The following is a 60,948-nucleotide window of genomic DNA, read 5'->3' as shown; positions in this document are numbered from 1 at the left end:
TCTTCAAACACCTCAGGCTCACTGTACCCCTTGTTACATTCCTTGAGGGGTGTGGTTTCCAAAATAGTATGCCATGTGTTTTTTTTTTTGTTTTGTTTTTTTTGCTGTTCTAGCACCATAGGGGCTTCTTAAATGTGACATGCCACCAAAAACCATTTCAGAAAAACTCACTCTCCAAAATCCCATTGTCGCTCCTTCCCTTCTGAGCCCTCTACTGTGCCCGCCGAACACATGACAAACACATGAGGTATTTCCTTAAATCGAGAGAAATTGGGTTACACATTTTAGGAAGATTTACCGCTTGTAAAAATTCAACATGAACATGCCAGTGTAAAAAATGAAAATTTTAATTTTTCCCATTCAATTTGCTGCTATTCCTGTGAAACACCTAAAGGGTTAACAAACCTTTTGAATGTCACTTTGAATACTTTGAGGGGTGCAGTAATTTATAATGGGGTCATTTATGGGGTATTTCTAATATGAAAGCCCTTCAAATCCACTTCAAAACTGAACTGGTCCCTGAAAAATTTCGATTTTGAAAATTTTGTGAAAAATTGGAAAATTGCTGCTGAACTTTGAAGCCCTTTACTTCCAAAAGTAAAAACATGTCAATTTTATGATGCCAACATAAAGTAGACATATTGTATATGTGAATCAATATATAATTTATTTGGAATATTCATTTTCCTTACAAGCAGAGAGCTTCAAAGTAAAAAAAATGCAAAATGTTCAATTTTTTCATCAAATTTTGGAATGATGCAAGTATCGACAACATTTTACCACTAACATAAACATAAAATTTTACCACTAACATAAAGTAGAATATGTCACAAAAAAACAATCTCGGAATCAGAATGAAAGTTAAAAGCATCCCAGAGTTATTAATGCTTAAAGTGACAGTGGTCAGATGTGCAAAAAATGGCCGGGTCCTACACTGAAAATTGGCTGGGTCCTTAAGGGGTTAAGTACACAGCAAAGTTCCCCCACATTAGGTTGGCAGCATAGTTCCCCCCCCCCCCCCCCCCCACACACGCACACACACACATTATTCACAATAGAAATGTATGGGCTACATAATGTTCTTAGGAAAAAACTTGGGCACTCACTGTTAGATGAATTCTTTTTCTTTTTGGTTTTATTCCATACGTTCTGCAGTTTTTTCACAGCTTATAGATGGTAAAAGGCAAACATCCATCCTAGCAGAAGTCTTACACACTAGTTGGGAGCCATCAGATTGGCAGCATAGCCCCCCACATTAGGTTGGCAGCATAGTTCCCCCATATTAAGTAGGCAGTATAGTTCCCCCCCACATTTGGTAGGCAGTATGTTCCCCCACATTAGGTTGGCAGTATAGTTCCCTCCACATTAGATTGGTAGTATGTTCCCCCACATTAGGTTGGCAGTATAATTCCCTCCACATTAGGTTGGCAGAATAGTTCCCTCCACATTAGGTTGGCAGTATAGTTCCCTCCACATTAGGTTGGCAGTATAGTTCCCTCCACATTAGGTTGGCAGTATAGTTCCCCCCCACATTTGGTAGGCAGTATGTTCCCCCCCATTAGGTTGTAGTTCCCCCTACATTAGGTTGGCAGTATAGTTCCCTCCACATTAGGTTGGCAGTATAGTTCCCCCCACATTAGGTTGGCAGTATAGTTCCCCCCACATTTGGTAGGCAGTATGTTCCCCCCCACATTAGGTTGGCAGTATAGTTCCCCACATTAGGTTGGCAGTATAGTTCCCCCACATTAGGCTGGCAGTATAGTTCCCCAAATTAGATTGGCAGGATAGTTCCCTCCACATTAGGTTGGCAGTATAGTTCCCCAAATTAGGTTGGCAGTATAGTTCCCTCCACATTAGGTTGGCAGTATAGTTACCCCACATTAAGCTGGCAGTATAGTTCCCCCACATTAGGTGGGCAGTGGCCCCCACAGATATACAGCCTCCAGCCATATACAGTGTATGGATGGAGGCTGTATGCCTGTGTACTACCCCACTTCAGTGCTCCTTCCAGAGCACCGAAGCTGACGTGCCGCTGGTAATTTACCATGCTGGTCAGCACGCATCCTCCTGCTCAATGCTCCGCTCCTATGGGCAAACAGGATGTCCCTGCCAGCGCTACCTCCAGACGGCCCCTGCGTTTTGAAAGTTAAAGGGGTATTCCAGGAAAAAAAACTTTTTTTTTTCTTTTCAACTGGCTCCAGAAAGTTAAACAGATTTGTAAATTACTTCTATTAAAACATCTTAATCCTTTCAGTACTTATGAGCTGCTGAGTTGTTCTTTTCTCTCTAAGTGCTCTCTGATGACACCTGTCTCGGGAACCGCCCAGTTTAGAAGAAAATCCCCATAGCAAACCTCTTCTACTCTGTGCAGTTCCCGAGACAAGCAGATATGTCAGCAGAGAGCACTGTTGCCAGGCAGAAAACAACAACTCAACTTCAGCAGCTGATAATTATTGAAAGGATTAAGATTTTTTAATAGAAGTGATTTACAAATCTGTTTAACTTTCTGGAGCCAGTTGATATAAGAAAAAAAGTTTTTTCCTGGAATAGCCCTTTAACGGGGCCACAGAGAGTGAACCGGGGCATCCTTGTGTCCCAAAAAGATCTTTCGTGACACAGGGATGTCCTTAATACTGATGGGGGAAATGAAGTGCAGTTATCATGGGTCACAATTCCATGTTCAGTGGGCCACATGTTAGACACCCTGGCGCAAGGGGGGAATCATATGTGCTGCAGATTCAAACCAATGTGGGCTGAGTGGTGATTGTTTGCTGGGGGAAAATCACTATGGGTGCAACACACCACGTTTTTGCAATACAGTTTCCGTATCAGGTTTTTGATGAAAAACCAATTCCTCAAAACGGGACTAAACTGTATCAAAACGTGTATACAAATTTTAACTCGTATACGGTTTGACAAATGATGTCCGGTTGCATCTATTTTTTAACTATACGTCTTTAACTTTTCACTCCATTATGAATAAAGTTTAACTTGTTTGATTGAAATTCCAAGAAAAAAAACTGTACAAAGTCAAAAACCGGATGGTGAAAACCGGATGGAACCGTACACACATACGGTACTGTACGGTTCCCAATAACTCCCATGTTAAAAAAAAAAAAACATACGGTTTAAAACCATGGTAGGCTACGGTTTTGGGTACGGGAAAAAAAAAAAAAAGACAAGGCCATAAAATATGCAAAAAGGATGCAACCAGATGCATCTTTTGGCATATGGTTTTCAATGGAGAGTCAATGCATACGTTTTTTTTATTTTTTTTTATAAAAGCAATCGACAGAACCGTATGCACTTACAGTGGTGCAAAACAGTACAGTGGTCCCTCAACATACGATGGTAATCCGTTCCAAATGAACAATCGTTTGTTGAAACCATCGTATGTTGAGGGATCCGTGCAATGTAAAGTATAGGACAGTGGTCTACAACATGCGGACCTCCAGATTAGAGCTGGGCGGTATGACCAAGGTAGGTAGGTAACATGATTTGGTGGGGGGGAGCAGAACAGCACCGGCGTGTCACGTATGATTAGTTCCCCGATGTGGGGACAGCGCTGCGCTGTGCTGATAATTCATTCATTCCCAAGGGGGAGGGGCCAAACCGGTATTGCGGTATGGGGAAAAATTCATATCGTGCAGCACAAAAATGTCGGTATTCGGTATGAACCGGTATACCGCCCAGCCCTACTCCAGATGTTGCAAAACTACAACACCCAGCATGCCCGGACAGCCAACGGCTGTCCGGGCATGCTAGGAGTTGTAGTTTTGCAATATATGGAGGTCCGCAGGTTAAAGACCAATTGTATTGGAGGTTATACTCAAGTGTCCCTGCCGCTCCGGACCATCACCGCTGCCCTGGATGTCGCCCTCCATCGTTGTTGCCACGTCCCCGGGGTGTCCCCGACGCTCCGGCAAGGCCTCTGCTTCCCCGACATCCTCGCTCTCCGTCGCCGCCATCACGTCGTTATGCACGCCGCTCCTATTGGATGATGGGACGTTGTGCGCAGCTAGGTGATGACGTCGATGGAGAGCACCGACGATGCAAGGGGATCCCAAAGAGGACGCGCCAGAGCCCCGAGGACAGGTAAGTGATCGTCACCGGACCACACGGGGCACCGTAAACGGCTATCCGGTGGCAGCTGAAGCAGTCTGCGCTGCCGGAATAGCCGTTTATGCGATGGCCCCGACATACAAAAGCATTGTATGTTGAAATTATCGTATGTCGGGGGCCATCGTAGGTCGGGGGTCACTGTATACGGTTTAAAAACGCATGTGGTTTACTTTTTCCCATACAGTTCCAAAACTGATTGAAAACAATATGGCAAAAACGTGGTGTGAACCCAGCCTGACTTGGACCGGCACCTCACCTGCAGATTAATCTTTATCTGAGGGTCCTACAGAGGGGCTATGAGGTGACCACTGGAAAAGACTCCACCACCTGTGGTAAGGAGCTGGATGGGGGGCAGTGTGGGTATTTTGAACACTGGACAGCACTGCAGGAGGAGAACACGTGACACATAACAGCGGTACAAGGTCTGTTAAGTGAATTATCATGGTGTCACTATAATGTGACCACTACATACCAGTCACCCTTCGAACCGATCCGCACTGGACGTTGTACTGTCTACACTCTCGGGCAATGTCTGGTATTGGGTGAAATGACGAAGAGGGGCGGTACCTGGCGTCTCATTGGTTCACGAACACGTTTGTCCCCGCCCCTTATTGCGTTCTATCCTACAGGCGCCTCGCTAGGGGGCGTGGCGTTTGCTGACACATCTGACGCCTGTATACAGGGAAGTGATTGTGCAGAGCGGAGATCACTGAGCAGAGACATGGCACCCAAGGAGCTGCTCACCGGGGCACAGGTCATTGCAGAAGCCTTGGTGGCACAAGTAAGATCCATTATTTTATACTATAGGTACTGAGCAACACAAAATCCCTCAGTGATAGCTCAGGCTGAGCTGCTGCAGAATTTCTTGTGAAGTAGAATGGATAATACTGCTTTAGACTCTGGGAAGTAATGTATAACTCATTTATATATGACCATTGCATATTGCATTAAGTGCATGCTGAGGTTTGTAGTGCCACATCTGATTCACTAATATTGTAAGGTTCTTTATCTACATCAGTGTTTCCAAACTAGGGTGCCTCCAGCTGTTGCAAAACTACAACTCCCAGCATGCCCGGACAGCCGTTGGAATTGTGGTTTTGCAACAGCTGGAGGCACCCTGGTTGGGGAACACTGATCTACATGGATGCAGCACATGTGCTTTGTTATTTATGTCCCAGCACCCGGGGCAAGGCATTCCTATCCCGGAGAGCGTGCCCCCCCCCCCCCCCCCCCCCCAGATGTTGCGCCCGGTGCGGCCGGCCCCCCCTGCACCCCCCACGCTACGCCTCTGAGTCCACTTATTATATTAAAGGGGTTATCCAGGAAAAAACTTTATATATCAACTGGCTCCAGAAAATAAACAGATTTGTAAATTACTTCTATAAAAAAAAAATATCTTAATCCTTTCAGTACTTAGGAGCTGCTGAAGTTGAGTTGTTCTTTTCTGTCTAAGTGCTCTCGGATGACACCTGTCTCTGAAACTGTCCAGAGTAGAAGCAAATCCCCATAGCAAACCTCTTCTACTCTGTGCAGAAAGGAACAACTCACAGCTTCAGCAGCTGATAATTATTGGAAGGATTCATCTTTTTTAATAGAAGTAATTTACAAATATGTTTAACTTTCTGGAGCCAGTTGATATAAAAAATAAAGTTTTTTTTTTTACTGGAATACCCCTTTAACCTCTTGGGGATGCAGGGTGTATGCATACACCCTGCACCCCTGATCCTTAAGGACTCAGGGCGTACCTATACGCCCTGGTCCCGTTTATCTGGTTTAAACCGTTCTCACCAGCAGAGAACAGGTTAAACCCGGTGGGTCCCGGTTGCTACAGGCAGCCAGGACCCATGGCTAATGCCGGGCACGGCCGATCCTTTGGATAGGGGATAAGATGTCTAGATGCGAAGTGCCCCTTTAAGTGGTTAAGAGTAGTAAAACACAAAGAGAAAAAGAAACATAGCCACACATCCACAATTTGTATTTTGATCTACTTGCTTCTCAGCATTAATTCCAAAACTAACAGGTTGTTAGTATACCTATTGATCAAAAAGTACAAGCCCACTCGCCACGTCAAGGCCACCTAGTCAGAGTGGGTCCCTAACCTAACACTGGCGTAGTGCCGGGCGGCAACCACCCCCCACGTGACACCATGCCCACAAGGGGAATGATCCAGTGGCCAGGCAGCCCCACTGCTGCCTGACCAAGCCCCTGGCTCCAAAGCAAAGCATCACGTAGACAATGATCGCCACAGAGTACCACACCAGTGTGAACATCTACCATGTGCTCCCTGCCAGATGGCTGGGAGAATGTTAGGAGAAAACCCATATGCAGTCTCTTGATGATTAAAAATGCCTGGGCCGAATGGGTGGAGCAGAGTGCTGGCTATGAAAGACGGGAGACTACAAATGTAAAACACAGAGAAAAAGAAACACAACCGCACATCCACAATTTGTATTTTTGGCCCTCTGGCAGGGAGCACATGGTAGGTTTCACACTGGTGAGGTGCTCTCTAGCAGCCATTGTTTTTGTGATACTTTGTCTGTGGGGTGGTGTGGCCCGGAGCCAGGGGCTTGGTCGGGCAGCAGTGGGGCTGCCTGGCTACTAGGCCATACCCGTGGGCTTAGTGTCTCGGAGGTGGTGGTCGCCTACTGGCGCTACGCCAGTGTCAGGTTAGGGACCCACTTTGACTAGTTGGCCTTGACGTGGCGAGTGGGCTTGTACTTTTTGATCAAAATGTATACTAACAACCTGTTAGTTTTTAAATTATGCTGAGAAGCAAGTAGATCAAACTACAAATGGTGGATGTACGGCTGTGTTTTTCTATTTGTGTTGTACAGGTAAAGAGTAGTACAGAACATGTAGTACCTTCCTTTACTGTAGGGGGCGCTACCAGACAGCCAGTAAGTGCATATACTTGAGTAATACAGGTATTTTACCAGTGAAATGTCCATTCTGATTGTCAGATCTTCCAGCTATTGAAACGTTTGGCAGATCTAGACTGTTCGTATCATTGTATGTTGAGTCTGGTTTCAGGTTACATTGGTCCAGAAAAGACCATTGTATGTTTAAAATATTGTAACCTGATGACATTGTAAGTTAAAGGGGTACTCCACCCCAAGACATCTTATCACCTATCCAAAGGATAGGGGATAAGATGTCTGATCGCAGGGGTCCCACCGCTGGGGACCCCCGCAATATAGCATGCAGCACCCTCCTGTATCTGCTTCCGGCAGCGCTGGAGGTTCTGGCTCCCGACCACCGGAACGGAAGATCGTGACATCATGTCTCCGCCCCCGTGTGAAGTCATGCCCCGCCCCCTCAATGCAAGTCTATTGGAGGGGGCTTAACAGCTGTTTAGGGATGGAGTACCCCTTTAAGGGATCACTGTAGTGGTATTTACACCGACCTCAATCAATGTCTAGTCATATGCACTGTCCATACACACACAGATTATTAAAAACCATAGGAATAATTGTTATTGACATTGTTATAATTGTTATTGAAAAAAGTACAATTCATGTTTGCTTTTCTGTGACCACCTTATGATCTGTTTGTTTTTCAGAATGTAAAGTACATGTTTGGTATTGTCGGCATTCCTGTCATTGAAGTTGCAATTGCTGCTCAGGTTGCTGGGATCAAGTATGTGGGGATGAGAAATGAGCAAGCCGTAAGTGCTGTTCTGGAACACAAGCATGATAACTTAAGCATGTCATTTGCCCTTTAAGGGAACCTGTCACCAGGTTTATACTGCCCAAACCGCTGGCAGCATAAAACTGGGGCAGGCATCACCAGTCTGGGACATCTATGAATTAGAAAAAGGTTGGGGGCTCACGTTTATATAATATATATAATTAGAAAAGCTGGTTTAAACAAGTAAGTTCAAATTTATTAATAGAGTGGTCCCTCAACATACGATGGTAATTTGTTCCAAACGACTCATCGTTTGTCGAATCCATCGTATGTTTAGGGATTTGTGCAATGTAAAAAGTGCATTTAATACTCACCTGTCCCCGCCGCTCCGGACCGCGTCCTCACCGCTCCCGATGCTGTCCCAGGGGCTCCCGATGCTGTCCGGCTGCTCCGGTGTCTTCTTCGGGATCCTCCGGCTTCTTCCGCATCTTCTCCGGTGTCCGGGCCTCGCTTTCTGGTGACGTTATTACGTTGGTGCGCCGGGACAGCGTGCACAGAGCCGTAATAACGACGCCGGAAAGCGAGGCCCGGACCCCAGAGAAGACGCAGAAGACGCCGTAGGATCGCGAAGTGGACCCGGAGCAGTGGGGATTGGTAAGTGAACCTGTCCGGGATGCTTAAACTGCTATCCGACAGCAGCTTAAGCATTTTGCGCTGTCGGATAGCAGTTAATGCGATGGCCCCGACATATAAAAGCATCGTATGTCGATGCTGACATCAACATGCGATGGCCTCTGAGAGGCCACCGTATGTCGATTTGATCATATGTCGGGGCCATCGCATGTCGGGGGGTTACTGTATTAAAATATTTCATAACGTATAAGTCCAAGCAGGGCCCTTGCTGTGGACTGTAAGCATAAATATAACAATTAAAAAACAGGTATAAGTAGAGAGGAATAATAGTACAATAAAATCATTTATAGTTAATACTGCCACCCGTAAGTTGGTTGGAAAAGCCGTTAATTGTATCCAAGGTATCAGTAGTTTTAGGCAGATAGTGGATATTTCAATAGTTAGTAGCAAGTTTGTAACAAATGAGCATCGATATTGTAGCAAGTTTGAGACTTTTCCAGCCCACCGGAGCACCTGAAAGCTGAACTAATTTATGCAGGAACATAGTTGAAGTCATCAACTGCCGAGCCGAGAAGTTCGTAGCGAATCGAATTTACTGTAAGTTCGCTCATCTCTAGTCAGAAGTGATGTCTTGCCCTAGCGATATGCCATCATTTCTTATCATAGAATACATCTTACATAATAAAGTCACCAATGTACATATAAGTCTGGGGTCTCTGTTATACTTTTGCCTTAGGGTGGGTTCACACCACGATTTTCTATACAGTTTTTGGATACGGTTTTAAAAAAAACAAAAAAAACAAAAAAAACGTATGCAACTGTACAGAAAACCATGCCCATAGACTTTCCATTCAAAACCGTATGCACCATATTGCATACGGTTGTCTCCGTTTTTCACACCACACGGTTTTTTTTACTTTTTTTTTTTTTTTTTTTTTCTGGACAGAAAACCGTGGCCTACCACAGTTTTTGGTCCAGGTGAAAAACCGTATTGACTCGTATACGTTTTTTTTTCAACATGGGAGTCAATGGGAACCGTACAGAATTGTGTGTGCGTACGGTTCCATCCGGTTTTTACCATACGGTTTTTGACTTTGCACAGTTTTTTTTCTTGGAATTTCAATCAAACAAGTGAAACTTTATTCATAATGGAGTGAAAAGTTCAAAACGTATGCGTTTTTTTCTTAAAAAACGGATCCAACCGGACATCACTTTTCAAACCATATATGGTTTTCAACCATATACAGATAAAACTTTGTACACACGTTTTGATACAGTTTAGTCAGGTTTTGAGGAATCCGTTTTTTTTATCAAAAACCTGAAAAAAAAACTGTATTGCAAAAACGTGGTGGGAACCCGCCCTTAACTAGATGTGTAAAATCTCATTGGGGGAGATTTATCAAGGGATTTATCAAAACCTGTGCAAAGGAAAAGTTGCCCAGTTGCCCATAGCAACCAATCAGATCGCTTCTTTCATTTTGCAGAGGCCTTGTTAAAAATGAAAGAAGCGATCTGATTGGTTGCTATGGGCAACTGGGCAATTTTTCCTCTGGGCAGGTTTTGATAAATCTCCCCCATTGAGATGTGAATTCATTCTTCCCTGCTCTGTAAATGGACATTTTTCTATATTGTATTTCAGGCTTGCTATGCCGCCTCAGCTGTGGGGTACCTCACAGGCAGGTAAGCACAAAATCAGGAGTGCCATTTTTTTGTATAAATAAATTAAAATAAAGAAAACAAATAATTAAATAAATATATTGTATTAATGCAGATTCATTTTACAGACCTGCTGTGTGCCTTGTAGTGTCTGGGCCAGGACTTATTCATGCTCTTAGCGGCATGGCAAATTCTAACATGAACTGCTGGTAAGGAATACTTTGTGTATACGTGTGTATGTATATACGTATACATTGTATGTCTTATGATGTTAAAGGTTATGGACAGCCTTGCACTGTTTTTTTATTATTATTCTATTTACTAGAGAATAATGTAGAAGTTCTTGTGAATGCTAGCAGCAGTGATTTCATAGGTGATGTCATCCTGTAGTTCATAGGAAGTCAGCTGACCCAGGACTGACCACATCCTTTGACACATTAACCCCTTAAAGGGGTAGTCCAGTGGTGAAAAACGTATCCCCTATCCTAAGGATAGGGGATAAGTTTGAGATCGCGGGGGGTCCGACCGCTGGGGCCCCCTGCGATCCCTCTGTACGGGGGCCGGCTCTCCGGCCAGATAGCGTTTGCCGACCACCGCACGAAGCGGCGGCCGACACGCCCCCTCAATACATCGCTATGGCAGAGCCAGAGATTGCCGAAGGCAGCGCTCCGGCTCTGCCATAGAATTGTATTGAGGGGGCGTGTCGGCCGCCGCTTTGTGCGGAGGACGACACCCCCCGTTCCCGCGGGCTGTCGGGGTTCCGTACAGGAGATCTCGGGGGGGGACCCCCCCGCGATCTGCAACTTATCCCCTATTCTTAGGATAGGGGATAAGTTGTTCACCACTGGACTACTCCTTTAAGGACGGAAGGTTTTCCGTTTTTGCACTTTTGTTTTTTTCTCATCACCTTCTAAAAATCCTAATGCTTTCAGATTTGCACATACAGACCCATATGAGGGCCTTTTTTTTTTTTTTTTTTTTGCACCACCAGTTGTACTCAATCAATAATTTTACTACAAAATTTAAGGCGAATCCAGAAAAAAAATATTTGTGGGCCAAAAATTGGAAACAAAAAAATCCATTTTGTAAATTTTGGGGGCTTCCGTTTCTACGCAGTGCACTTTTCGGTAGAAATTACACCATATCTTTATTTTGTAGGTCCATACAGTTACAAAGATACCTAATTTATATAGGTTTTATTTTATTTTATTTTACTGCTTGAAAAAAATTATAACTACATGCACCAAAATTAGTATGCGTAAAATTGTCTTCTTCTGGCCCCTATACCTTTTTTATTCTCCCATGTACGGGGCGGTATAAGTGCTCAATTTTTGCACCGTGATCTGAAGTTTTTATCGGTATCATTTTTTGTTTTGATGGGACTTTGATCGCTTTTTATAAATTTTTTTGGGGTATACAAAGTGTCCAAAAATCCGCAAATTTTGATTTGCAACTTTTTTCCGTGTACGCCATTGACCGTGCGGTTTAATTAACATAATATTTTTATAGTTCGGACATTTACGCACGCGGTGATACCACATATGTATATTTTTATTATGTTTACATATTTTTTATATGGAATTTGGGAAAAGGGGGGTGATTCAAACTTTTAACATGGAAGGGGTTAATGGGTGTTTTTTTTTTTTACTTTTTATTTAACTTTTTTTTTACACTCTTAGGGTACGTTCACACTACGGAATTCCGCCGTGTGAACTTAACAGTGTGAATGGGTCTCCGCGAGACCTGTTCACACTGCGGATTTTCAGCGGCGGACAATTCCGCCGCTGAAATTGTTCCACGCAGTGAAAGAACATGTTCATACTTTCTGCGGATTCCGCGAGCACCGCATAGCCGTCAATGATGACAGTGCCCCGCGGCCCTAGCGGCGAAGTATTTTCGGCAGTGGCCGCCAGACAGAATCTCCGCTCGCTGAATTCAGCGAGCGGAGATTCCACAGTGTGAACGCACCCTAAGTCCCCTTAGGGGAATTTTAGGAGGAATCAGTAGATTCCTCATACAGATCAATGTGATTCCATAGAACCACATTGATCTGTGTGCTCTGCGCCTGCTTGATAAAGCCTGGTTCAGCCAGGCTCTATCAATCACAGAGCCGGGACAGCCGCACCAGGAGAGTTAAGCCCTCTGGCTACCTACACAGTGGATTGCCCCCCCCCCCCCCCCCCCCCCCCCCAGAGCTTAAAAGGGTACCAAGGGGAAAAAATGTATTCAAATCAACTAGTGCTAACCCCTGTGCCATTTCATCTCATTTAAAAATCACGCTCCTGGCTTGTGTTTTAGTGTTCAGATCTGGCAGGCCTAAGTGCAGACTTAGCAACTCCTGGTGGCAACTGATGAGTGGGGCATCAAAGGCATCACTCGTCCGAAGTCCCGATAGCCTCTTCTGCTCACTGATTTAAAGTTCAAGATCAGGTAGCACGGGCCATGGATGAATACTTATGCATCCAACAGATTGTCAGCTTTTTTTGTACTTGTTATTGTGTCACAATATAGGTATTTTGCATTTTCTAAGTACTATGCATGTTGTGTTGATCAAATGGTAAAAGTATTTGAATTCCAGTTTGAAGCAAAATAGGCAAAAAGTCCAGGGGGGGGGGGGGGGGGAAAGACTTATGCAATGCACTGTATAGAAGTGTGCCACACAGAATCCAAAATGTATTTTTGGTAATATATTTTTGTTTTAGGCCAGTCATTGTCTTGGGAGGGTCTTCTGATACAAACCAGGAAACCATGGGTGCTTTCCAAGAATTTCCTCAGGTATCTGTGTTATTGCTTATTGTTTTGGAATAACATAATAATGACTAAGACTGCTGTCTAACAAGTCAATGCATATGATTTTTTTTTTTTTTTTAACTACTTTTATAGGTTGAAACCTGTAGACTATATAGTAAATTTTCTGCAAGACCTGGCAGCTTGGAAGCTATACCATCTGTGGTTGAAAAGGTAGGTTATTGGAAGCAACTGTCCAGTCAAGAGCTTAAAAGTGATATGTAAGTTAGTGGCCCTGATTTACTATTTTAAACCCCACCTGTTTTGTCAGGTTGTACGCGAAAATGTGTCTCATTGCGCCACATATGTGTCTGCGACAGAATTTGCGCCAAAAATGCAAAAAACCTGACCAGCTCTCCATTTTACTTAGAAAACCCGATAAGCGGGCATGGACGCTGGGAAAGGGGGTGTGGCCATCGAAAAGGAGGCGTGTTCCTGACATTTTCTAAAAATCCCAACATATTTACTAATGTAAGGCTCTATAGAAAATGTGGTGAATTTGAGCTCTGGAAAAGCCCACAGCTCAGAGCAGTTGTAAAAAAAAATTTTAAAAAATGTAGGGAAACATTAGTAAATACTGTAGAAAAATACCTGTCGGGAAACTAAACCTACAAAGAAAGCTACACTTTACTCTTAGTAAATCAGGGCCAGCATCTGTAAGTTATGATTACCTTTTATTTATGATCCTTTTGCATGCTGCTTTTTAGCTCCACTATATTAGTATAGAGCTAGGATCCGTGACTACAGTTTAGTCACAGTTCCTACAGGTAGTCTAAGACACACCTACTGTCCCATCCTTGCTTCAGGTTGCAGCTTTTTCTTTCCACATTATTGTTATACCCCCTCAGATTGGCTGCTGTGTATAAACAAAAGTCTCTCAAAAGCTTAGAATTAGATCAGTGTATGGAGAGCTGACTGCTAGAACAGCCAGGCAGCATAGCAAAGAACACTCCTGAAGGTGAAGTAAAGAGGGGAATACAGTCATGTCTGTAAATGTTAGCACCCCTGAAATTTTTCAAGAGAATTAAGTATTTCTCACACGAAAGGATTGCAGTAACCCACGTTTTGCTATACACATGTTTATTCCCTTTGTGTGTATTGGAACTAAACCAAAAAAGGGATGAAAAAAAAGCAAATTGGACATAATGACACACCAAACTCCAAAAATGGGCTGGACAAAATTATTGGCACCCTTTCAAAATTGGGGATAAATAAGATTGTTTCAAGCATGTGATACTCCTTTCAACTCACCTGGGGCAAGTAACAGGTGTGGGAAATATAAAAATCACACCTGGAAACAGATAAAAAGGAGAGAAGTTCACTTAGTCTTTTCATTGTGTGTCTGTGTATGCCACACTAAGCATGGACAACTGAAAGAGAAGAGAACCAAAATTTTGGAAAAATATCAACAATCTCAAGGTTACACGTACATCTCCAGAGATCTAGATTTGCCTTAGTCCACAATGCGCAACATTATCAAGAAGTTTGTAACCCATGGCACTGTAGTGAATCTCCCTTGGCGTGGATGGAAGAGAAAAATTGATGAAAGGTGTCAATGCAGGATTGTCCGGATGGTGTATAAGCAGCCCCAAAAAAGTTCCGAAGATATTCAAGCTATCCTGCAGGTTCAGGGAGCATCAGTGTCAGCGCAAACTATCCATCGACATTTAAATGAAATGAAACGCTATGGCAGGAGACCCAGGAGGACCCCACTGCTGAAACAGAGACATAAAAAAAGCAATACTACATTTTGCCAAAATGAACTTGAGTAAGCCAAAATCCTTCTGGGAAAACGTATTGTGGACAGATGAGGCACATCATTCTACTGTTTACCGAAAACAGAATGAGACCTACAAAGAAAAGAACACAGTACCTACAGTGAAATATGGTGGAGGTTCAATGTTTTGGGGTTGTTTTGCTGCCTCTGGCACTGGGTGCCTTGAATATGTGCAAGGCATCATGAAATCTGAGTATTACCAACGGATTTTGGGTCGCACTGTACAGCCCAGTGTCAGAAAGCTGGGTTTGCATCCGTTATCTCAGTTTTGCCAGCAGGACAATGACCCCAAACATGCGTCAAAAAGCCCCCAGAAATGGATGGCAACAAAGCGTTGGAGAGTTCTGAAGTGGCCAGCAACGAGTCCAGATCTAAATCCCATTGAACACCTGTGGGGAGATCTTAAAATTGCTGTTGGTAAAAGGCGCCTTCCAGTAAGAGAAACCTGGAGCAGTTTGCAAAGGAAGAGTGGTCCAACATTCCGACTGAGAGGTGTAAGAAGCTTATTGATGGTTGTAGGAAGCCACTGATTTCAGTTATTTTTTCCAAAGGGTGTGCAGCCAAATATTAAGATAAGAGTGCCAATAATTTTGTCCAGCCCATTTTTGGAGTTTGGTGTGACATTATGTCCAATTTTGCTTTTTTTTCCCTCCCATTTTTGGTTTAGTTCCAAAATACACATTGGAGATGAACATGTGTATAGCAAAAAATGTGTTACTGCAATGTGCTACTTTTCTATGAGAAATACTTAATTTCAGGGGTGCCACAATTTACGGCCATGACTGTATATTGTGAGCTGCCAGAGGGTGAAGGGGATTGGTTTTGTCCAGAACTTGGCCTATTAACCCTAAGGGAAATAAACAGAAGCAAAACATGATAGAAAATGTATTTCTTATCCTAGAAAGATTGTACATTAAAGCTATTTATGGTATTTAAAGGGGAGGAGAGTCTAATTAGCAGGATCAACAACAGAGAGGCACATCATGGACAGAATCAAAGACCGTAGGGAGGCAAAGGTCAGTGCTGGATCAGTAGCTAAGAGGTACCAAAGAGAGGTCAAAAGCAAAGCCAGGGTCAGGAGCCAGGAGGGAATGTCAATGCCAAAGTCAGGAGACAAGGAAAGAAACCAGAGAAACGAGCAGGAGGTCAGAACACAGCGGGGGAAATATATAAAAACCTGTGCAAAGGAAAAGTTGCCCGTAGCAACCAATCAGATTGCTTCTTTTGTTTTGCAAAAGCCTTGTTAAAAATTAAAGAAGTGAGCTGATTGGTTGCTATGGGCAACTGAGCAACTTTTCCTCTGGACAGGATTTGATAAATCCCACAAGTCCAGCAAGTACTGCTCTCATACTACATACTATACAGTGTTAAAAATCAGAGGGTGCTGGAAATCAGCCCCTTTGAATCATCCTCATCCTGTCTATTTACTTATTCAGTGGAATTAATTCATTTTTAATATTTGCTTTATGTGGGGATTGCTAACCTAAAGGATTACATGAGAATGTATAGGCAGTAAAAGAGTCATTTGATTCCTTTTGTTTCCCAAGGCTGTGAGAACTAGCATGTACGGCCGACCTGGTGCTTGCTATATTGACATTCCCGGAGATTTTGTAAACGAAATGATTGACAGAAGTGCCCTTAGGTAGGTTTATAATACTATAAAAGATTCAGTTACATCTATGTATAGCATGTGTCAAGCTAGTTTATGTATTTTGATTATTTTTTATTTATTTATTTATTTATTTTTTTTATAGAATTTAAATGTAAGCAAATTTTCGAAAAGGGCCAGGTACTCTTTATTCACAAATCCTCAAAATAATAGTGAGTGGGTCGGTAAATGATTATTTAAAATATCAATAAATAAAAATAAAATACAGTGCACAGCCATTTCTCAACACTTTGTAATTTACCACTTCTGTATTAATATATATACCGTCATGGCCGTAAATGTTGTCACCCCTGAAATTTTTCTAGAAATGAAGTATTTTTCACAGAAAAGGATTGCAGTAACACATGTTTTGCTATACACATGTTTATTCCCTTTTGTTTGTATTGGAACTAAACCAAAAAAGGAGGAAACAAAGCTAATTGGACATAATGTCACACCAAACTACAAAAATGGGCTGGACAAAATTATTGGCACCCTCAACTTAATATTTGGTTGCACACCCTTTGGAAAAAAATAACTGAAATCAGTCACTTCCTATAACCATCAATAAGCTTCTTACACCTCTCAGCCGGAATATTTTTCCATACTGTAGGCACGCTGGTTATTATCAGGCAGTATGCATGCCGGTGTTTGCCGTGTGTGTGCGCACTGGTGTCTACTGTGCAGCGTGCATGCCTGTATTTTCCGTACGGTGTGCTCGCCTGTGGTTGGCACAGGGTGCGCACTGGTGTTCACCATTCGGTATGTATGCTGGCAATTACCACACAGTATACATACTTGTTTGTTCCATTCAGTTTACACGCTCAGTTCCATACAGGATAACACGATTATGGTTTAGATGGTGTGACACTTAGGTTTCCAAATGGGTTAAAACGTTGATGTTTCATTACAATACTCTATTCTTATTTTCATATGACATGGCATACTATTGTTCACCATATGGTACAACACGCCTATGTTCCATACGTGGTATACGCTCAGGTTTCCACACGTTATTATACGCTTATGCATCTATACGGCGTAACACGTAGTGTTCCATACGATTAATGCGATCAATTCCCATAAAGCTTTCACACTCCCCCGTAGGCTTCCATATGGTGTTACACGCTTAACGGGCTATAGTATAACTGGCTCATGTTTCCACACTGTGGTAAGCATAGGGTCCATGGTAATTGTGTTTAGACATATGTTACTAAGTCACATTTTTCAACCATTTTGGATCATGTCACGTTTACAGGTTATGGATATGCTCAGCCTGCCTGCCACGTCTGCAGGGGAATATATCATTTGGGCTATTGTTACGGACTCGTTTTCCTGAGCAATAGCAGCAGGACACATAGAGGAGTATATACCTGACACGTTCTCAGATGGGATATGCTACTTGGTTATTGTTGCTGACATGTTTTCAGAGCAATAACATCACTTCACACAGGCAGCTGTATACCCGTTATGCCTGTCACGTTCTCAGGTGGGATGCACTGCATACTCGTATGTTCTGACACGTCTGCAGGACATGACTGCTATACAGGTATTAAAGTGATAATTTACAGGTGAACTGAGTCTTGTTGCCACAAAATGGGTACGTATACATACGTCATTTCGCTTATTATCATAGCATGGACTACGGCACATGCACTACGTAAGTTCGAGTGTTCTACGTGTACGTTACTACTTGCATGACTTGATGCTTATCTGCCCATTTGTTCCAGGTACCTAGTAAATGTCTCCATACACGTACGCTATTTTAAGCAGGTTACCTTAGTACGATTCTACGTTTATGAATAGGTCAGGTTACGTTACCATATCACTGTTAGAGGGTTTTACTTCAAGCTATCTTACTTTGTATACGGTAGTCACACGCTCACGTCATTGATGCGGGTATAATACTACGTGCTGGGCATAGGGCTTAATTTCAAGGTATCACAGTTCACGAATCTTACACGTAATGGTCATACGTATCATTCACATAGGCGCATTATCATCCACTTTGGATCATGTCACGTTTACAGGTTGTGGATATTCTCAGCCTGCCTGCCACGTCTGCAGGGGAAAACAGCATCTGGGCTATTGTTTCAGACACGTTTTCCTGGGCAATAGCAGCATGAAACATAGAGGAGTATATACCTGACATGCCTGACACGTTCTCAGGTGGGATATACTAATTGGTTATTGTTGCTGACACGTTTTTCAGAGCAATAACATCACTACACATAGGCAGCTGTATACTGTCACGTTCTCAGGTGGGATATACTGCATAGTCATATGTTCTGACATGTTTACAGGATACGACTGTCATACCAGTATTAAGTGATCATTTACAGGTGACATATTCACACATGGTAACATGGTTCAGTTAGTTGTTTTCGTCCATAGTTATGGTCGTTGATGTAGGGAATAGTTCATTGTATCGGCAGTAGACATCTGTAATGTTCTGTCTCTCATGACACTTGTGTTTCTTTCTACAATTCCCTACGGTTTGTCAGGTTTGGCCCATAATCCTGGAAACTGCATACTAGGTTTACTAGGTTTTACTAGGTTTAAGAGTGGGTCATGAGGTACAGTAGGATAGGGAGCGGTTTGTTCAGTCCATTCAGCAAGTTCAGGTGACGAATATGTATGTGGTGTCTAGATGGTAGCTATGGCTTCTGGTGAGGTAGGTGTTATTATCGGGATGTCCGCAGTACTATTGGATATGCGCTGAGGGGGTTGGGACCATGGCCTGAAGGTGGGGTCGACAGCTCAGGCTTTGGTATCACTTAAGGGCACATTATATACTACTCCCCTAGGTATGCTGTGTTTTGCCCTCTTAAGGTGTACCCCCGACGGCAGCCTGGGCACACCTCTGCCACTGATTAGGTAAGGTAAGTTATGTCTGGTATTCTTGTTACAGGATAGGAAGTAGGGTTAAAGTTACATCATGATATGTTAGGTCAGGTAGGTGTACGTTCCATACGCACTGGAAGGTCCTGACCATAAGTTAAAGGTTGAATGACACCTGAGTTTATGGGAGGGGCCTGGGTGGTATAAATACCAGTACGTGCAGGCTTGGGTGCACGTTGGACGTCACGCTGTCCCACCCATCAGCCCTCCCTCTTTTTTCAAATCTCCCTTCAGCCTCATTCAGGGTATGCCCTCTTAAGGTGTACCCCCAATGGCGGCCTGGGCACACCTCTGCCACTGATTAGGTAAGGTAAGTTATGTCTGGTATTCTTGTTACAGGATAGGAAGTAGGGTTAAAGTTACATCATGGTATGTTAGGTCAGGTAGGTGTACGTAGGTGCACTGGAAGGCCCTGACCATAAATAAATATATACACATGCATGCATATATAAACATCCCTCCCATACACTTAGTTTTTACATTTTTTTTTTTTTTTTTTTTTTACAGTACCCGGGTACCGCTCCCAGAATCCCGTTCGGTGCCGCACAGAAGGTTGACGTCCTCCTGTGCTGTGCGGCACCTCCGCGGGACGTCACACGTCTCCCCAACAACCATGCAGCTCCCATAAAATAGCCGCGGCCAGAGCTGTGGCCTCTACACTTTACTGAGTGCTGCCGCGGCCATTCCCCGCAATGCGCTGACAAATACTGGGCAATGCATGACTGGTATTTGTCAGCGCATTGCGTACCCCCGCACAACCGATTGCGTACCCCTAGGGGTACGTGTACCACTGGTTGAGAAACCCTGATTTAAGGGGTCAAGCTGTTGAAAGATCATGGGCTGTCATAAATATCCTAGTTGTATTCCATCACTGTTGTGAAATAGGTTGTTTAATCTAAAATGCTTCATAACTTTTTAGAGTTCATGCATTTATGATGTACATGCCATTACCACACTTATTGCATGCACTTCTATTTAAAATGCAAAACTAATTTCAAGTCTGTAAATATAATATTGATAGCGTTGCTGCTGCTTTCAAATGAAGGTATTTTATTGCAAATGAAGTTAGTCAGCTATTGAAATTATATGTAAGCGTTTTTGGTTTTCTATCTCAAGATTTCCAGAATGTTGTTCGCCGCGTCCTATCAGCTTGGCTGACTCATCAGAAATAGAGAAAGCGGTTGCCGAGCTAAAAGGGGCCCAGAACCCCTTGATAATAATTGGGAAAGGTATGTGAATATATATATATATATATATATATATATATATATATATATATATATATATATATATATATAAATATAATATAATTATAATGTGTATATAGAATACAAGCTGCTCTCTGTATAACTCTGTATTGGGAATTTTCAGTGGTGCTTGTGGGGGGGGGGGGGGCTCTGGGGGGGTGTGTGGTGTGACTGTGTGTTCCTTGTCTAGTTGTTGTCGGGCTGGTTCTGTACCAGGAGCCACGTAATATTGTCTCTGATTGTACCACTGCCAATGTTTTCATTTTCCTATGTGTGTGTCCTGATATGGATGCTGTTTTGGTTATTGGTTTACCCTTCTGACATCTATTTGGGGTGTCGGCTGTTATGGCTACCCGGGGATTAGTTGGATTTTTTTGCTTGTTATTGTGTTTTAAAAATGCAATATAAATAGTTTAATATAAAAAAAAAAATTTAAAAAAAGAATACAAGCTGCTCCTTGATACAACAGATACAAGGGTAATATGGGTTACATGTCCGGGAGCTGGTATAGAGTATTAATAGCTCTCACTGTGCCTGTGCCACCATGCGAGACTGCAGTGCAAGTGCGGGACTTTAGCAAGGCTTGGTGTTGTAAGCTGACCCTGGTGGGAGGGCAGATGTTTACAGCACAGAGGAGCTAGAATCCTAGGCCACACCTCTCTGACACTTTAACTGGCCATTTTAATGCATTTTCTGGCAGAATAAACCCTCACAGGATTCACATGTATCATCAGTTTTCTTTTATTTAATGTTTTACTGAATTATTCTATTGTATGTCACAGTGCCCTTGGCTTTATATACATGTTTAGGTGACAGATTAATTTTAAACATTTGATTGGGTCATTGTTAAAGGGTACTTCAGTATAATCCACAGGATAGGGGATAAGTGTCTGATTGCATGGGGTCTGACCTCTAGGGCTCCCTTGCCATCTTTGGAACAGGACCCAGCTACTCACCCATCTTCAGAGCAGAGCAGCCCCCATCCTGAGTGACAACTCGCTCAGTCAATTACTTGCTTAGACAGAGGTCCCATGGCAGCAGGTGATGGCTAAGCAGGCCATCAGCCAAAGTTGGCTGGAACAGCATACTTTTGTGAAAACCAAAATTTTTACCAGTCTCAAAAGCTCTGGCCAGACATCACAAAATAAAAAAGGCACTACAAATTTATATAAAAACACTTTGCAAGCTTTTAAAAATGCAAAACCATAAGTGCGTTTAGAAATCCTAAAGACGTTTTGTTTAATACCCCTACCATCTGTATGCCTCTCAACCTTCTTTGAATATTGAGGAGTTTGCTAAGAATATACAGCTATAAGTAGTAATTCCACATGTATCTATACACGGAAATATACACATAATTTGTTGCTGATTTTTAGCTCATCTATTTCAGGTGCTGCATTCTCACGGGCCGAGGACAGCATTCGAAGACTAGTAGATGAATGTGGTCTGCCTTTCTTGCCCACTCCGATGGGCAAAGGAGTTGTACCTGACAATCATCCACTTTGCGTCTCTGCAGCAAGGTCAAGGTATATTTCAAGGATTTTATGTAATTAGGTCAATACTATATATTTATATACCACTGTACCATCTTCTCTGCAAGCTAGAGTCTTCATTTTGTCAGCTAGAATACAGGTTCTATCCCCTTACTCATTAAAGGGGTACTCCGGTGGAAAACATTTTTAGGTCTTTATAAATCAACTGGTGCCAGAAAGTTAAACAGATTTGTAAATGACTTCTATTTAAAAACCTTACGCTTCCTGTACTTTTTAACAGCTGTATGCTACCGAGGAAATTCTGTTCTCTTTGAATTTCCTTTTTGTCTTGTCCACAGTGCTCTCTACTGACACCTCTGTCTGTCAGGAAGTATCCAGAGCAGCATAGGTTTTCTATGGGGATTTTCTCCTGCTCTGGAAAGTTCCTGATACGGACATTAGGTGTCAGCAGAGAGCACTGTGGACAAGACAAAAAAAAATTCAAAAAGAATAGAATTTCCTCTGTAGCATACAGCTGCTAAAAAGTACTGGAAGGGTAAAGATTTTTTAATAGAAGTAATTTACAAATCTGTTTAACTTTCTGGCACCAGTTCATTAAAAAAAATATATATTTTCCATTGGAGTACCCCTTTAGGTGACTCAAATTTTTTGTAGGTTTTCTGATGAAAAAATGTGCATGGCAAAACTTCTAAAATAAGTCTTATAGAATTGGTAGGGTTTTCACCAATAATGTAAAAATACCTATACAGTTTATTAGTGAATACATAGTTTGAGCAGTAACTCAAGTTTAAAAGGGCTTTCTGGGACTTTGTCCAGTGCCTGGGGTCCAGTCTACCCTGGAGCCGGTATTCACTGAGATTATGTCCACACATTTTTTGAGCCTCATTTTGAGGCAAAAATTTCTATAACTTTTAGGTATTTAGAAAGAAGAAAAAAATCTTGCATTTGGAACAATTTTTCATATGTGTCTCAGGCTACTGCATACGCTATAGCCCAAACAACTTCTCTGTGCTAATTAGATGTCTTTTGGTATGTTTATATCCCAAAATTCATGCTGATATACTCTTCTGTAAAAAATAGTTACAACATATGACTTATTTGTGTTAAAAAAAAAAATAAATTTTAGGTGTGTTTTCAAGACTTAAAACTACAATTTTTGGGCTGTTTTACATTTCTAAACATGGTCAAAAAAAGTCCTAAGTGGAAACGTAGCCTCACCCTGATGGCCTGTCACTCAGGCTGCCGTTTGTAGGTAACACATTCACCTTCACATTTGGCGTATCCTTGCAGAATATCTGCAGCATTTACAGTACAAGCAATGTTGATGAGAGTTAAACAATTCTTATCCACATGTAGCAGAAAATAATCCACTTTAAAATTGATTTGCACTGCAGATTCAGTGCATATTTTCCCTATTGACTTCATTTGGTATGGATTATTCTGCAGAAATGCCACAACAAATCGCACAGATTTTGGTGTGAACTTGTTGGAGATTTCCTGTTGCAGATTTTGGTGCTAAATATGCAAATTAAAGGGGTATTCCAGTCCTAAAAAACATATCTTTTATCCATGGGCTAGAGAAAAAGTGTCTGATAGTGGGGGGTCACGTGCTCCATTCATTCTCTTAAATCGCTCGGGTATCTCCTGCGCTCCAATAGAAATTGAAGGGAGTGTGTGCCATCCAACACTCCATTCGGCATAGAGAGTTGGGGCTCCGTTCTAGAGATCACGGGGGTCCAAGAGGTTCCCATGCAGTGATTTTTGCTGAAATTCTGCAAAGATGGCACGTGTGAACACTTATAGTAGGCCAGCATTGAGTCTTTATATCTTATGGGGTCTTGTGCATCTTTATGAACAGACAAATGTTGTCTTTTTAAATTATTTAATAAATATTAATGATTTTTTGTTGTGTGTGTGTGTGTATATGTATATATATATATATATATATATATATATATATATATATATATGTATATATGTGTGTGTGTGTGTGTGTGTGTATGTATATATGTGTGTATATATATATATATATATATATATATATATATATATATAATATAGGCAGCACACCACAAGTGGGCTTCAAACAAAAATAGGATTTATTCCATGAGACACTGTGGGACACTACGTTTCTCCAGCCTCACGCTGGCTTTCTCAAAATATATTTTTGTATGTGAGTACAAATCACATACAAGTATACAGAATACAAACAGGTTGCAACAACCTTGGTAGGTTGGTAGGACGAACAAGGGACTGCAATGAAATACAGTACACATCCTGAGAGCAAAGAAGGGTAACAGGGCTAAAAGTACAAGCAGGGAGGTAGCACCCAGGAGAAGGCGTGGCAACTACAACAAAAAAGCAAAAGAGAGGGCTCCCCATCGGGCGACACCAGGACCGGCAGAGAACAGAGAGCAGCTAAACCAATAGATAAAGAGCCAAAGCGAACACCCCACGTACAGGTCACTCCACCAATAATAGGCACAGCCCTTAGAAAGAAGTGAGGGGAGAAAAAAAGAAAAGACAATAAAAGAGAAGAGTGGACCATGGCAAGCCAAGCAACAAACACTTGGAAGAACTAGCCGAGGCGGAGACCAGGTAGCCAGGTAAGGCCAACCGGACCATACAATTGCACCAGAGACCTATACTCCGGAGAAGAACAAAAGCCCATAAACTATACCGGGCCACATCAGTATGTAGGACAGCCAGAAGATTCTCTATATGTTGGATATGTGTAATTTCATAGAACCAGTCCTCATGGGTGGGAGGGTCAGGAGATTTCCACCGCCTGGGGTGTTGTAAATTTTTTAAAGTCTGAACATTTGAAAAGGACTGAACAGTTATACCATAGACTAGAGTGCCATTCTTTCCAGAAAAAAAAAGATTCTTTATCTATTATTTGTAAATTAATAGTCACTAAACTAGCTAACAACACACTACATTTCACAGTATGGATAGCCAATCATTACACCTGCTAGCCGCAGCATTGAAGATTTTTTACAGTTGCCAGGAGGTGTTGCACTGTACTACTTGATATGTGATATTTTAGTAATCTAGTCATTTGCTTGGGCTTTTTATTGCTGTATTTTGTTTGTTCTTTTACTAGTGTATTGCTGAATGCTGATGTTATTCTCCTGCTGGGTGCCAGACTGAACTGGATGTTGCACTTTGGTCTTTCACCAAGATTTCGACCAGATGTAAAGATTATTCAGGTCAGGAATAAGCTTATTTTTACTACATCTGTTCCCTGCACGCTGATATAAAATGCAGTTTGTTTTCTGTGGAGCTGAAAAGAAGAACCTTGACCCTCCATTAAATTGTTTACTGAAAAAATGTAAAAAGAACACAGACCCAACCGATCAAAACATTATCAAGTCTCTGCATCATATAGAAAATAAATATAACACTCTCCTCAAGTAGGATCCCAAACCTTTTATAATGTACAATAAACACCTTTATAAATATCTGAAAAAAAAGAGAGAGCAGAGCTCCTAAAAGGGCAATATGACCAGATCACAAGAAATAAAAAGGTAGAAAGAGACCCTTGCAGAGGTCTGCTCACCTTATTTGGTTGTGCATTAGACACCACTGTTGTATAGGCATGACAGGAAAGAGTGGTGCAACCTTCCTGGTATCGGTGTGGAGTCTTCCTGGCCTAGTGGAACAGAAAGTCAAGATGAGGAAAAAGCCGGTTCTATGGCTTGATCCACCAGTTAGAAAAGGGTATAAATATCACAAATACAGTCATGGTCGTAAATGTTGGCTACCCTGAAATTTTTCTAGATGAAGTATTTCTCACAGAAAAGGATTGCAGTAACTCATGTTTTGCTATACACATGTTTATTCCCTTTGTGTGTATTGGAACTTAACCAAAAAAGGGAGGAAAAAAAGCAAATTGGACATAATGTCACACAAGATTCCAAAAATGGTCTGGACAAAATTACTGGCACCCTTTCAAAATTGTGGAAAAATAAGATTGTTTCAAGCATGTGATGCTCCTTTAAACTCACCTGGGGCAAGCAACAGGTGTGGGCAATATAAAAATCACACCTGAAAGCAGATTAAAAGGAGAGAAGTTAACTTTGTCTTTGCAGTGTGTGTCTGTGTGTGCCACACTAAGCATTGACAACAGAAAGAGGAGAAGAGAACTTGAGAACCAAATTTGTGGAAAAATATCAACAATCTCAAGGTTACAAGTCCATCTCCAGAGATCTAAATTTGCCTTTGTCCACAGTGTGCAACATCATCAAGACGTTTGCAACCCCTGGCACTGTAGCTAATCTCCCTGGGCGTGGACGGAAGAGAAAAATAGTTAGAAAGGATAGTCCGGATGGTAGATAAGCAGCCTCAAACAAGTTCCAAAGATATTCAAGCTGTCCTGCAGGCTCAGGGAGCATTAGTGTCAGTGCAAACTATCCGTCGACATTTAAATGAAATGAAACACTATGGCAGGAGACCCAGGAGGACCCCACTGCTGACACAGAGACATAAAAAAGCAAGACTACATTTTGCCAAAATGAACTTGAGTAAGCCAAAATCCTTCTGGGAAAATGTCTTGTGGACAGATGAGACAAAGATAGAGCTTTTTGGCAAGGCACATCATTCTACTGTTTACCGAAAACAGAATTAGGCCTACAAAGAAAAGAATACAGTACAGTGAAATATGTTGGAAGTTCAATGATGTTTTGGGGTTGTTTTGCTGCCTCTGGCACTGGGTGCCCTGAATGTGTGCAAGGCATCATAAAATCTGAGGCTTACCAACAGATTGTGGTCGCACTGTACAGCCCAGTGTCAGAAAGCTGGGTTTGCGTCCAAGATCTTGGGTCTTCCAGCAGGACAATGACCCCAAACATACGTCAAAAAGCACCCAGAAATGGATGGCAAAAAAGCACTGGAGAGTTCTGAAGTGGCCAGCAATGGGTCCAGATCTAAATCCCATTGAACACCTGTGGAGAGATCTTAAAATTGCTGTTGGGAAAAGGCGCCCTCCCAATAAGAGAGACCTGGAGCAGTTTGCAAAGGAAGAGTGGTCCAAAATTCCATTTGAGAGGTGTAAGAAGCTTATTGATGGTTATAGGAAGCGACTGATTTCAGTAATTTTTTTTCAAAGGGTATGCAACCAAATATTAAGTTAAGGGTGCCAATAATTTTGTCCAGACCATTTTTGGAGTTTGGTGTGACATTATGTCCAATTTGCTTTTTTTTTCACCCTTTTTTAGCAAAACGTGTGTCACTGCAATCCTTTTCTGTGAGATATACTTCATTTACTTGAAAAATTTCAGGGGTGCCAACATTTACGGCCATGACTGTATCTTTATTGGCCAAACATCACGCATTTTAAGTCTGACGAAGAGGCTTCTAAGCCTTCAAAAGAATAATGTTTGGCCAATAAAGATATTTGTGATATTTATACCATTGACTGATGGATCGCGCCATAGACCCGGCATTTTCCCCTCATCTAGACCTCAAATAAAAACCTTGGAAATTTAATATGGTGGTTTATTTGCAATTCTTGTTACAGAAAATAAATATGACCTTTTGGTCTACATAAGACGTTCATCAAAAAAAAAAACATATTAAAAAGGAGCAATCAGTATTGTCCAACAGCATGTCCGCCTGCTGATCTGAAGTCAGACACACATAACGCCGAGGGCCTAGGAACCCCCGCTATGGCAGCAGCCAACCGCCTGCAGAAAACCCTCCCCATCAGAATAATGCGATTTGTAAATTCAAGCTGCGCAGGAGAGCTGCAGTGGCAGGTTATGAGCCCTGGCCACAGCCACCACCCCTTTCAAGTCTGGAAGCTTGTCATGAGGCATCCTGCATTAGTACGCTATCTGTGACCATAAACAAAAATGTAACAACCATGGCAGGTACTCAGTCTTTTCAGGTGTGATCCCAAATTGCCTTAACCACCATCTCCATTGTTTGCAGCAAGATATCGCAAACCGCCAAACCCCTGGGACCAACAAACAAGATAAAACAAGAATTTATCCAGAACAGAATACACTTGGGCTTTGTACTGCACCACCCGCTCCAAAAAAATCCGATAACAGTCCTCCAAGTTACATGAAAAATGAAGGTAAACTGAGCCTTCTAACTATGCAGTTAGAAGGCTTAGAAGAAGTTATTTACAGTAAACTCATTTATATGAAGATGTAGTGAGCTGCACCTCTCTACTATTTATTGTCACAAAATAGAACACCCCACAGACAGGCAGAGGTCCACAACAACACCCCATCAACTGGAAACTATCAGAGTGCATTGGCAGGAGGGAAAAAGCCGCCTCAATATCAGTCTTTGGAAGAAGGGCCCTTCTCCCATACTTGCACATCGACATTAGTGGGGCATGGAACAACGTGAATAACACAGTACAGAGCGTTGAGAGATGGTGAGCCAATATTTATTAGGCTCCTTTTTCGTAACCAGCCTCAAGGTGTATCATTGGCCCATCATCCTACCCAGGCCCACCTTCTTGAGCATTTTGGCCTGCACTAACTCTGGCAGCACCATGGCCAATTACAGATTGTGTACATTCCTCAGGCTGCACCGATCAATACAGAATCCAAAACCCAACAGAAAAACCCTCCTGCAACAAAGACTCTGTCTCCCTTTTTGGTTACAGTTTGAGAAACGGTAGCATTCTTTTCACCTTTACCGGAATCTCCCTTTTTCTGGTTAGCCTCGCTACCCTGTCTCTTGCCCCACATAGAAGCAAGACAAGGCGTGACTGCCACCAAAACTGGAGCATTGATGTCTGAAGCAACAGCCAACAAATTTACAATGCCCCTTGTTTAACTGCTAGCACAGCACTTTCCCTGTCCCAGACGACCACCTGTTCTAAAAGGGCTTCTGCCCACCCTGCAGTGCCCCCATCAGTCTCATCTCATCTAAGGAAAGAAAGCCCCACCTTGCACTGCCTAAACTGTTTTTTTGTATTAAAAAGAACAGAGAAAAAGCATAACCACTGCATAAAATTGTTCCATTTTATTTAGATTACCAAGTAAAATCACAAAGAAACACAGAAAGGTCATGTACCGGTATTCAGAAAGATAGTCACACAAAATGCTCACCTAGGACATGTCCAACGTAAATCAGTATCTCATTATCTGGTGAGGTAGCTAACATTAAAATACAGGGTCTGGGGGGGGGGGTTAGTCCTTGTAGTCCTGTCTACAAATGCTTGCAGTTTAGGTAATAAAATCAATGAACTTGGGTCAATAATGGCATCTGAGAGTGTAGATTTAGTGGCTGTTACTGAGACATGGTTAAAATTAATTTAATGACTGGGACATAACCATACCAGGGTACTCTTTATACAGAAAAGACAGAGAAGGCAATAAAGGAGGAGGAGTGGCCCTGTATGTGAAAGATAGCATAGAAACCTAACCTAATACAATTTAGTGAGGCCAACATAGAGTCAGTATGGGTTAAGTTGCAGTTTGGTAATCATGGAGTAACTCGTGTAGGTGTGATATATAGACCACCTGGCCAAGTTAACCAATTAGATGATCTACTAGTTGAGGAAATAGCTAAAATGACAATGAAAGGAGAAGTTATCATTATGGGAGACTTCAATCTTCTGGATATAAACTGGAAAACCAAAATAACTAGTTCTGCCAGGAGTACAGAGATTCTAAATTCCCTAATGGGATTATCTCTACAACATGTGGTCGAGGAGCCAACCCAGAGGGAGGCCATTTTGGATTTGGTATTCACAAATGGGGATTTGGTATATGATGTTATTGTAGGCCAAAGCTTGGGATCTAGTTATCACCAGTCAGTGTGCTTTAATATGAGAACAGTGAAGGAGTCACACCACACAAAAACAAAAGTTTTAGCTTTTAGAAAAACATACTTTTCAAAAATGAGATTAGTCATAAATGAGTCCTCATCAAACTGGAACGGATTACATGGAGTACAGGAGAAATGGGACTACTTAAAGGGGTACTCCGCTGCTCAGATCAATTTTCTGTTGCCTTCAATAATGCATCTTTTAAAGGGGTACTCCACTGCTCAGCGTTTGGAACAAACTGTTCCGAATGCTGGAGCCGGTGCCGGGAGCTCATGAAGTCATAGCCCTGCCCCCTCATGATGTCACGCCTGCCCCCTCAATGCAAGTCTATGCATGCCTCCCATATACTTGTATTGAGGGGGTGGGGCGTGACTTCACAAGGGGGCAGGGCTATGATGTCACAAGCTCCTGGCGCCGGCTCCAGCGTTAGGAACAGTTGGTTCCAAACACTGAGCAGCGGAGTACCCCTTTAAAAGACGCATTATTGAAGGCAATAGAAAATTGCATTGGACTTGCCATTAAAAGCAGAAAAAGGAAGAGACAACTGTGGTACTCAACAGTAGTGGCCAAAATCATAAAAAAACAAAAAGCTAGCCTTTAATAATTATAATTAAAAAAACACAGCAATGAAGATAAGGAAATCTACAAGATTAGGCAGAAAGAGGCCAAGCAAGTTATAAAAACTTCTAAAGCGCAGGCAGAAGAAAAACTAGCTCAGTCTGTGTGAAAAAAAAGGGATAAGACATTCTTCAGATATATAATTGAAAAAAGGAAATTAAAACAAGGAATAACTAAATTAAAAAGGAAGGAAGGTATGTAGAAGAGAATAAAGGGCTAGCCAACTCCCTAATGAATACTTTAGAAGGAAAAGGACCTCTGTTAGGAAGGAAGACTAATGAATAGTTTGATGCATGTGTCTTTACAGAGGAAGAGGTTCTACGTTTGCTGTCTAAAGAGAAGACAAACAAGTCACAGGGGCCTGATGGGATACACCCAAAATTTATTAAAAGAGCTTAGTGGTGAACTAGTAAAACCGTTAACAGATTTATTTAACCAATCGCTGGTAACAGGTGTCGTCCCGGTAGATTGAAAATTAGCAAATGTCGTGCCCATTCATAAGAAAGGCAGTAGGGTGGAATCAAGTAACTATAGTCCAGTAAGTCTGACATCAATAGTGGGGAAATTAATGGAAACCCTACTAAAGGATAGGATTGTGGAACATTTAAAATCCAATGGATTGCAAGATGAAAAACAACATGGGTTTACTTCAGGGAGATCATGTCAAACATATCATATTGATTTTTTTGATTGGGTTACTAAAATAATAGATGGCGGATGGGCAGTAGACATCGCATATCTAGATTTTAGTAAGGCTTTTGACACTGTCCCACATAGAAGACTTATCAATAAACTACAGTCATTGAGCTTGGACTCCCATATTGTTGAGTGGGTTAGGCAGTGGCTGAGTGACAGACAACAGAGGGTAGTAGTCAATGGAGAATATTCAGAGCATGGTCTTGTTACCAGTGGGGTACCTCAGGGATCTATACTGGGACCAATTGTGTTTTAATATCTTCATTAGTGATCTTGCAAATGGTCTTGACGGTAAGGTATGTGTTTTTGCTGATGACACAAAGATATGTAACAGGGTTGATGTTCCTGAAGGGATACGCTAAATGGAAAAGGATTTAGGCAAACTAGAAGAATGGTCAGAACTCTGGCAACTGAAATTCAATATAAGTGGATAAGTGCAAAAAAATGCACCTGGGGCGTAAAAACCCTTGGGCAGAATATAGAATATTTGACACAGTCCTGACCTCAGTATCTGAGGAAATGGATTTAGGAGTAATTATTTCAGAAGACTTAAAGGTAGGTAGACCATGTAATAGAGCAGCAGGAAATGCTAGCAGAATGCTTAGCTGTATAGGGAGAGGTATAAGCAGTAGAAAGAGAGAAGTGCTCATGCCGCTGTACAGAGCACTGGTGAGACCTCACTTGGAGTATTGTGCGCAGTATTGGAGACCGTATCTCCATAAGGATATAGATACTATAGAGCGAGTTCAGAGAAGAGCTAAACTACTACATGGATTGCAGGATAAAACTTACCAGGAAAGATTAAAGGACCTTTAACATGTAAAGCTTGGAAGAAAGAAGAGGCAGAGGGGATATGATAGAAACTTTTAAATATATAAAGGGAATCAACATGGTAAAGGAGGAGAGCTTATTTAAAAGAAGAAAACCTAACACAAGAAGACATAGTTTTAAATTAGAGGGGCAAAGTTTTATAAGTAATATCAGGAAGTATTACTTTACTGAGAGAGTAGTGGATACATGGAATAGCCTTTCTGTACAAGTGGTCATTGCAAATACAGTGAAGGAGTTTAAACATGCATGGGATAGGCATCAGGCTATCCTTCATATAAGATAGGGCCAGGGACTATTGATAGGATTCAGATTATTGGGCAGACTAGACGGGCCAAATAATCTGCCGACACATTCTATGTTAAACATGAATAAGCACATTGGCCATCCCTACCACTGATTGTGGCTATGCAATACTTATGTTCCCCCACATTAATACCACCTCACTTGAGGACATGTTCCTCACCCATGTTGTCACCGGTCCAGCCAGCCCCGACGTATGTTTCGTAAAAAAAAAAAAACCTTATCAACGGTTAACAAACTGTTGTATCGGTGCCAGGCAGTCTAGATAACAACAAAGTAACATAAAAAGCAATTAGTACACGTTCCCCAATGTAATCACAAGCCACACAATAACGCTGCTACTCATCCTCCTCCTTCTTAGACTCATCCGGCTTCGCCCTATCTAGTTAAATTTCTTAAGCGGCAATAAAAAGAAAATGTTCTCATGCTCTTCTTACTATATTCACTGTCTAACCTCCCATTTAGGTGCACCCCCAAGGGCCCCTCAAAGCAAACATACACCTCGACAAGTCCGCCATACGTATGTCATCCACCACCTTCTCAGGAATCGGGAACACACCAAAACCCTCCCGCCCAACCTGTGCTTGTAACAACCACAGTACTACCGCCCCAGACAAACCTGACAGCTGTCCTGCCCTCCCTGCATCCTACACACTGCCCTCCCCAGTGCCCCCCACCAATGATACAAAAACACCTGAACATCCTGCAACACACAGACTGTATTCTCCAGAAGAGTTGGGATGTCCCTCCACCACTTCCAGATCTTGTTGGCTCTGCACCCCAGACCTCCACATCACTCTACCGATCCCTGGACACTGTGTACTTCAAGCGGGAATCACCACCACGTCATCTTCTGGACATCTGTATCTGCACCCACTCCAGCCACCTCTTCATCTTCGCCGCTGAAAGCACTGGCAGCGGAGTCATCAACAGTTCCCCCCCACCCCCCTTCCTGAGACTCACGCATGCCTGCTGCCCTGGAGGATGCACCGACTCTCCTTCCATCGGCCACCCCTGTAGACACGTACACCTGGACCACGGGGCACAGACTATATCGTCTGGCAGTGCGCTAAGGCCGCCTCTCGTAGCAAACTCGAATGCCTGTGGTGATTCCTCCTGGCCTCTTTAATGCCCGAACCAGACTGGCAGCGAGGGGGGTAAGGCTTTCTGTGTGGGCTGCCCTCAGTGTATGCTTTTCCAACCGCTACTCAACATTGAACTGCTGAATACAACTCCCCCCTGCGGTTGTCTCGAACACTGAGGGAGCAGGAAGTCCATCTGACAGGTCTTTCTTATCTCACTCCAAGCAGCAGCAAAATGGTCGGACATTTTAAGACTATTTGGAAAATCTCTTCCTTTTGCATTCAGAAAACAAATTTTAAAAAAATGGTGCAAAGGTTTTCATTTGTTTTACTGTTAATTATAGAAATGTTTGTTAGAAATGATTTATATAACTTTTGTACTTATAGTTGAGTTCAGAATTTTTTTTCTGTATCTGACAGGTTGACATTTGTGCTGAAGAGCTTGGCAATAATGTTAAACCTGTAGCAAGTCTCTTGGGGGATGTTAATGCGGTGACTCAACAGGTAATTGAGAAGACAATGTAATGATGTGTCCCTCTAAATTGTCACTTATCACAGCACCCACTCTTCATACTGCCAGCTATTATGTGAAATTTCCAGAGTGGAAACTTTGTATGTTTAAGTAGTATGGGCTTGCACATTAGTTGTAAATGTTTTCTATTTGGTGGCAAAGTACATAGTTCATTGTGTCTTGAATCTATATAGATATGGTACTGTGCCATGTCTGGAAGTAGGCAGATGGAAGTAGTACGGTGAATTGTCCATACACACACACACACACAGTATACACACATATATCCAAATTGTTTATCTGCTTCTCAGAGAAACACTGTGTTAATTTCTTATTTGCCTTGAAGTAGTTGTCCAGTGAAGGAAACAACCTGTTCATGGTGTCAAAGTATAATAAATCTACTTGCTCATATATTGTTTTTAGCCATAGTGCACAGATCTTCCCTTGCCACATATGCTCTCTCCCTTGTAGCTGTGACATCACATCACATTCAGAGCTCCTGTCCCTGTTTCCCCCTGCTCCTTAGATTTTAAGACAGTGAGAAGCCTTTCTCGCAGTAGTTTCAGCCAGAACAGGCTCACTACTGTCTTATCAGAGAAAGGCCTTTCTGCTGTCTTGAAATCTAGTGGGCAATAAATTATGAGCTTCCCTCTTCACATCAATGGTCTAGTCCTGAGCAGACAGAAGGGAAAAGGGGAACATGGATTTATCCCCTATCCCAAGGAAGTTTCAGATCACAGGGGATCCGACCGCTAGGACCCCCTCGATCTCCTGTACGGGGCCCCGGCAGTCAGCAGGAAGGGTGTGTTCGACCACCACACAAAGCGACGGGTGACACGTCCCCTCTGTGCAATTCTATAGGAGAGCTGGAGCGCTCTCAGGGGGCGTGTCTGCCGCCGCTTCGTGCACTTGGCTGGAGAGCCCAGCGGTCAACCCCCCCCCCCCCCCGCGATCTGTAGCTTACCCCCATTCTTATGATAGGGTATAAGCTTTCATATCCCAGAGTGCTCCTTTAACATGCATATACTCTGAGACTGCTTCTAATTGTGGAAACATATATAATCACAAAGCACAGCATTTATCCCCATAACTAAGGGCAGCATAAATCACCTAAGAAATTTACCAATTGGTATGGCGATTCCCTAAGCACAATTGTTTTTGACTTGTTTGCTCCTTGTTTTTATTGTAATTAGTTTTACTTTGTGCAGAATGAATTGTCTTTATTATGTTTATGTTTCTTCAGCTAACAACTTTACATTATTCCATAAGATTCTAGAGGGGCTGCAGAAAATTTCCTGGAAGTATCCAAGCAATACTGAATGGTGGAACATCCTCAGGAAGAAGATAAAGACAAATGAGGAAAACTCAAAGGTGACCATGCTCAGCCCCCATTATGAAAGTAATAAATGAACATTAATGGTTCTTTTCTATCATCATTCTTAGAGGACAAGTTACTTAGCTATGATTAGCCCTAGGTTGTCCCAGAACATTTAAAGATATAACATACCCACACTCCCTGGTGCTCAGCTTTCAGGGAACATGCTGACACTGCACTATATCTTTCTTCCTGCTTGAAAGAAAAAAGCTTTGTTACCAGAGCTGTTCTTATATTGATACCGCCACATGTGGGTGAAACACACGTATATGGAGGCCAATGGCCACATGATGTTAGCACAACAGTGTGCAACTATTGATCACCGCATGGGGGCATGGTTTTACCCATATGCAACACTCTCAACATAGAGCCAGATGCATATTACTAGGATATGCATCTTCTTATGATTGATAAAGGTCTGACCTCTGGGACCCCCACTGCTCCTGAGAATGAAGTTTCCTTCTAACTTTTTCCTGCACAGCAATGCTCCTGGCCACCCGTTGATGTGGGCTGCCGATTTCTGCACACTGAGAGGTCCAGGCACTGCTGTACTAGGAAATTAGTGAATCCAGCCTACTCCCCACTATTTTACAGTAATGGCATATCCCAAAAAGTGTCCCTTTAGCCAAGATGAATTAAACAGATTTGTAAATTACTTTTATTTCAAAATCTGAAGCCTTCAAGTACTAATCAGCTGCTGTATACTACAGAGACAATTGTGCACTGACAACAGTGCTCTCTGCTGACACCTCTGTCCATGTCAGGAATTGTCCAGATTAGAAGCAAATCTCCATAGAAAACCTCTCCTGCTCTGGACAGTTATTGACATGGACAGAGGTGTCAGCAGAGAGCACTGTGGTCAGACTGGAAAGAACTTAACAAATTTCTCTGTAGTATATCTGAAGTATACAGGAGCTGATAAGTACTGGAACAGTTAAGATTTTTACATAGAAGTAACAAATCGGTGTAACTTTCTAACACCAGTTGATCTGGAGAAAAAAAAAAAATTCCACCGAAGTTCCCCTTTAATGTATGCGGTCTCACCTGATGCCACTAATTATTAGTGCAGACATTTGTGTGCATTGTACTGAATATAAGTTTTACCTAAAAAATCACTGCTGCAGTTTGTGAGAACCATGTTATGGATTAAAACATTGTGTTGCAGATAAGGGCAAGGAGTAAAAATTCATGAAAGTATTTATTGAATATTAAAAGCATTACTGTCCTTTTATTAAAACTTTTGATCTGTCAGGGTCTCAGTGCTGAGACCCCACGGATTCTAACATATAGCCAGGGAGTAGAGTGCAGCTGTGTTCTTTACTCCTTGGCCGGCTGCCTGATCCACCTTATTGTAGTAGATTGGCTCCATTGTAAATCTGTGGAGTCCGTCTCCTGCCAGGTGAGGAGCTGAAGAGTGAAGTACAAAGCTATGCGCTTTTCCCACCTGTATCTAATCAATCTTTTCAAACTTTTGAAAGTTTTTATAAATAACAGGGACACTTTGTTGGATGTAATTGGGTCTTTCCATTTTATTTCCATTTTACATAGCAACTGGCATCAGGGTCATCTGTCCCAATGAACTATTACACTGTGTTTCGCCACGTGAAGGATGCTGTGCCTAATGACTGTATCATTGTGAGTGAGGGGGCTAATACAATGGACATTGGCCGCACTGTGCTTCAAAACCTTCATCCACGTCACAGGTTAGTAACCTTAAAGGAGAACTCTGGTGGAAACAAGTAGAAAAAAAATGTTTTCAAATCAGCTGATGCCTGAAAGTTAAACAGATTTGTAAATTACTTATATTAAAAGATGTTGATCATTTCAGTACTTATTAGCTGCTATATAAAAAAAGAGAAATTTGTGAATTTCTTTTCTATCTGACAACAGTGCTCTCTGCTGACACTCCTGTCCTTGTCAGGAACTGTCCAGATTAGAAGCATATCTGACAGACAGAAGTGTCAGCAGAGAGCACTGTTGTCAGACAGAAAATAAATTCACAAATTTCTCTGTATTATAAAGCAGCTGATAAGTACTAGAAGGGTTAAGATTTTTAAATAGAAGTCACTTACAAATCTGTTTAACTTTCTTGCACCAGTTGATTTGAAAAATTTTTTTTTACACCGGAGTGTCATTTTTACTGAAAAATGCACTACATAGAATCGGAAGCCCCGAAAGTTACAAAATGGTGGGTTTTTTAGACCAATTTTGCCCAACAAAATTTTTTTTTCGGGTTTTGCCATCAATTTTGTGGTGAAATGATTGATGTCATTATAAAGTACAATTGGTGGTGCAAAAAAAAAAAAAGCCTCATATGGGCCTGTGCAAAATTGAAAGCGTTATGATTTTTAGAAGGTGATGAGGAAAAAAACGAAAGTGGAAAGACCCTGCGTCCTTAAGGGGTTAATATACACACACACAAGCTTATCCTACAAGTTACCTAAATTGACAGCTTACAAACATTAAAGTGCACCTGTCAGATCCCACAAAAATAAAATAAAAAAAAGCTTAAAAGAAACAAATAAAAGCTGAGCACTGTACTTACATATTCAGTGTAGCGATAGCTCGTGAGGGAGTGCTGTGTGACCACGATCCAACTTGGATGCCCACCCGATGCTCCGTGTCCGGATTAAGGAGAAAGTCTGTAATCAATCCTCAGTGTGAAGAAGCAAGGACTCCGCATCTCAGGTATAGCTGACCCATATTAATGCCTTCTTTATTACAAAAACAGACAGAATGATACATACAGGTATGAGAATGTAGCGGGGGGAGGTAAGAGAGGTTATGGAGGGAGCAATGGTATCTGACAGCTGTTTCGTGCCCATAATGAACTTCATCGGACCACGCTACATTCTCATACCTGTATGTACCATCCTGTATGTTTTTGTAATAAAGAAGGAATTAATATGGATCAGCTATACCTGAGTTGCCGAGTCCTTGCTTCTTCACACTGAGGACTGTTATGTTACCCAATATCTCCTCTTATTTATATGATCCTGATCATGTACATATCATTTTTATGTATCTATCACCTATACTTCACTAAAAAATAGCATGTTAACAATGCTCCCTGTCTTTTCCATCTTTTCAAAGGGAGGGGGCGTGTCCTTCTCTTGCCTGCACTGTGATTACTCCTCCCCCTCCCTCACTTTGCTTACTCTCTGTTTTTGGGAGCCTGGCAGCCCTGCTCTGTAACCCTTTTCTCTCTGGATTTGTGCTGTACACACACACACACAATGATTATTGGTGATTGCCTGTACTCTGTCACCAAATATGGTGAGTGTATAACTTAGATCTCTGTATATCATCCTCTGCCAGTCCTATAATGCTCGGTCTTGTAGTTTTGGAATTGTTGGAGGTACACTGTTTGGATAACTATTTTTTTGCAGCATTGTTGCCTTCAGCTGTGTGCCTACAGCTTTTGCAAAACTACTACTCCCAGCATGCCCAGACATCCTTTGACTGTCCAGAAATGTTTGGCGTTGTCGTTTTGCAACAGCTAGAGGCACATGTTTGGTAAAACTCTGTGTTACAGCAGTGTTGCTGTGTTCCTCCTGCAGCCTTGTCAATCAGCCATCTTGTGTCCATGACCCTTGGACACGCTCATGCTGCTGTGGGACTCATCAGTGTCCCAGGAGGTATGGAGACCCCTAGTGGTGGAATTTTCAAAGGCAGTTTTCTTTAATAAAATGTGAAGATTTTTTTTAAAGAAGTGTATTAGAAAAACTGTTGTTTTGCCAAGATGTACAACATATACCGTATATACTCGAGTATAAGCCGACCCGAATATAAGCCGAGGCCCCTAATTTTACCCCAAAATCCCAGGAAAAGTTATTGACTCGAGTATAAGCCTAGGGTGGGAAATACATCATCACCACCTGTCATCATCACCCTCGTCATCATCCCCCTTCATCATCCCCTTGTCATCATCCCCTTGTCATCATCCCACCCCCCCCCCCCATCATCATCCCCTTGTCATCATCCCACACACCCCCTTCATCATCCCCTTGTCATCATTCCTCACCCCCCCCCTTCATCATCCCCTTTTCATCATCCTACAACCCCCCTTCATCATCCCCTTGTCATCATCCCACAACCCCCCTTCATCATCCCCTTGTCATCATCCCTCACCCCCCCCTTCATCATCCCCTTGTCATCATCCCACCCCCCCCCCCCTTCATCATCACCACATGTCATCAGCCCCCCCCCTTCATCATCACCGCTTGTCAATGTCTGATACAGTGGTCTTCAACCTGCGGACCTCCAGAGGTTTCAAAACTACATCTCCCAGCAATCCCGGGCAGCCATCGGCTGTCCGGGCTTGCTGGGAGTTGTAGTTTTGAAACCTCTGGAGGTCCGCAGGTTGAAGACCACTGCGGCCTTCGACATCATCCAGACCCCCCCCTCTCACCCCCTTTAGTTTTGTACTCACCTCTCACCCCCTTTAGTTTTGTACTCACCTCACCTTTTGTACTCAGTGCTGCAGGACTGTCCGGTGGGGAGGTCGTCCGGTGGGATAGTGGTTCCAGGCTGCCATCTTCACCGGGGGGCCTCTTCTCCGCGCTTCGGGCCTGGAATAGAGGCGTTGCCTTGACCACGACGCAGAGGGACATTGGTAATGAACGTACCTCTGCGGCGTCGTCAACGCAATGTGACTATTCCGGGGCCGGGCCCGAAGCGTGGAGAAGAGGCCCCCCGGTGAAGATGGCAACCCGGAACCACTATCCCACCGGACGACCTCCCCACCGGACAGTCCTGCAGCACCGGACCAGCGCACCCTAACATCCCGCCCAGCGGAGGTGAGTACAGAACTAAAGGGGGTGAGAGGGGGCTGGATGATGTCGAAGGCCGCAGTGGTCTTCAACCTGCGGACCTCCAGAGGTTTCAAAACCTGGAGATCTGCAGGTTGAAGACCACTGAGGGCGGAGAGTTTACTCGAGTATAAGCCGAGGGTGGTGTTTTCAGCACGAAAAATCGTGCTGAAAAACTCGGCTTATACTCGAGTATATACGGTAAAAAGTTTTTATATCTGACAGTGCCCATTTAAAGGGAATCTGTCAACTCTGTATTATGCTCAGAGCTGCAGACATGGGCAAAGAGCTGATAGGGAGATTAAACAAATTTATACCTATCTCTTAGTTGATGGCTGTTTGCAAAGTTATAAACTTTGTTTTACTAAGCTCAAGAGTCATAGAGACCAGGCTGATCTGCAGCATGCATGCCTCCTCCTTCCCTTACCCCTCCCTGTGCTGCATGATTGATGTACAAAGCTCAGTGCTGGAAGCCAAACCCTGTAAATCAGTTATGCAGGAAAGGGAGGGGTGGGGAAGGGAAAAGGCATGCATGCTGCAGCTTAGCACCACCTCTACTACTCTTAAGCTTATAAGAAAACAATGATTTAATAAGTTTGCAAACCGCTATCGGCTAAGAGCAAGGTATAAGTTGTTTGATTTCCCAGCTATCTGTCCATGTCAGCAGCTTTGAGCATGATATGATATAGAGCTGACATATTTCCTTTAAGCTTTCATGTCACCTTTAATGGTGGCTCCTGGCAGCTAGAACATAGGTTTGTAACAATCTCTGCAGGAGTTTTGGAGCTTTGTATCAGAGAAAAGAGCTATGAAATATATAATAAATGAACACCTTCTTGCACTGTACATTTGCAGCACAGGAGCCAAGGGTCTAACTCCTACACAATCAGCCATAGCTGCTTCTCATATGTCCAATATTCTTTGTAAGATCACTCCACACAATGCACATGCTCAGGTTTGATGCCATAGCCTGAAAAGGAGTAATGTATTACACAGCTCCCACCTAGGTCTCGAAAACATCCTGTTTAAATTCTACAATGGGTTTCTGATAATGTAACAGGACTGATGTCATTTTAATTTACTACAGTCATTACCCTCCTAGACAAAAGCAAGTGTTTTTATGGATTTTTTGTCATGTTTTGGGTTATATACATATTTACACACATATATATATATATCTATCCCTTTCATCAGCTCATATAATTAGTGTTTTGTATATCACATTAAATATACTACTTAACAATCTTTCCAACAGGTTAGATGCAGGCACTTTTGGCACAATGGGTGTTGGTCTGGGATTTGCCATAGCAGCAGCCATGGTTGTAAAAGATGAGGCCCCAGAAAAGCGTGTTGTTTGTGTGGAAGGAGATAGTGCATTTGGCTTTTCGGGCATGGAGGTTGAAACAATCTGCAGGTAAGGCTGTGGAAGAAAGAGAATTTGTTTGTATGTTATTGTATTGTATGTTTATTCTTACACATTATGTATGCAAAGTGATTATAGACGTCAAATATGGAAGAACAAGGTCATTATATGGAAAACAAAGCAATAGTAACTAAATGTATTACTTTACTGTGTGTTTATTTATTATCTTGCATAGAACACACAGTTTGGAGTACTGTGTTGCTAATATGCTAAAAAAATCGCCACTTTTTAGCTTAAAGGGGTACTCCGGCCATAAGACATCTGATTGCGCAGTGCTGGAGGCTCCGAGTCTGAAGCCTCATGACCACGGTGCCGGAATATCGTGACGTCACCACTCCACGCCCCCTCCCATAGACTTGCATTGAGGGGATGCGGCGTGAAGTCTCACAGGGGCGGAGTCGTGATGTCACGATACTCCTGCCCCGTGGTCATGAGGATTCAGACTCTGAGCCTCCAGCGCTGCGTGGAGCTCACACAGGTGGGTGCCGCAGTCAAGATTGCAGGGGTCCCCAGCGGCGGGCCCCTCGTGGTCAGACATCTTATCCCCTGTCCTTTGGATAGACGATAAGATGTCTTAGGGCCGGAGTACCCCTTTAACAGACAACTGTGAGCATTGCTTGTTGGACCACTTAAAGTTGCTTTATATTTATTCCTATGAGATTTGCTAGCACACAAATGTAATATGATCTAATAGTTCAGGCATAGAGATATATTGCAGTGTATGACCTATAAAAAAAATCTTGGTTAAAACACAATTTAATATTTATCCTCTATCACAATACAGTGGTCTCTCAAGTTACAATATTAGTCGGTTCCAGGATGACCATTATATCTTGATACCATTGTATGTTGAGACCATTACTCTATGGGAACCTGGTAAAAGCCCCCAAAATGTCATCCAAAAATAGGAAAGTGAAGATTAAAGAGACATAAATAGATAACTAATACAGATAAAGCCATAAAAGCCAGATAAAGTCATTGCATAAAAAAGTAAGAAGGAGCTGTTGGAAGCTGTAAATCACTGTCTATGTAGAGGACAGGAGCTTCAGGGTCCTCTACAGTACACACAGTGCTAAAAAACGAGCCGCCCCCACCTAGTGTCTAATCTCCTTTTATTATTGTTTCTATTGACTGGTAAGAATCTATGCTGGAACTGTTGGCAAACTAGCAAACTGAAATTGTCCCAAGGGTCAACAAAATTGAATGGAGGTGAAAATAGATACCCCTGTATCATGGGTGCCAAAATCATGCACCATAATTGTAAACTTAAGGTTATAAAAGGTTGATGTTTGGGTTCTCAGATCCCCACCATTTGTTAGGAGGAGCACTCAGCTGAGCAAGTTACTTCCTGGCTTGCTGTAAAAGCAAGACCGAAAATGCAGCAATTTGGGGATTTAAGTGCTTAGCTGAGTAATTCTCCTGACTTTAGCTAACAATGAAGTGACAGTGCCCATTAAATGTTTGTATTTTTTTTCAAGTTTTGTTTTTGTTCTTTATTATGGGCCACAGTTTTTATGTACCCCACTGCAAAGGAAAATAAGGTGTAATTTCCTTTTTATTTTATTTTGTTTTAGATACAACCTTCCTATAGTAATAATTGTGGTTAATAACAATGGGATTTATAGTGGATTTGATGAAGACTCTTGGGCCAACATGTTACAGGCTGGGGATCCAGCTTCAATGTAAGTACTGTAATATCATGCCCTTTTCCATTTGTCATGTGGATGAAAAATGTGTCTGTAAAAAACAGAACGTAAAAAAACAGAACATTGTCCATAACAATATATTTAAAATTATCGTCTGTGTTCTATCTTTTTTTATTTAGCAGTGTTTGCAATTCTTTGTATACAATGTAGCAAGAAAAAAACGAAGAAAATGGAACTGTTCAAAGCGCCAGACCCCGTCAAGTAGTCAGTCCAACAGAATGTGAATCTGATACATAAAATAGCGTTTATTAAGAGCACATATCAACACGTTTCTGGCCCGGATTGGGCACATTGTTCTGACAAAGGGCCCACTCCGGGCCAGAAACAATTGATATGTGCTCTTAATAAACGCTATTTTATGTATCTGGTTCACATTCTGTTGGACTGACTACTTGACGGGGTCTGACACTTTGAACAGTTCTGTTTTCTTAATTTTTTTCCTGCTACTCCATTACCAAACCAGAAGGCTTCTGGGAGACCCCACTGTACTCTTTACATGCAAATAGATGTTGTGCTCTCAGCGCAACATCACAGGGTGAGTGTTTTTATCCTGCAATACCATACCTGAGCCTGACATACTTCACCAGGGGCGCTTTTGTGTCTCTCTTTAATTCCTTTCCTCTTTGTATACAATGTAAACAGATTAGATTGTTATTATTATCTTTATTATTGTAGTTGCAACTGTTTAGTATATGTGTTTATTTGCATGTTTATGTATGTATATACAAATACATTTGTGTGGTAAGTGCATCTGAGTAAACACATGTCTATCTGTTTGTGGATACATTTATTTGTGCATATCTGTTTGTGTATTTTAGCTTAATAGAGAAGTATCATGCACATAAACGTATCCCCTATCCAAAGGATAGGGGGGTCGGAATGCTGCATCTCCTGCTCTCCCATAGAGATACATGGAGAGGGCGTTTTGGCCACTGTGCCGTGGATGAGTCGACACGCCCTGCTTCCGAGCTGTCGAGCCCCTGCGATCTAAAACGTATCCCCTATCCTTTGCATAGGGGATAAGTTTTTCTGCATGATATATCTCCTTTGAAGGCTGTTGTTGTTGTTGTTGTTGTTGTTGTTTTTCTTTTTTTTTTTTCTTAACCCTTCAGGGCCTCCTTAAAGGGGTACTGTGGTGGAAAACTATTTTTTTTTTTTTTTTTTTTTTTTAATGAACTGGTGCCAGAAAGTTAAATAGATTTGTAAATTACTTCTATTAAAAAGTCTTAATCCAGTACTTTTTAGCAGCTGTTTGCTACAGAGGAAAATCTTTCTTTTTTTTTTTTTATTTCTTTTTTGTCTTGTCCACAGTGCTCTCTGCTGACACCTGATGCCCGTATCAGGAACTGTCCAGAGCAGGAGAAAATCCTCATAGCAAACCTATGCTGCTCTGGACAGTTTCTGACACGGACAGAGGTGTCAGCAGAGAGCACTGTGGACAACACAAAAAAGAATTTCAAAAAGTAAAGAATTTCCTCTGAAGCATATAGCCGCTAAAATGTACTAAAAGGATTAAGATTTTTTAATAGAAGTGATTTACAAATCTGTTTAACTTTCTGGCACCAGTTCATTTAAAAAAAAAAGTTTTCCACCGGAGTACCACTTTAAGGACTTGGACGCAATGGGTAAATGGATTTGTTTTGATTTTTATTATCTGAAACAAAAATATAGGTTTGGATTTTATTTAATGTGTTATGCAACCTACTATTTTTGTCAGTGGAGCATATCTTTTCCTTATTTGTTGGTCACATTTTAATGTTTTCTTTTAGAGCACCTCCTGTTTCTCTGAAGCCAAATGCTCACTATGAGCAGGTAATGATGGCCTTTGGTGGGAAAGGATATTTTGTGAATACACCTGAAGAACTGCAGCAAGCATTGAGTTCTAGCTTCTCAGATAAAAATGTGCCATCTCTTATCAATGTCATGATAGATCCGCAGTCTGACCGGAAGAAGCAGGTAATTTCTCGGAGTTTCTGTTTCACCAGTCGTACACTAGGTTAAACAGGCATGTGAATAAAAAGTACAGTCCTCAAGTCCTATCTAAATGGGATACAAGGGTATCTAATGAGATAATTACATATAATATATAAAGTGGAAGGGGGGAGGTAGAAGAGATTGAAAATGAGAGGGGTAGCAGAGAAAAGATAAAGGGAATTAGGAAGGAAAAAAACGAAAGTATGAGGTGTGATTAGACCATAAAATAGTAAAATATATAAAATATTAACAATAATAATAAATTGTGTAAATATTTAATTATTAAATAATGCACAAACGGAGAGGTCACAGTGCCCTTGTGACTCCTTTAATTAATTCAATACAGGTATACCAAGTAAGAAAATGCAAAAATATATCATAAGGAAATGACGAATTAAAATAGACTTTTTAAAAAATCCCCTATAAAATGCTTATATGTGATATCAATCCTACAGATCAATATTTATGAATTCTTTATAGAAAAAGATGTTCCTGTGAATAAAAAATATAATAACTTTGATCTATCAGTTCTATAAAAAAAAAAAAAAGCCCGGAGCGGGAAAGGGATAATAACAAAATTCTAACACCAACCAAACCCCAATCACCAAAAGGTGACTGGGTATAAAACCCCTATACTTATAAATCCCCCTCTTATAGAATATTTGGGATGTATTAAAACTTCACTTTTATTAGTACTTATTAAGAGGTCCAAAGAAAGCGTATTAAAACCACCAGCACCGTCCCTATAATAACAATTTCAACTCTCCTACATGGAGTAGTAACAATGTATCGGCGTCTGCAGTACGTCTTGTTTAGGGACTATGGGCTGTTATTAAAATTACATACTGCTATGTCTCCCCTACATGTTTCGTGGTACCAACCACGTCCTCAGGGGCTATGAGACATACTAACACGTGCAGAAAGAGTAGGCTCCTTTTATAATGTCCTGAGATCCTCCCCTCAGAGATGAACCAAACATTTACTGCCTTAGATGGATGTACAAGCTGGTAGCCAATAACAGCTTACCTTATACACAGGTCAGTGTGTCAAAGAAAAGGTTCCGGCACATGAATATGACCTAACCAGGACGCAGCACATTTGCGTACTTCCTGTTATGGTGATATGATGTTGTCGGACTTACTCGCGCATGCGGGTCAACTTAGGAATACTCCCAAAGAGCCCATTTCAGTGCACATGCCAGGGCACTTAGAAAGAATTGCCAGGTATATACACACACTAGATATAGACCTGCATACCGGCTCTGTAATCTGAACATAATCATTAAAGGTACAGTATTAAAGTCTTTATGTTGTTCTCCATTATTTTATTATAGCCCTAATAAAAGCGCACAGTGACCTGTGTATAAGGTAAGCTGTTATTGGCTACCAGCTTGTACATCCATCTAAGGCTGTAAATGATTGGTTAATCACTGAGGGGAGGATCTCAGGACGTTATAAAAGGAGCCTCCTCTTCCTGCACATGTTAGTATGCCCCTGAGGATGTGGTTGGTACCACGAAACATGTAGGGGAGACATAGCAGTTTGTGGTTTTAATAACAGCCCTTAGTCCCTAAACAAGACGTACTGCAGACTCTGATACATTGCTACTACTCCATATAGGAGATGAAATTGTTATTATAGGGATGGTGCTGGTGGTTTTAATACACTTTCTTTGGACCTCTTAAAAGAGTACTCTGGTGCAGAGTACTCCTGCTCCGTCCGGCCCGGGCTGCAAAAAAAATGAAAATAAACCATCACTCACCTTCCTGGGTTCCCGCGGAGCGCCAATACAGCTGATCGGTCCTCCGATCCATCTTCTTCATACTTCCGTGTGAACGAAGCGTCACATGGCGCTCAGCCTATTATGGGCCGAGGCTGAACATCGCGGCTGAGCGCCATGTGACGCTTTGTTCACACAGAAGTATGAAGAAGATGGACCGGAGGACCGATCAGCTGTAGTGGCACTCCACGGGAACCCAGGAAGGTGAGTGATGGTTTATTCTCATTTTTTTGCAGGACGGAGCAGGAGTACTCTGCACCAGAGTACTCCTTTAATAAGTACTAATACAAGTGACGTTTTAATACATCCCAAATAGTCTATAAGAGGGAGATTTATAAGTATAGGGGTTTTATACCCTGTTACCTTTTGGTGATTGGAGTTTTGTGTTGGAATTCTATGAGTTCTATGAGCACAATGGCATCAAGCAGTAAACAGTCCTGTGAAGAAAATCCTGTGGAGAGATAAGGATCGCTACACTGTAGCAAAGCAATCACAGTTTATCAGATGCAATATATTCCCGTTCCTTTGTAGCGAAAGAATCACAGTCTATAGGATACCGTGTATTGGGTAGATTGATAGCTGCTTTGCAGTTCTGTCCGTGTAGTCCTGTAGCAAGAAAAATTATGAGACTGTGTCCCACTTACCAGATCCATCTGGGCAACAGCCTGGCACGATGTTCTGTTGGCTCGCACTGCTGGTGGCACTTCTAGCTGTGCAAGGCACTTGCTTGTTAGGCAGACTGTCCCACTCTGGCATTTTGGCTATTAATGCTCTAACATTTAAGTAATTTCTAACTCACGGTCTAATTGTCTTGAGCTGCCCATCTTTGATTTAAGACATTAAACAGGCATGTGCCATAAAAAAGCTGTAACACTATAGAGTGTTCCATTGAGTTCAAGAGTTCAAAAGGTTTGCTTTGCTGGATAAAGGTGGCTATAGACCTGACATATTTGCTGATAGATCGTGCCGAGTTTGGTGATATCTACCAATATATGATCTCTTTGGCACACCATGGCCTGCTTTAGACTAAGTATCTGTTTTAATATTTTCTGTGAACTAACTAATTTTCTAACAAAATGCTCTGATACCAGTGTATCCAAACCTTTTTCAGCCCGGTGGGGGGGGGGGTACCCTTACCAAAACATTTTAAACGAGAGACAAAAAAAAAAAAAAGAGTAATAAACAATACCTACATTCTGTTAACAATGTAAATTACAGTGATGCTACATATATATATGGAGTGACTCACAGGTGACGTCGTCTCTGATTGGAGTTGTTCACTTTCCCTGTTGCGTATCCATCTGTCCCAGACTGGCATGATGTTTTCTTCCAGCCACAATTCATCACCGCAGAACCTGCCAAACAAACATTATATGGCTCCACACTTTTCTAGCATTCTCCTCTCCTTCACCCCCCCCCCCTATAGGGTCCCAAACAGTAATAATTCCGCCATTTGATGTCACGCACAATAAAATGGGTGGGTAAGTTGGTTGGTGGGAGGTATAGGTCAGTTAAGGAGAAAAAAGTATGCCTCCCCCCCCCCCCCCAAATGGGTAGATAAGTAGTTTTTCCCATTATTTAGATGCCCCCTGTATGTTGGTACACCCAGTATGTAGTTTATCTTAGTAACTGGCACCAACAGTAGGTAGCTTTCCCTAATATGTCTGTGTCCCCTGTAGGTAGTTTCCCCAGTATGTAGTTTTCCTCAGTAGGTGGTTTGCCCTCTCTAATTAGGACACCCCTGTATGAAAGACTTCCCCTGTAGATAGCTTGCCCCCCCCCCACACACACACACACACTCTTGTAAATAGGACTGTCCTGTAGGTAGCTTGCCCCTTTTAGGTAGGACCCCCTTGTAGGAAACTTGTCAAAGGTAGGTAAGACCCCATTGTAGTACGTTTGTCCCAGGAAGGAAGGTAGGTAGAAACCCATTGTGGGAAGTTTGTCCCAGGTACATAGGTGCCCCTTTTAGGAAGTATGTCCCAGGTATGAATGTAGGACTACTTTGTAGGAATATTGTCTCAGGTAGGTAGGACCTTCTTTTTGGAATATTGAACCAGGCAGGTAGGTAGGACCCCCTTCTAGGAAGTTTGTCCCAGGTAGGTAGGTAGAAACCCCTGTAGGAATTTTGTCTCAGGTGGATAGGACCCCTTGTAAAAGGTAGGTAGGTAGTAAGTTTGATTGGTAGATAGGGTGTCTGCCAAATAGGTAGGAAGTTTTGGTAGGGAGGCTGTTTGTTTGGTAGGTAGGTAGGAAGTTTGGTAGGTAGGTAGATAAGCAGGTTGTTTGTTTGGTAGGTAGACAGGTAAGTAGTTTGATAGGTAAGTAGTTTGGTTGGTAGGTAGGTAAATACTTTGGAAGGTAAGTAGTTTAGTAGGGAGGCAGATAAGTAAGTAGGTTGGTGGGTAGGCAAGTTCCTCTCCCCAACCACCACCAACTCCCCCCAAACTTCTAGCAGCCATTTGGATTACTGAAGGCCATCTCTCACTTGTGGGATAGAGAGGTGGCCATTAGTACGATATGAAGGGGCGGGCACTACTCTTTAACCCTAGAGCAGTCAGCTAAACGGAGGCTCCTCTCCAGCGGGAAGCTTCTGACAATATGGGCAATATCTGACATCGTAGGCAGTATTTTAGTCTCCTGCCTGGGATGTCTGGCGATAAGTGCCAGCATACATAAGGCGTCTGACGTGAAGGAACAGCATCTTCATGCTGACATTACCGCCAGACATCGTGGGCAGGAGATTTACATATTTTTCATATACCATTTTTCCATGGGAGTGTTGTGGCACCCAAAACAGGGTCTTACGACACCCCGGAGCGCCACATCACCCCAGTTGGAAAGGACTGCATAATACAGTGGCATTTATTCTGAATTAAAGCATTACTGTCATTTAAATAAACTTTTTTAACATTTCACAGCAGTGTTCCATCCATCATGACAATAGTGTTTATAATAACTTTGCCTCTGTGGTCAGTGACTGCTGCAGTCACATAATGTGTCATCATTGTATGTAAATGTATGTAAATGTGTCATCATTGTAAATAAATAAATAAAATCATTGTGGACATCATGTCCAATCTGAGACCTTAGCTACAGTTGACAATAGTGGTGCAGATACTACAGGGTGCTTTTCCATGCATAGGATTATAGTATCTTTGTACAGGTGGATCATGAGGAGCTTATACATTAGCTTGTTGTTTTGTCATGTAAACCAATCTGTTTTAACCCTTTCTATTATGTTCTCGTCAGGAATTTCCTTGGCTGACCCGTTCCAATCTGTGATTGGCTACATATTAAGAAAACGTCATGTGATCATCTGTCTGAATCAGATTACAAAGCAATGACAATAATTCAAACTGAATGTATGAACACTTGTGTCAACTACATTTCTGTAATGTACAGAATAAAACTTAAAATATTTTATGTAATTCTTAATTTCTGAAGAGGAAACTTACTGTATGATTTGCTTTATAATGGCTTCACTTATATGTAGCACAAGTACTAATGGAGCATAATAAAGTAATTGTTTAACAGCAGTGTATGTATTAAAACAATATTTCAATTTGAATATATATATATATATATATATATATATATATATATATATACATAAAACTCAATGGGCAGCTGCAGCGTCCTATATCTACTGTCTTACTGGATCAGGGAACAGTTTTTCTTATGGAGCAATAGTGATATGGCATGAAGAGTGTTCAGTTCTACACCACTTTTGCTAATAGGTGTGGATTAAATATCAGGCATATTTGGATACCAATAGTAATAGGTTTATTACACACTGAAATATTTGGCTTAACTAAGATGCTTTTTGATCCCTGGGATTATTGTAATCTGGAATCCACATATCCTGTGGAGTTTACCTGTACACCTTATTGAGGTAAATAGCATCTATCTGACTTATATGGTGACATTTTCATCAGCTCATGAAGAATATCTTGTAGAATAGCTTGTATTAATCGACTGCCATTTGGAGGACTTACAGCCAGAAAAGACGCTTCAAGCAATCTATATTGGCCTTTGACATATGGCATGCTAAGTGTCAGACGCAATATTTTTCCTTGCTGTAACTGTCCATATATGTGTATTCTTTGTCTGCATTTTTGTTGGCTTGTGTTATATGCTTACACTCTGCTCCATATATATGTGTATTTTCTCTTTGGAGATATATGTACATTGTACACTGTATTTTTGATCCCCCTGATGAACCATTGTATACTAGAAGATACACGGTGAAACGCGTAGGGACATACAGATGTTCATCATTGGGAAAATATGTTTTTGGGAAATTTTATATTTCTGATTCATGGGGTAATAGGATTTTTCTACTTTAATAAATAGTTACATTAGCTTCATGTGGTGGTTGATTTTTGGTTTGATAGTTAATTTAACCCTTAACTACCCCCATTTGTGAGGGTAATTTTTTTGGTTTTTTTTTTAAGTCCCATGCAAATCTACAGGAAATGTATGTTCCCACATAACTTCTGTACGGCTGGAGATATTTTAATAATACCTGATACACATATTACTTATATGTCAAATAAAAATATATGATAGTTAAATTAACCCTTACCTACAACCTTATATAAAAGATGGGTTTTTGTACTTCCAGTACCTTACTCCACAAGCTCCACTTTGCCTCTCCTGGTGAATGTGTCAAGCCACACCCCATCTCACAAAGACATGCCCACTGGTTAAGCCCCACCCCTTTTGTTATCTACCCTTTTCGTGCATCGGTCTGGCTTGCAAATCACGCCCAGTCCCACAAAGCCACGTCCCCTTTTATTTTCAGCTTACAATATCTTCATCGCAAATCAGTCCAACCTGAGGACAGGAAATAAGGATGGGACATAAGGGCAGGATATGAGGACAGCATGTGGGGACGGGATATGAGGATAGGATATGACAACAATATATGGGGTTGGGATATGAAGTCAAAAGCTTCTTCCTTTTGTTGATTTTCCTCCCCCAACAAGGATTAGGAAGGAAAAACCGGGCAATGCTGGGTACTCAGCTAGTACTTTATATGGACCAAGACAGACACTAATAAAATCTTTAGATATGTTTAAAGCCATACTGCATCTTCTAGTCTACGTTGATATTAGTTCCTTACACAAACACCAAAACGTTAGCAACATAACAACTGATGGAAAAAGACACATGGCATGTCTTCCTTGCACCTTCAGTGTAGCACTTGGACCAATAGCTGTAAGTCCCTGTCAGAGAATGAGTCCCACTCGACAAGCAGGACAGCCATGTTCTCCAGGTTTCTGCAGCACAGGAGTGTTCACCTGTGACTAGAAATAACATCCTCTGTTCTGGGTGCCATCAGAGGGATATGAACCAATCAGGTATCGGTTACAGAATCCAGGATAGAGGCTTCTAGTATCTGTGTATCTTGAATACCCCATGGTGCAGGAACACTGCTTGATGGGTTCCAGCACCACAGTTCAGACTTACATTCTCTGGTGTGAATGCCATCTGTGGGACCTGAATGGCACCTGGACCAGAGCTGGTTAATAAATACAGGTAGTAAAATACAAAAAAAAATATTGTAAATGAATAAAAATGATAAAATAATGGATAACTAAGAAAAAAAAACTACTTGTTCTCTAAACCAATAGGAATCTTTAAACATCAAGGTACTTGCCTAAAATATTGTCAATAACCACCATAAGAAAAAAAATGTGCTGTAATAAGTTTTAATTGAAAAAGGTAAATTATTAGAGGGCTGGTTTGCTGTCTCCTCTACCAGTAAACCAGTAAATAAAAAAAAGTGCTGCCTTTGATGCCACCATATTATGGTATAAAAATTGATAAATGTAACCTATTTCCATTCTGTGGGTGCCTCCTATGTGATGATCTGAAAAATGACAATACTATCCTAGGCTGCTGCTCAAATAAAAATGATCATGATGCTGTTTGAATTGGTACAGTTTAATGTATTAACAGTTGGGAAAATGCCTAAATATGTTTAAAAAATGAATAAATAAAACATCTACATCTATTTTCTGAGGCCACATTTTCTTCTACTAGGCCTCCTTTACAAATACTGTAAGGTCTCGAGTGTGAATGGGCAGGTGTCCTAAATTTGGTGCAATCGCTCTCACACTGTAAAACTATACTGGAAGTTTAACATGGCACCTCATGGCAAAGAACTGTCTCAGGATCTAAAAAAAAAAGGAATTTTGCTCTACAAAAAGGTGCCTAGACTATCAGAAGATTACCAAGAACCTGAAACTGTGGTACAGCACGATGGGCAAGACTATACAGCGGGTTCCACTTAGAACAGGCCTCGATATGTTTGAACAAAGTAGTAGAGCGCATGTGCTCATCGTCAAATCCAGAGGTTGTCTATCAGAAATATATGTATGAGTGCTACCAACATTGCTTCAGAGGTTGAAGGGGTGTTGGGGTCGGACTCAGTGCTCAGACCATACACAGCACACTGCATCAAATTGGTCTGCATGGCTGTAGTCCCAAAAGAACACCTCTTCAATATATCAAGCACAAGAAAGCCTGCAAATAGTTTGCTAAAGACAAGCGGGCTAGGGACATGGGTTACTGGAACCATGTCCTGTGGTCCAATTATAAACTTATTTGGTTCAGATGGTGTCAAGCATGTGTGGCAGCAACCAGGTGAGGAGTACAAAGACGTGTGTCTTGCCTACAGTCAAGCATTGTGGTGGAAGTGTTATGGTCTGGGCCTGCATGACTGGTGCTGGCACTGGGGGGGGGGGGGGGGGGGGCTACAGTTAATTGAGGGAACCATGAATGCCAACATGTACTGTGAGGACACTGGGCCACAGGGCAATATTCAAACATGATTACAACCCCAAACACAGGTTCACTGCCTTGCTAAAGAAGCTAAGCGTCTACTGAGGAAAGGGTTGTTGTTACAATAAGTACCCTGAAACGCGTCTAGAGGCTTGCATTTAACGCACTATTAATGCACCACTGCTATTGGAAACGCCTAACAGCAAGAACCGCAAGTCCGACATCTATTGCCTACAACAGCCGCAGTCTCTAACTACTCAGCCCACCTAATATGCTACTGACGTCAGACACCAGGAAACGCCATGAGGTCCAATCACCAGGAGTCTGTCAGCTGTGTCTTTAACATAGTAGCGGCATTCATCGGGTCTGTGGCAGGCAGACCAGCCGCAGAAGCGCATGCCAGCGCCCATACTCAGCGCACACAAACCCGACTTGGACGGGTGCTTGCCGGCACCAGTTTCTCTGGAGCGATCTATTCGTTAAATTCATCTGGCTAGTAAATATACATTCATTTATTGGTGTCTAACTTTATGGACTCGTTATACGCGTTCATATACCCTATTGCTCCAATTTGCGGACTTTGAAAGTTTCATTCACTGAACCAACAAATGCCGGACTAACTTACTATAATATATAATATTGCATACAGTGGTGTGTTTTTAAACTTATTAATCTTGTGATATATATTATATCCACCTCCTCACAAGGGCCCTGTGAAATGAGGTTTTTGGTATATGTATTTTAATAAATGTATCTATTGTTTTCATCATACATTTGAAGCACAGTTCTTTTATTATCCATCATGTATCAGTCAATCTGATATTGGCTTTGAGGTTTATGGTTACAATTTTTTCTTCTTTTTACAGATTTGTAAATTACTACTTAAAAAATCTTAATCCTTCCAGTACTTATCAGCCGCTGTTATGATCCACAGGAAGTTCTTTACTTTTGGAATTTCCTTTCTGTCTGACCACAGTGCTCTCTAATGACACCTCTGTCCATTTTAGGAACTGTCCAGAGTAGGAGCAAATCCCCATAGAAAACCTATCCTGCTCTGGACAGTTCCTAAAATGGACAGAGTTGTCAGCAGAGAGCACTGTGGTCAGACAGAAAGGAAATTCAAAAAGTAAAGAACTAACTGTGGATCATGACATCAGCTGATAATTACTGGAAGGATTAAGATTTTTTAATAGAAGTAATTTACAAATCTGTAGAAATATATATATTAGGGCTCAGGGTTTGAGACAACTGTGCCAGTAAGGGGGTTATTTATCTAATTGAATGTCCATGTCACAAACAATACATAGGACGCACGTCACGTGCACTTAAAACACGCATTCTGGAGCATCGATACAACATCAAAAAACAAAATGATAAACACCCCTTATCGGCACATTTTAAATCTGTCCACCAAGGTAACCCTAACCTTTTAAGATATACGGCACTACAACTGATACACAAAGATTGGAGGGGAGGGAATTTTATTGGGAAAATGTCTTGGGCAGAATCTCGCAAGATATTCGAATTTGGGTCACTAGCCCCCAAGGGCTTGAATAATGACCTGGAACTGTTCGGCTTTTTGGAATAAAGATGGGTGAGGTCCCTTTGGACGGCCCGTCGGGGTCTGGCTGTACTTTCAGCACCCTGACGGACCCCTTATCGGGCCCTTGCCTTTATCCACACAACTCGGGTATTTATATCTCCATTGTCTATAACTTTTGTATGTCTTATGTACACTATCTAGTCCCTTCTTCTATACTGCAACAGATATACTGACTGTAGGACACTTAGAGTATAGATACTTTTCTTCAGACACCTGGTCTCTAGTAATCCACAATCACCACATTTGCATATTAGGTTTCACCATCACAATTATACTCACAAGCAAAATATATATCCCATTTCACACTACACCAATATTTTAAATATTTGCATTATCATCAATATTTAGACTTTCACATAGTATTCATACTTTTATACAATTGTACACAGATACTATGATTTTATACTTATGGTCAACAATTGGCACACAATGAATTTACTTTATATATCTCAAACATTCCATTCACACAAAAAGACATCACTTTGTAATTCACTCACGTATATTATTTAATACAGGTCTTTTTATTTTATTTTCAATGCATTACACAGCAGACTATATGTAATTCAAGACAGTCCTATTCATTTAGTACTGAGCTCTACTACTTTCATTCATAAATCTAACACCACTATTTTGTTTTGTTGACTTTGTTTACTCTGGATCTGATGTCACTAATTGATAGAGGAGGAGTTATATGTATAAAATACGACACAGTGACCCCCCATTTCACTTATTCTTTGCTGCTGAAGAAAGGACTGAGAGAGTCCTGAAACGCGTCCAGCGTCCCCTCAATACCTATTGAGACCACCAGTATATTTGCCCTGCTTAAGTCAATAGCAGTCCGATACCGGACAATAAACTGTCAATCACCCGACACCCGGTGAAGGAGACATCCGCGCCTCGCTGCCACGAGGACGCCACCGGCACATGTACGTGCGCATCCGCAGAACCGCTGCGACAACACCACCCGCAACCCACCATCTACCAACATCACCACTGTGGGAGACTGCCGAGTCTCCGGTGATGCTGCCGCTTACCAAGACAGCTACTCAGTGCTAATACACTGCAGGATTACACAGCGCATCAGGAGGAGATCGCAGCATCCCCGTGAAGTCCAGCGCATCAGTGTCCGGGAGCGGTGAGATACAAAGTATCATACAAATATGCATGCATATTAACAGTGACTGCACACTAGCTGTTCATGTTGAATATTGTCTACAAATATCAAGTTTATCTTCTACTTAAACGTTGAAGTGCTTAAATAGCCGGACTCATCAGAACGGTTGCTACGGGTTACTAACCTTATGGTTGCCATTGGTTACCACAATACCAGAATCGGTCTATATGAGCAGGACTTTTTTATGAGAGGAGATTATTTACCATAGAGGATGGACTAAGACTCTCCCATCCAGATCCCTCTCTATATATATGTTTATGGTGGTCTCTATATTCTTATTTTATATCTTTTATAATTTTTTACAAGTATATTTTTATATTTTATATACTGTACTATACATATGCTATAGTTCTTAATAGTTGGTGCTGCGCCTACACAAGGGCCCTGTGAGACGCAGTTGCTGCTATTTACATTTTATCTAATATTAAATTGTCACATTATATACAATCAATAAATTGAAATATTACTTTAAACACAACCTGTCCAGTTGTCTCAAACCCTGAGCCCTAATATATATATTTCTACAGACAAACTACAATCTGACACCTTGGGTATAAGTGTCTAATTAGGTAGCCCGGGTTTATTTGGTGGGTAGTCAGACAAGAGCCTCTCCAACTCTTCTATATTAATTTACAAATCTGTTTAACTTTCTGGCACCAGTTTATTTAAAAAAAAAAATGTGTTCCAGCGGAGTTACCCTTTAAGGGCTCTGTGACATGCTACAGGCTCACACAGCAGGATGATTGAGAAGCCAGAAGCCTGCCCAGAGCCCTGCTTGTCGTGCCCTCACTTCCTGTATTTGGTCTCATAGAGACACACAGGCAATAGCTGCAGTGACAGTATTTTTTAACCCAAAAATATACACATTTTTAATGTATAGTAAAATATACATATAATGGTATTATCTACATTATATAAAAAGTTTTTGCTAACAACCGGTAAACTTTAAAGGAGTTATCCACCATAAGGTGATTTTAGTACATACCTGCCAGGCCATCTTTTTGTGAAGTGGGTATTTCCTGTTGGAGTTTGGTCTCTTAAACTACATAATCCCATAGTTCCATGATTCCATGCACATCAGCCACCCCACCCACTGCAGCACAAATAAGCTTAAATGTTTTCTAATCAGGGTGCCTACAGCTGTTGCAAAATTATCTCTCTCCCACCCAGCGGTTGCTCCACCCATTGAAGCAGGACAAGCTCCTTTTGCACAACTGACTATTGACCTTGGAAATCCCGAGACATGAGTAATTTTGTATGCTGTTAAAAATAAATATTGGGGTGAAAATCACATAAGAATTGTGAGAAAACCGTCACACACAGGTACAGACACTATATTATGAACTACACTACACATTGTCAAATAAAAAAAAATCCTGGAATACCCCTATAAGGCAGTGCTGGAAACCAATGGTGGCCAATTTGGACATTTCTACTTAGGGGTGTACTCACTTTTGTTACCTAAGTTAAGGCTGGGTATTGAGTTATTCTGAAAGGACAGCGACATTAAACACTATTATACAGGTGGTCCATTCACTGCTTTAAATTGTAGCAGAGTTTCAGTTCTTCAGTGTTGTCACATGCAAAGATATTATAAAATATTCACAAAACTGTGAGGGGTGTACTTACTTATATAGATACTGTGTATATGCAGATAGTTTGTATTGGAATATACTGTATACTTACACAGTCCAACAAAGAGGGCATGTTCACAAGGCAGAATTTCCTAGCAAAATCAGTTGGAAATATTCCACTCGGAAATTTTGTTGCAGCAGAATCCCATTGCTTTCGGCAGAACTTTTACAGCAGAAACATCTGCCGCGAATATTCCGATTCTGGCCTCTGCAGAAAGAATTGACATGTAAATTGTTTTGGTGGAATCCGCTAGGAAATGCATTGCCGTCTATGGAGCCCAGGCGGTCCTAGTGCCGGAATATTCTGTTGGCGCCCACTGCAGTTTTTTTGCCTGTAAATTTCTAGGCAAACATTCCAGTCTGAATATACTCTCATAGTTCACACCTATACTGTTATTTTTTAGACTGCAGCAATATGCTGAACAGCATCAGGTGTTGTACAACATAAAATACAGAGATGCAGTAGACACCGAACTTGTAGAAGAGAAATAAACGGTGCACCCACCCTTTGTTCCTTCAATCTTGTTCTTTATTTCTGAGAGACAGAGACATTCTTGGCATTCAGCAGGAGAGGGACAAATAGGTGATTAGCAGAGGGGGCACCCCCTTCCCTATTCACCTCTCTGCACCTCTCCTCCTAAATGCCAAGAATGTCTCTGTCTCTCAGAAATAAAGAACAAGATTGAAGGCAACAAACGTTCATTTCTCTTCTACGAGTTAACTGTATACTCACCATTTTCAGAATCTAAACACTTGATAAGTACTGATGGGAAACATGAACAAATACAGAAGAAATAGCATTTCAGGCTTAGTGCAAATAACACGAGCTGCATAATTATTATTGGAGTCAAAAACAATCAGAATACTAATTGAAACTGGACAGACGCCATTATAATCAAAGGTATCCTTTAGAAAACCTCTGTCATGGCTGCATTATAAACATAAGCCTTAAAGGGGTATTCCAAAGACGTCTTATTCCCTATTCAAAGGATAAGGGATAAGATAGGGGCCCTAGACTTAGCTAGTGACTACGTTCAGGTGGTTTTCTTAGACCTTAGACCCATAAACGTGGTTTGCTGCACTTTAGACTCAAATTACACAAATGTAGTCACTAGCTGATCATGTTTGGGGTAATTATAGTCTATAGTACTTGTGCCTTTCTGTGCAGATGTATGCCAGCATCCCTTTTTGAGAGGATGCCGATGTATTTGTGCAATGTAGAAAGTATGGTGAACATACCGTGACTTATTTAGAAATTTCCCAACCACTCGGTACTCTTATAAAATAACAAAAACATTCTAACAAGATCTTAGTAGTCTTGCGCCATATACCACTGAGGCCAGTGGCTGGTTGCAGTGGTGATGTTTCGTATATGGACGCTTTTGCTGCAGTCATGTAAACAAAGGCCGATGGGGCCTTTTACAGTTTCTTGAGAAGCCCTTCTACTCCTGAGATATGAGGGTTCATAGTTTGTCTGGCAAACAGGTAATCAGTCAGATGGGCGTGTTCTTAACTGTAAATGTGGGAGTAAATATTGGGTGATGGGCATGATATAGAGTCAGAAGTGGGAATATTCTATACTGAGCAGTGTGTATATCTAGTACACACTTACTGATTGTATAGAAATCTTGAGAAAGCGCTGATTGAGAGCGAGAAACGGCCCGACGGCCTACCTGTATCCAGACCTGACTGAATAAACTACACATTGCTGCAATATCATGAGTGCCATCTAAATTTCTTATGTTGCATTGGACACTCTTTAAAAGAGATTGAGCACCACGAGTGACAGCGGATCCGGAGTGTGGGACACAGACTGCACAGGTTTACATGTCATACTACTCGGCAGAGCAGTGCCGACTTACCTTTCGTTTGGCCATGTACATTTGAAGTGATTTGCACAGGGGTGGCTGATCGTTACTATGGTTCTGACATAAACACAACAAAAAAAACACCAACATGTGACCTCATTTTGAAAACTACACCCCTCATGGAATGTACCAAGGGGTATAGTGAGCCTTAACACCCCACAGGTGTTTGAAGAATTTTTGTTAAATTTGGATGTGAAAATGAAATTTTTTTATTTTTTCACTAAAATGCTGGTGTTATCCCAAATTTCTCATTTTCACAAGGGGTAATAGGAAAAAAGCCCCCCATAAATTGTAACCCCATTTCTTCTGATCATATAAATACCTCATATGTGGACAAAAAGTGCTCTGCTGGTGCACTACAGGGCTCAGAAGAGAAGGAGCGCCATTGGGCTTTTGGAGAGAGAATGTATCTGGAATGTTTACAAAGCCCCCATGGTGCCAGAACAGTGGACCCCCCACACATGTGACCCCATTTCGGAAACCACACCAAGGGGTACAGTGAGCATTTATGCCCCACAGGTGTCTGACAGAGTTTTTGAACAGTGGTGCATGAAAATGAAAAATTTAATTTTTCATTTGAACAGCCCACTGCTCCAAAGATCTGTCAAATGCCAGTGGAGTATAAATGCCCACTGCACCCCTTATTACATTCCGTGAGGGTTGTAGTTTCCAGAATGGGGTCACATGTGGGGGGGGGGGGGTTCCACTGTTCTGGTAGCATGGGGGCTTTGTAAGCGCGCATGGTCCCCGACTTCCATTCCAAACAAATTCTTTTTCCAAAAGCCCAATGGCTCTCCTTCTCTTCTGAGCATTGTAGTTCGCCTGCAGAGCACTTTACATCCACATATGGGATATTTCCATACTCAGAAGAAATGGGGTTAAAAATTTTGGGAGGCTTTTTCTCCAATTACCCCTTGTGAAAATGAAAAATTTGGGGTAACACCAGCATTTTATTGAAAAAAAATCTAATTTTTCATTTTCACGTCCAACTTTAGCGGAAATTTGTCAAACACCTGTGGTTTGCAAAGGCTCACTATACCCCTTGTTACGTTTCTTGAGGGGGTGTTGTTTCCCAAATAGTATGC

The 60,948-nt window shown here is 41.7% G+C and overlaps 1 protein-coding gene across 1 annotated transcript; it reads left to right on the top strand.

Moving 5' to 3' along the window:
- Positions 1–4,762: 4,762 nt before the first annotated feature.
- Positions 4,763–52,814, top strand: HACL1 (2-hydroxyacyl-CoA lyase 1). Its single transcript, XM_056519911.1, has 17 exons — positions 4,763–4,903; positions 7,682–7,786; positions 10,022–10,062; positions 10,167–10,247; positions 12,741–12,813; positions 12,922–12,999; positions 16,150–16,244; positions 20,268–20,380; positions 21,789–21,924; positions 24,998–25,103; positions 33,634–33,717; positions 34,994–35,095; positions 36,648–36,802; positions 41,166–41,324; positions 42,908–43,015; positions 44,809–44,995; positions 50,045–52,814. Exons 1-17 carry the CDS (start codon positions 4,844–4,846, stop codon positions 50,075–50,077), a joined length of 1,716 nt encoding a protein of 571 aa, XP_056375886.1. The 5' UTR covers positions 4,763–4,843; the 3' UTR covers positions 50,078–52,814.
- The last annotated feature ends 8,134 nt before the right edge of the window (positions 52,815–60,948 follow it).

Source organism: Hyla sarda, chromosome 5, assembly GCF_029499605.1.
Source record: "Hyla sarda isolate aHylSar1 chromosome 5, aHylSar1.hap1, whole genome shotgun sequence".
NCBI classification, from domain to species: Eukaryota; Metazoa; Chordata; class Amphibia; order Anura; family Hylidae; genus Hyla; species Hyla sarda.
The sequence above is the reverse complement of the archived record's forward strand: the minus strand, read 5'-3'. Positions and strand labels throughout refer to the sequence as shown.

Bases quoted from the DNA above. Each gene is read 5' to 3' on its own strand.
- HACL1 (XM_056519911.1), top strand. From the start codon at position 4,844: ATGGCACCCAAGGAGCTGCTCACCGGGGCACAGGTCATTGCAGAAGCC. The intron at 10,063-10,166 runs GTAAGCACAAAA...TTCATTTTACAG, and splicing joins GTGGGGTACCTCACAGGCAG to ACCTGCTGTGTGCCTTGTAG. The intron at 12,814-12,921 runs GTATCTGTGTTA...CTACTTTTATAG, and splicing joins CTTTCCAAGAATTTCCTCAG to GTTGAAACCTGTAGACTATA.